The sequence below is a fragment of the Pseudophryne corroboree genome, chromosome 8 (assembly GCF_028390025.1).
Source record: "Pseudophryne corroboree isolate aPseCor3 chromosome 8, aPseCor3.hap2, whole genome shotgun sequence".
Taxonomy (NCBI): domain Eukaryota; kingdom Metazoa; phylum Chordata; class Amphibia; order Anura; family Myobatrachidae; genus Pseudophryne; species Pseudophryne corroboree.
Window position 1 is genome coordinate 49,156,175 of NC_086451.1, and position 56,718 is coordinate 49,212,892.

Here is a 56,718-nt window from a genome sequence, read left to right on the forward strand (position 1 = left end):
TTTTGGATGTCTTCTCGGAACAGGCGGCTGATAAATTACCTCCGCATAGGGCTTGGGACTGTCCCATTGAGCTCATTCCTGGGAAAATACCGCCTCGAGGTCGCACTTATCCTTTGTCGGTTCCAGAGACACAAGCTATGTCTGAGTACATTAAGTCGAATTTGCAGAAGGGCTTCATCCGTCCCTCCACTTCTCCAGCGGGAGCTGGCTTCTTCTTTGTAAAGAAAAAAGATGGAGGGCTGAGACCATGCATCGACTATCGTGGTTTAAATGAAGTCACCATTAAAAACAAGTATCCTCTGCCGCTCATCACAGAGCTTTTCGATAGAGTGCGTGGAGCTCGAGTATTTACTAAGCTTGACTTAAGAGGAGCATACAACTTGATACGTATTCGTCAAGGAGATGAGTGGAAGACGGCTTTCAATACGAGAGATGGGCATTATGAGTACCTGGTAATGCCATTTGGCCTCAGCAACGCCCCCGCTGTCTTTCAAGGATTCATTAATGAAGTCTTTCGGGATATGTTGTATCTGAATGTAGTAGTCTATTTGGATGACATTTTGATTTTTTCTAAGAATCTTTCTGAGCACCGACTACAAGTTAAGGAAGTACTCCTTCGGTTGCGCAAGAATCATCTTTATGGCAAGATCTCCAAGTGCACCTTTGAGGTTCCTTCTATTTCATTTTTGGGCTACATTATTTCTGGAACTGAATTGCGTATGGATCCGGAGAAACTTTCGGCCATCCGGGATTGGACTCAACCTCTTTCCTTAAAAGCAGTGCAACGATTTCTAGGATTCGCAAATTATTATCGGAAATTTATAAGAGGTTTCTCTACCATCGTGGCACCTATTACGGCTCTGACTAAAAAAGGGGCTGACCCAAGCAATTGGCCTTCTGAAGCAATAGCAGCGTTCAAACAGTTGAAGACCGCCTTTATATCTGCTCCCGTACTTCAGCAGCCAGATTTCCTAAAACCATTCTTTTTGGAGGTTGATGCTTCCACGGTAGGCATAGGTGCTGTACTCTCGCAATACGCCTCAGATGGGAAGTTGCATCCGTGTGGGTTTCATTCTCGCAAGTTCACCCCTGCTGAACTAAATTACACCATCGGAGACAAAGAGCTACTAGCAATTAAATCTGCGTTGGAAGAATGGAGGTATCTTCTGGAGGGTGCTAAACACTTAATTACAATTTTTACGGACCACAAGAATTTACTGTATCTAAAGACGGCCCAATGTTTGAACCCCCGTCAGGCGAGATGGGCGCTCTTCTTTACCAGATTTTCCTTTATCATCAAGTATCGGGCTGGAATTCTAAATACCAAGGCGGATGCCCTATCCCGTTCAGTGATGGCTTCCGATGAGGAGAATACTATGGGGAAGGCATTAATCCTCAGTCCCATCTCTATTTCTGCAGCTCCCACTAGGTTGGGCCCTCCTCCGGGAAGAATGTCGGTACCAGTTAAATTTCGACCGAGACTGTTGCAGTGGGCACACACTTCTAAGTTTTCTGGTCATCCGGGAATTCAGAAAATGTGGGAATTTCTGCGAAGATCATACTGGTGGGACACTATGAAAAAAGATGTTCAAGAGTATGTCAATTCGTGTCCTCAATGTGCTCAGCACAAAACTCCACGTCTGCCGCCTACGGGTTTGTTGCATCCTTTGTCCATTCCTAAAAGGCCTTGGACTCATATCTCGATGGACTTTGTTACTGAATTACCGCTCTCTAAGGGTCATAACACCATTTGGGTGATCATTGACCGATTCTCTAAGATGGCACATTTTATTCCGTTGACCGGATTACCCTCCGCTTCCAAGTTGGCCCTGTTATTTATCCAAGAGCATTTCCGCCTGCACGGGTTACCTCTGGAAATAGTCTCAGATCGGGGAGTACAGTTTACAGCGAGATTCTGGAGAGCCCTCTGTTCAACTCTACAAATTAAGCTCAAATTCTCTTCTGCTTACCATCCACAGACTAATGGGCAAACTGAACGCGTCAATCAGGATCTAGAGACTTTTCTCCGTATTTACCTTTCCCCTTCTCAAGATAACTGGGTGGAGTTGTTGCCGTGGGCTGAGTTTGCCCACAACCATTTTTATCATTCTTCCACTGGTGAGTCTCCATTCTTTATTAATTATGGATTTCATCCCCAAGTTCCGGAGTTGTCCTCCAGAAGAAGTTCCTGCTGCAGCCTCAACTCTTCGACATTTCACTCAAATTTGGAGCCGAGTTCATGCCAATCTTAAGAGGGTTTCCGGTCGCTATAAATTCTTTGCGGATAGGAAACGACGAGCAGCTCCTCAATATAAGGTTGGTGACAAGGTATGGCTCTCTACCCGCAATCTTCGTTTGAAAGTACCCACCATGAAATTTGCCCCAAGGTTCATTGGTCCTTTCTCAGTGCGGCAAGTCTTGAACCCGGTCGTTTGCAAATTGGAGTTGCCTTCCCACCTTCGAATTCCAAACTCCTTCCACGTCTCTCTCCTCCGCCCCCTCATTCTAAATCGGTTCCACTCAGCATCTCCTAGGCCAACTACTACTGTGTCTGAAGCTGGGACAGAATTTGAAATCAAAGCTATTCTTGACTCTCGTTATTTTCATAAGAAATTACAGTACTTGGTAGAATGGAAAGGTTATGGTCCTGAAGAGAGAAGTTGGATCAATGCTACTGAGGTAATGGCTCCCCGACTGGTTCGAATCTTCCATTCCAGACATCCAACTAAACCCGGAAAGTGTCCAGGGGCCACTCCTGGAGGAGGGGGTACTGTCACACCCCGCGGGCAGCGGCGGCCGCGCTTACCGCTGCGGGTGTCCTGGATGGCCTGGCGTCTCTCCCCTCCGGCGGCCTCGGGGGTCCGGCGTCGGGTCGGCGGGTCTCTCCGGCGGCTCCCGGAGCGAGGGCGCCGCCATGCTGCTTTAGATTAGGTAGGCGGAGCGGGGCTGACGTCATCTGCCCGCTCCGCCAATCAGACCAAGGCGGGAGGTTCAAAGCCAGACGCCGAGCAGGGAGCCGGCGCCTGTGTATCATCATTCTGCTTGTCAGAAGCAGTGATTTCCAGAGCTCCCTTGTTCCTATTTTCCGCTGTGTCTCCAGTGTCTCCAGTGTTTCCAGTGTCTCCAGTGTCCCAGTGTCTCCAGTGTCTCCAGTGTCCCAGTGTCTCCAGTGTCTCCAGTGTCCCAGTGTCTCCAGTGTCTCCAGTGTCTCCACGCACTTCCGTGCCTCCAAGCGCCCGAGCGCCATCATGCACCTCCGTGCCTCCAAGCGCCCGAGCGCCATCACGCACCTCCGTGCCTCCAAGCGCCCGAGCGCCATCACGCACCTCCGTGCCTCCAAGCGCCCGAGCGCCATCACGCACTTCCGTGCCTCCAAGCGCCCGAGCGCCATCACGCACCTCCGTGCCTCCAAGCGCCCGAGCTCCATCACGCACCTCCGTGCCTCCAAGCGCCCGAGCTCCATCACGCACCTCCGTGCCTCCAAGCGCCCGAGCGCCATCACGCACCTCCGTGCCTCCAAGCGCCCGAGCGCCATCACGCACCTCCGTGCCTCCAAGCGCCCGAGCGCCATCACGCACTTCCGTGCCTCCAAGCGCCCGAGCGTTATCACGCACCTCCGTGCCACCAAGGCGCCTGAGCGCCATCAGCACCTCATTACCTCGGCACCTTAGTGCCTCTGTTCCTCAGCACTCCGGTGCCTCAGCACCATAGAACCTCAGCACCTCGGAGCCTCTGCACCTTAGTATCACAGAACTCCAACACCTCAGTACCTCGGTGTCTCAACACCTCAGTGCCTTCAGCACCTCAATAATACCAGCATCTCTGTACCTCAGCACTCAGCACTTTCACTAGTCTTGTTTTTCAGGAGACCTTCATCATTCCTCCGTGCTTCCTGCTTACCGTCTTCATCCTGTATGAAGAAGACCTACATCCGGCCATCTCTATTGCGACCCAGTAGCGGTTCCTCTTCCCTGTCACCGGAAGAAGCCCCGAGTCCACAACACCCTTCGACCAGGTCAGTGATAATCTGTATCTGGCACTGTGGGGACATATCTGTATCTGGCACTGTGGGGACATATCTGTATCTGGCACTGTGGGGGCATATGTGTATCTGGCACTGTGGCGGCATATGTGTATCTGGCACTGTGGGGATATATCTGTATCTGGCACTGTGGGGACATATCTGTATCTGGCACTGTGGGGACATATCTGTATCTGGCATTGTGGGGGCATATGTGTATCTGGCACTGTGGCGGCATATGTGTATCTGGCGGTGCACTACTGGCGGCATATGTGTATCTGGCACTGTGGTGGCATATGTGTATCTGGCGGTGCACTACTGGCGGCATATGTGTATCTGGCACTGTGGCGGCATATGTGTATCTGGCAGTGTGGCGGCATATGTGTATCTGGCAGTGTGGCAGCATATGTGTATCTGGCAGTGTGGCGGCATATGTGTATCTGGCACTGTGGGGGCATATGTGTATCTGGCAATGTGGCGGCATATGTGTATCTGGCAGTGCACTACTGGGGGCATATGTGTATCTGGCACTGTGGCGGCATATGTGTATCTGGCAGTGTGGCAGCATATGTGTATCTGGCACTGTGGGGGCATATGTGTATCTGGCAGTGTGGCGGCATATGTGTATCTGGCAGTGCACTACTGGGGGCATATGTGTATCTGGCACTGTGGCGGCATATGTGTATCTGGCGGTGCACTACTGGCGGCATTTGTGTATCTGGCACTGTGGCGGCATATGTGTATCTGGCGGTGCACTACTGGCGGCATATGTGTATCTGGCACTGTGGCGGCATATGTGTATCTGGCACTGTGGCGGCATATGTGTATCTTGCAGTGTGGCGGCATATGTGTATCTGGCACTGTGGGGGCATATGTGTATCTGGCAGTGTGGTGGCATATGTGTATCTGGCAGTGCACTACTGGGGGCATATCTACTGGGGCATAAGTACTAGGGGCAGGCTAATTTTAAGTTGATAATTTTTGTATGGCCCCCGAAGGATTTTATAAATGTCTAAATGGCCCTTGGTAGAAAAAAAGTTCCCCACCCCTGGTCTAGAACAACATGAGCTTGCATTGTCCTAAGTATACCAGGAAAGTATGTCACATATCTGTTTGCAAGCTTAATAAATAACTTTCACATTGCAAAACCATTACAAGCAATCTGCAGTAAATGTATGTATCTATTTATTTATGTGTCCCTCCAATCACACAATCCCCAACCAAGCAGGAGGAAATTGGCCTCATTTGTCAAAGAAGGAAAGAGAGACTCTGTTGATATCTATTCATTATAGATATCAATTTTATATCTTTGTTTTAATATTTTCACCTTCGGTGCATGAAAATATATGTGACTTAACAAAGGACGATATTGGTGTTAAATATAAGGACATCTGAACCTAGATACTGACACCAGCAAACCTCAGATTCCTTCTTTGGTGAAATTTTATGATGTCATAATCTGTGCAAAATTTATTTTATATGAATCATTAATAAATGTTAAGTTTGAAATAATACTTCATGTGTACAAAGTGTGCCCCAACATAGAGTCTCTCTTCCCTTCTTCTTGGTCAAACATACCATTGACTCTGGAAGCACCACGAAAGATACTCCAGATACCCTATTTAGGGATCTTTTATGTACTCAAACACTGTTGGTTTTCTCAGAGCTACTGAAAAGTGTAACCTCTGAAGTCCTTAGGGGGACATTTACTAAGCAGTGATAAGAGCAAAGAAGTGAGCCAGTGGAGAAGTTGTCCCATCAACCAATCAGCTGTTCTGTATCATTTTATAGTTTGCAAATTATAGATGTTACTTCAGTGCTGATTGGTTGCCATGAGCACTTCTCCACCGGCTCACTTCTCCACTCTTATCACTGCTTAGTAAATGTCCCCCTTAGTCCAGTGCGAAACCAAACCCCGTTAAGCTCTTAATTGTCCTAAGTATACCAGGAAAGTATGTCACATATCTGTTTGCAAGCTGAGTAAATAATTTTCACATTGCAAAACCATTACAAGCAATCTAAGGGTGTGTACACACGGTGAGATATTTTCTATCGAGTTTGATTATATAGTCAAAATCGCAAGAAAAGTTAGTGCAGATCGCAAGGTGAAAGTCACCTTGCGATCCCGATTCGATCCCGATGCGTGGTCCCGCCAGGTCGGCATCGCAAGAAAAGATAGACTGTGCAGGCAAGTCAATCCTTGCTAGATCGGTATACTATCTACCGTATTTTTCGGACCATAAGACGCACCTGACCATAAGACGCACCTAGTTTTTAGAGTAGGAAAACTGGGAAAAAAATATTCTGACCTCTAAGAGATATTTCTGTGATTTCTCAGACTCAAGAATACAGTGCAGCCTTCTGTCAGAGCCAGCATACACAGACACACACACACATCAGAGCCAGCATACACACACACACACACACACTGACAGTACCAGTGGTTCCCTGCGTCTCCTGAGAAGGGAGGAGGTGGGGGGGAGCGGGGGAGTCACATGACGCCAGATCTGCTGCTGAGATGTGGCCGCTCTGCGCTCTGATGATGATGGCACAGCAGCAGCAGCAGCATCCAGGACCCGCCGCTACCCGACAGTACCAGTGGTTCCCTGCTCTCCTGAGGAGGGAGGAGGTATGGGGGAGCGGGGGAGTTACATGACGCCGGCTCTGCTGCTGAGTTGTGGCCGCTCTGCTGATGACGGCGCAGCAGTAGTATCCAGGACCCGCCGCTACCCGACAGCCTCCGCTACCCGCCGGCCGCCGCCACTACCCGCTACCCGCAAACGTCTTATTCGCTCCATAAGACGCACATACTTTCCCCCCCACATTTTTGGGGAGAAAAAGTGCGTCTTATGGTCCGAAAAATACGGTAGTTCATCTCACACGTCAATGACATCTCACATAAGCCAAAATCTCACATAAGCCAAAATCGTAAGCACACATAATCCGTATCTCAAGAAAAGTTAGTCAAAATCTGTGCTATCTGGGCTCCGGGGAGTTCAGGGGAAATCGTAAGTGAAAATCGGGCACAGCAAGGATCTCACCGTGTGTACCCCTAAATGTATTTATCTATTTATTTATGTGTCCCTCCCATCACACAATCCCCAACCAAGCAGGAGGAAATTGGCCTCATTTATTCCCTGAAATCATGGAGATATTTGTGTGGCAGGTTAAACCAGTTCAGTCTGTGTAATATAACACACCTCTCATTATTTCAGCATTCAATCCTTGTTCCACTGACTTTTCTTACTGCCTGCCTTCTTGTTTTATTGTTAGTAAATAGCTTGTCTGGTTGGATACAACTTTGCATTATACGGAGTAAGAAGATCTAATGTTGCATTTTATAGAGCAAGAATTAACATTGAAAATATGACAGCCACTGAGTCTAAAGAAATGTTACACATGGATTAAACTTTTCATTTTAAATTAGTTTCTTACATTAAAACGTATAATTTATCTGCCAGTATGTAGACACATTATGTGGGATTTATATAGGACATTTCTTCCATCCTTTGCACCTTTTTGGTGTGATATAATTTGCCAGATTCTGTTCCTGACTCTCAGCTCTCAAGTGCGTTAGAATACAAAGCATACACTAGTGTCCATGCTATCTACCTAGCTAGTGATTAAACAGTAGCAGCTGCAGTACAGCCCAGGTTTGAGCGCATTACGTCATTTGTATCATTCACATTGCAAGACCAGGAAAGTAGAATAAATTATTGCACTTTATTTAAAATCATACAAAATATGAGCAAAAAAATTAATTCTGAAAACATATTTTTTTCAACTTAAAATAGGTGTCAGAATTTATAGTTGTGTTTCATTTTATATTATATTTTAAAACAATCACATTAAGGTAAGTATAAACTGTGCGGAATATGTGTACGCCATATAAATAACTGGTAATAAATAATAATAAATAATATATCTTATGATGCTTGTTATTTAATAGTACAGTATGTAGCACTACAATGTAGAACAGTGTACCAGCATACACACTATATGATCCGCTGTACAGAGGTGCAATGTATGGCTAGATGCTGCATGTACCTACACTGTGACGGCCATGGAATCACATAATTGGGCGTGCAGCACATCCAATAGGAGGATTCAATGAACGACACCTGGGAACGATGGATTGGGGGTACACACTATCCATGGTGTACACTATATCGCTCTGATCCACGTCAGACAATATATTGGACGATAAAACATATATAGTGTGTAAACAGCTTTAGACTGCTGATGATACTGTGTCATATGCTACAGTAACTTAAATAGCTTAAATAGTAAAAACGCTTATAAAACAACAACTCTTCATTTTCCAATTTACAATGTAACAATATACACAGTGCGCACACAACGTTTTCACACATATATAAACATACAGTATTAACACACAGTAAAACATTTCTGAGTCCCGCCTGCGGGACTTGTAGTACAAGTTAATAGGTAGGTGACTAATGCAGCATTTATTTCCATGTTACTACAGCACATCTTCCTTCATGTTCTTAGCACGCTCAAACAGCTGCATAATCCTAGCAGCCGGCACACAGCCTTCCCGTAATATACTGATAGTCCCTGGAAAGGAATATATATGTTAGCAGATACCATAACGTAATTGAGTGATGATGTTCTAATCTAAGTTATTAGACAGTTAATTGAATGGCAAGCACTGTTAAGAATATGTGTTAGAAGACAAAAAATAATAAATGAACATGAGACATATAAACGCATAAAAACAATATGCTATGTTTGCAGCTCTTTTTTGGCTTATTTGTGGGGATGGATATGAATTTAGGCGATGTACAAGATACTTCTGGGGAGCGTTGGTGTCACAGCGTGAGCTGCGCTATCCGCTGACATTGACTAAATTCATATACATCCCTACAAATAAGCCAAAAAAGTGCTGCAAACATAGTATATTGGGGGTCATTGGGGGTCATTCCGAGTTGATCGCTAGCTGCTTTCGGTCGCAGCGCGGCGACCAGGCAAAATATCGGCAATTCTGCGCATGTGTATGGGCCACAGTGCGCACGTGCTAAGTACTTTCACACAAAACGATGCCGTTTTACACAAGGTCGAGCTGCGATTTTCAGTCGCACTGCTGATCGGTGAGTGATTGACAGGAAAGGGGAGTTTCTGGGTGTTAACTTGGCGTTTTCCGGGAGTGTGCCAAAAAACGCAGGCGTGTCAGGTGAAAATGCAGGCGTGCCTGGAGAAACGGGGGGAGTGGCTGGCTGAACGCAGGGCGTGTTTGTGACGTCAAAGCAGGAACCAAACTGTCTGCAGTGATCGCAAGGTAGGAGTAGGTTTGGAGCTACTCTGAAACCGCATGAAATTTTTTTTGAGCAGTTCTGCTAATCTTTCGTTCGCACTTCTGCTAAGCTAAGATACACTCCCAGAAGGCGGCGGCTTAGCGTTTGCACTGCTGCTAAAAGCAGCTAGCGAGCGATCAACTCGGAATGAGGGCCATTGTTTTTATGCTTTTATATGTCTCATTAATTTATTATTCTTTGTCTCCTAACACATATTGGGGCAGATGTATTAACCTGGAGAAGGCATAAGGAAGTGATAAACCAATGATATGTGCAAGGTGATAAAGGCACCAGCCAATCAGCTCCAAGATGTAAATTAACAGTTAGGATCTGATTGGCTGGTGCATTTATCACCTTGCACATATCACTGGTTTATCACTTCCTTATGCCTTCTCCAGGTTAATACATCTGCCCCATTATTCTTAACAGCGCTTGCCATTCGACTATCAAAATGTATTTTGCATACAAGCTGCTCACATTTATTAGCGCTAGATGTTACCCTGATTTCTAAGTTATTAGACAGACTGAGATTTGGAAGAGTATTTTGTTTCCATTTGGTAGATTTTATGCATTGAAATAATGAAAGTTGTTTGCCTGGTCTGTCTATTGTTATAATGCAGAAATATAACCTGTAACAGTGATAGATTTGCAGAGAGAGTTACAGATATTTGAAGTCTGTGTAAGATAAAAGTATTCACCTTCATCTATTTTGGTGCAGATTACTACAGTTGATCCCACAAGTTCATTGGAACATCCATCACACAGAATCGCATCCAGTTTGTGGCTCAGGCGTCTGTAAAAAATGACATTTATAGTGTAATCATTGCACTGTATTGAGCAATGACTGAAAGTGCATTAGACATGCTAGAATACAATGGCAGATTGTCTCTCTTATCTATACTTATAATAAAACTGTGAGGTTTGGTTCTGTGCATCGCAGACATATACTACTAGGTACTGTTTATGAACTATGGAGACAAAACAAAAATTCAGAATTTTTGTGTCTGTTCATGCCGGCATCACACAAAAACTACTGGAGGAATTTGGATCATGTTTTCACTATTGTATGGCTTAGTGACCTAGAAAGAAACTAATGTGACATCAGAGAGAGGAGCAATACAGGAAAAACCAGACACTTGGCGCTCGGTGCGTGCATTGTGAAGGCTCCTCAAGTTCAAAATGACTATATGTGTATACAGTAAGTACATATACATATATATATATATATATATATAATATATACATAAATTGCACACCCTGCAAAATCCTCAGGGCTGCAGGCGGAGATCTTGGGACCAGCTGCTTCTCCCATGGGCAGCTTTACGTGGCTTGCTCACAAGTTAGTAGCCCCAAGTATTTTTTTGTGTTAATCCCTAAAGGAAAACTGCAAATATTGTTTACAAAGAAATGTTGTGATCAGTGTATACAATACAAAACATAGATCATAATATTAGATGGCACTACTGTCACTGTAAACTTAGTTCCAATGAGTAATAACAGACATCCACATGAGCAACGTCACAGGCAAATGCTAGTCTCTAATGCAGGGATCCGGTCTCTAGGTCGACAATGTCTAGGTCGACCACTATTGGTTGACAGTAAGTAGGTCGACACGGTTTCTAGGTCAACAGGGACTCTAGGTTGACATGTACTAGGTCGACATGACAAAAGGTCGACATGGGTTTTTCACTCCCCCATCCCCCATTTTTTTTTACTTTTTCATACTTTACGATCCATGTGGACTACAATTGGAAACGGTAACCTGTGCCAAACGCAGCGGTAGTGGAGCGAGGCACCTTACCCAAAGCGAGGGGACACGGTGCATTAATTGGGGTTCCCAGTCACTGGGGGTCATTCCGAGTTGTTCGCTCGTTATTTTTTTCTCGCAACGGAGCGATTAGTCGCTAATGCGCATGCGCAATGTCCGCACTGCGACTGCGCCAAGTAAATTTGCTATGCAGTTAGGTATTTTACTCACGGCATTACGAGTTTTTTTCTTCGTTCTGGTGATCGTAATGTGATTGACAGGAAGTGGGTGTTTCTGGGCGGAAACTGGCCGTTTTATGGGTGTGTGTAAAAAAACGCTACCGTTTCTGGGAAAAACGCGGGAGTGGCTGGAGAAACGGAGGAGTGTCTGGGCGAACGCTGGGTGTGTTTGTGACGTCAAACCAGGAACGAAACTGACTGAACTGATCGCAGATGCCGAGTAAGTCTGGAGCTACTCAGAAACTGCTAAGAAGTGTCTATTCGCAATTCTGCTAATCTTTCGTTCGCAATTTTGATAAGCTAAGATTCACTCCCAGTAGGCGGCGGCTTAGCGTGTGCAAAGCTGCTAAAAGCAGCTTGCGAGCGAACAACTCGGAATGACCCCCACTCTACGAAGAAAACAACACCAATAAAAGTAAAGAACTCATGTTGATCTTTTTTCATGTCGACCTAGTACATGTCAACCTAGAGTCCCTGTCGACCTAGAAACCATGTCGACCTACTTACTGTTGACGAATAGTGGGCGACCTAGACACTGTCGACCAAAGTATAGTTTATCTAACGTACCACACCCCAGGTTCTACCAAAATGTATCATTTAAAGGGTTACTAAATATTCCTGTGTTTAATTGTGTTCAGGAGAGTTTCTCTCATCCATTAGCAGATTTCAATTCCAACCAGCCAGATCTGACAGGTAAATCTTTAGGTGTATGACCAGCTTAAGATGATGACAGGTAGTAAGTAAAAACTGTGTCATTAAAGGAAACTAAACATTACAATATGTGAGAAAATGTAACAGGAGGCTATTATTAGAAAGAGCTGGTCTGGAAAGTGCAGGTAGTTGCCAAGTTGAGTAATGAGTTTTTTCAATTATTATTATTATTACTAGGAAACATATGTGTCATTTTGCTATAAAAGGCTTGCTCAGTTGGAAACAATGTACATCACTTACGTTATCACATGGTCATGGTGAGTACTATCGCTTTCTCCACTTGGATTGGCTGAGGTGATTGCTAAAGGCCCTGTCATGTCAGTAAGATGGGCTGTGACAGAGTGATCAGGAACTCTGATCATTATGGAGTCTTGGGTTCCAACATAATCATAGGCAGGCCCCACACCTAGAACACACAGAAAATCTGGTAACGGCGCTGTTAAGGTTCTACCATTCACCTAGTATAAAGCACAGACGTCATGTGTAAGGATTGTTCCATTCCAGTTACTGGCTACATTAGCAAAACTTCTACCATCAACCCCATCTCAGTACTAATGTGAGATATCACTGTTCTATTACTGAGAATGTGTATTCTGTCTCTGCTCTCTCAGGATGGGACAACCAGCATTTTAATGATTTGTAACTAAATGCAAAACATCGGATTCATTTATTAATGTAAATAGGGAAAAATGAGGCTTAATAGGATAAATGCATAGGTAATGGGACGGAGGGAAGGACGGAGATACACAATGGACAATGGTCTTTTTTCAACCTTAACAACTATGTAACTATGTAACTATGTAACACAGACATATCTGGAAAAGAGATGGAACTATAATAAGAGAAGAGATGGGACTATAATAAGTGATGCAGAGTTTTGGTACTAGACTATGAGGTCACTGGTCCATACCCATGATCTTAATTCTTTCATCTGTAAATAAGAGGTCTATTTACTAAGCCTTGGAGAGAGGAAGTGGACGGAGATAAAGTACCAACCTACCAGTGTTTGAAAAAAATGGCAGTTAGGAGCTGGTTGGCTGCTACTTTATCTCTGTCGACTTTATTTCTGTCCAAAGCTTAGTAAATAGATAAATAAGTTTCTATGTGTGACTATACTGTCCTCAGGGGTGTCAGAACGTTTTTTTTGGTTTGGGGGGCCAAGATAAAATCTCAGTTTGGCGCCCCTAGCTCCTGGCCACCTTAGGCACCTTTTGTCTCTTGCTTCTGTATGGAACTCTATGGAGTAGCTGGGAGTTGCCCCTTGTACACATTACGCCTGGTAGAGCCCATTATACACATTACGCCTGGTAGAGACCATTATACAGATTACACCTGGTAGAGCCCATTACACATGTTACACATTACGCCTGGTAAAGCCCATTACACATGTTACACATTATGCTTGGTAGAGCCCATTACACATGTTACACAATACGTCTGGTAGAGCACATTACACGTTACACATTACGCCTAGTAGAGTCCACTATACACAATACGCCTGGTAGAGCCCACTATACACAATACGCCTGGTAGAGCCCATTACACGTTACACATTATGCCGGGTAGAGCCCATTATGCACATCTGCTAGGTAGAGCGCCTCCTCCTTAGTGCTACTCTCCCTATTCCTTCCCCACAGCCAGCAGCTATGCTGCTGTTACCTCTGCTGTTACGCGCAGCACGTCTCCGCAGAGCGCAGACACTGTAGGCTTACGAGGTGGGGGGTGGAGCACATGGGGAAGCAGTGTCAGATTAAGGCCATGGGGTCCCGGGGCACTTCAGACAGTAAGGCCCCTAACAAAGAGCAGGCAGATTATATATATATATATATATATATATATATATATATGTACATACACATACACACATACAGACAGTGGTGGTCATTCCGAGTTGATCGCTAGCTGCATTTGTTTGCAGCGCAGCGATCAGGCTTAAAAACGGTAGTTCTGTGCATGCGTATGTGCGTTCGTTGTGCCCATCGCGTATGGGCACAACGTACAATGCAGTTTTGCACAGGGTCTAGCGATGCATTTCAGTCGCACTGGTTGCCGCAGAGTGATTGACATGAATTGGGTGTTTCTGGGTGGCAACTGACCGTTTTCAGGGAGTGTGCAGAAAAGGCGTGCCAGGAAAATCCCAGGCGTGGCTGGGCGAACGCTGGGCGGGTTTGTGACGTCAAATCCGGAACTGAATAGTCTGAAGTGATCGCAAGCGCTAAGTAGGTTTTGAGCTACTCTGAAACGACACAAAAATATTTTGTAGCCGCCATGCGATACAACCGTTCGCACTTCTACTAAGCTAAAATACACTCCCAGTGGGAGGCGGCATAGCGTTTACACGGTTGCTAAAAACTGCTAGCGAGCGATCAACTCAGAATGACCCCCAGTATGCCTTCAGGATCCCGGCAGCTGTAATATCGACACCGGAGTCCCGCCATCCGCAAGAATACAGACACTGGATTCCCAAAGAGATCAGGATCCAGACGACGATACAGTATCCCGACAGCCAGGATCCGGAAGGTAAATATGAACTTCTGGGTTAGGTTTAGCGTGCGGGAGCGGGTATTAAGTTCAGGCACACGCCAGAGGGGTTAGGGTTAGGCTGCAGGGTAGGGAAGGTTAGGGCTAGCCTGTAGAGAAGGGGGTTTAGGGTTAGGCACTATGGGGGGAGGTTTGGGTTTAGGCTGCGGGAAGGGGGGGTTAGGTTTAGGCACCATCGGGGAGAGGTTAGGGTTAGCCACCAATAGGGGAGGTTAGGGTTAGGCTGCGGACAGCAAGGGTTAGGGGGTATGGGAGGGTGGTTAGGGTGCCCTGTGCAACCGTCTGCATTGCCGCGATCGGGATGCCGGCATCGGTATACTGATCATCGTCATCCCGACAGCTGGCTTTTCATACTGAACCCATATTATATGTATTTATCTCTCTCTCTCTCTCTCTATATATATATATATATATATATATATATACACACACACACACACATATATATGTAAATAATACTGTCAGCCTTACTTTTACTTTTTATTGTTCTTTTTATGGCTCTCCAAGCAGCACACGCACCCAAACACCGCTGTATCCTGGCTCCAGAATCCACACGCTGCCTTCCCTGCAGCCTGCCCGCTCAGCCAATAACTGAGCGGCAGGCTGCTTCATTCATACATTATTGGACAGCTGAGCCGTCGCTCAGCTGTCCCGTCTGTGGCTGTGCTCTCTGCTGCCTGCGGCTAGCCGGCCACTGCTGCAGTGGGGACGGGAGCGCAAACCACCCGCCCGCCCGCTCCTTAATCTGGCAGTGTGGGGAAGGCAGCTTCAGCGCTGCCTGCCGTGTAAAGTTATAGTACAGCAGCGCTGAAGCTGGCCACTGTGTTGGCACCTCTCTCGTGTTTTGGGGGGAGCGAGCTGCCCCCTCCCCCCCCCCCATTCCGACGCCCCTGATTGTTTTGTATGTGGGGCAATTGATAATTTTTCTGCGTGTATTACAAGAATCTGGGAAATTCTGCAAGTTAAAATAAATGATTTGCCAATCCCTATAATTTTTTGGTCAGGATTGGCAAATCGGTTAAACCAACATGTTGGAATTCACCATTTACCTAACCCAATGATTGGGGGATTAGGGAATTGTGTCAATCTGTTGCTAATGAATAGGCCCCTAACCCCAGGCATGATTTCATTCCTGTTCTAGACGGGTGTGGTATGGAATGCCGGTGGCCGGGCTCCCGGCGACCAGCATACCGGCGCCGGAAGCCCGACCACCAGCATACCGACAGCATGGTGAGCGCAAATGAGCCCCTTGCGGGCTCACTGCGCTCGCCACGCTGCGGGCACGGTGGCGCATGCTATTTATTCTCCCTCCATGGGGGTCGTGGACCCCCAAGAGGGAGATAAAGTGTCGGTATGCCGGCTGTCGGGATTCCGGCGCCGGTATACTGTGCGCCGGGATCCCGACAGTCGGCAACCTGAAGACCACCCGTACTTAAAATTACCACCTGTTTTGGGAAGCTATTAGACCTCTCTCTACTACTTTAAAGTACTCTGAACCCTACTACCCTCCAGATTTAGTGTATGATAATTGTTCTAATACTTTCCTCCATCTGTAGAAAACATCCTTATGTAGCTTCTCAAATTCTTGATACATCTTTACACTTCAAATATGTGTAAATACAAATGCGATTATTTCAGATTGGATGTAATTCTTACCATCTCATCTTATTCTTGAAATGTAAGATAATCAGGGGTCCCGATGTGGGGGCACAGAAAGATCCCTGGCACTGCCAAGAGGCATTCACCATGCCACTTTCAGTGTAAGCAGAGGGAGCCTTATGTTCCCAATTGGGCATTATCATGACCCTGAATGCTTGGTCTCACTCATATAGTACAGGATTCTGACTTTTCTCATGACAGACCTGAAAATAATACTCGTTGCAATATACTAACGAAAGTACATTAGAAACATGATCAGTGATGATATAATGCTGAAATCCCAGGGTCATGATGCCCTCCTGTTGTGTACCATGTGGTTATTAGAGGCACCTACCTGCAGCAATGTGTCCCACTCCCTGGACATTATATTGGATTATACTAGTATGCTTTCTATGCATATGTAGCAGTATAGCAGTGTACTACATACATGACTTACCTAATCTTTTTAGCCATTCCCCCTTCTTCACAATGCAGCTTATCCCTCCGGGATAGACGGAGTCCATGAACCGCCACAAGAGAGGACTGAATGGAGGATTTAACACCCGCAGCTGCTCCAAGTTAGAAATACAGATACAGATGGGTTTCTCTGAAGGACGTTCCTGCAGCACAAGGGTAGACATAATAACATTTCTACTAACTTCTAGTACAAATCAATACAGATTAACGGGATGCAGTCAATTTACCTACAATCAAAATCTCAACAGTCAAAATACTGACAACCATTGACCGATGGTCAAAATCCCGACAAGGTCAAAATACCGACATTCAAAATGTCAACATGTCAAAAATAAATATTTTTTTTGATTGAAACTGACTTGTTCATACTTTACCATCCCAGTGGACCTGGAGGGGCAATATATTAGTGTGCAGAGTGCAGTGAGGCACCGTGCTCGAAGCACACTTATATGGTGTCGATGCCGACATACACACAAAAATAATGACCCGCTTGTGCCGATGACCCGTCGACATTTTAAATGTCAGTATTTGACCTTGTCTGTATTTTAAACGTTGGTATTTTGACACTGTCGGGATTTTGACCGTCGGGAATTTTGATTGTAGGTATTTCATACTAAACCCCAGATTAACAACTGTAACATAATGGCATTTCATCTAATTTTCCTTAATACAGTATGTTCCATTTATTTTCTACAATAAAAAAGCTGACCTAAATCTTAGCGTTTATCTGTTATATTCCTTGCTGTCCCATGCTGACAGTGTGTAGGTAATCTCTCTGCCTACAGAACTGTACACTGGCAGGTAAAATGTACTTTACAGTTATTACACATATTATGGGAATTACTGTAAAATTGCAAAGTGTAGGAAGAATGCTTTGTATCAGAGGTATAGCCTGAATATACTGGGTCATGTGGAACATGGACACCTGTCACAGCTCTGATTACCATGGGGACATTTTCCAATTCCTGGGTGACCCACATATATATAGCATAGTCTCACCTTTATAGTATAAATCCTACTGATGGCTTCGGGGTGTTTGCAGGAAGCAGCCAGCGCATAGACTGTGTCTGTGGGAATTCCACACACACCTCCACTCTCCAGTATTGTTGCTATCGTTCTCAATCCGCTTGTACGACGAGACTCAGGAAGGAGACATGAGCTGGGTACTTCTTCCTCCTCTAGCTCCACTTTCTGTGGTTAAAGTGATCACAAATTACACTTATGATGATAATGTCTGATCAGATAAAAGTGAGCAGTCTGTATATGTGTACTGTTTCTTATATACACTCAGGGTCGGACGGGCCCACAGGGGTATGGGTAAACCACCGTTGGGCCCCACTGCCTGGGGCCCCACTCAGAGGTGGATTATCCATAGGTTCTACAGGAAAGATTCCAGTTGGGCCGGCGCACCCGTGGGGCCTGTTTTGTTTGAGGACACGTGGTCCTATTTATAGACATAATGAATAAGATGCCAAACAATTTGCATATATGAAAATGACTTTGCCACTTAGCCTGTGATTGCAGATGATCTAGTGTATGCTCTGTCTGCCTGCTTGGCTGACATATAAGATTGAGTGAATAGTGATTGGGATACGGTTGGTGTAATAAGCAAGAAAATATATCTTTCTAAAGAATTATATAGTTTCCTAAATTCTAAAGGTGTGTCATATAATGTGCTTATAACATTTAATTTTATTTCTTTTTAACTTCCCCCTTGATGCTGGACATGCCCACTATCTGGAAAGTCTTGGGGGGAGGGTGCTGCTGCCATGGCCCATGGCTAGACCTTACACCTCTGGTGCTGCCCATGTGGGGCCACTAGTACAAATTTTTCCAGGGCCGCTTTTTGTTCCCAATCCGCCCCTGGCCCCACTCAATCCTCTAGGGATCAGGTTCCAGACTGTGCACTTGTATTATACATGGTAGATATGTTGCATTACACTGCACAAGTCTATTGTGTATTTCAAGCCTCTGTGGAGGCTGGCCACACCCCCTCTGTAGGCTGGCCACACCCCTAAGTATGGGCCCCAATCACTGCATCCCCCCGGTGGGCCCTTCATGCCCCAGTCTGACACGGTATACACTGCATGTGACAAGTTAATTGACCGTGTTGTGACAACTGCACATTGAAAATATCTGTGGTGTAAGCCTAATTTACTGTACAGCACCAGCAGCTAATATGTGGCTCCTCCAGCTACTGTACGCTGACAAGGGTTGCTGGTACTTGTAGCTCCACAAAGCTGTAAAGTCATTATTATATAAGCATGGTTTGCCATATACAGTTGAAGATTTCGATCATTTATTTTAGATTTTAGACCATTTTTAGCTGTAAATAGCTGTATTAGTAATGGTATATATTTATTACTTTACCTTGAACACTGAAGGTCCCAGTGGGATTAGCTCTTTGTTGAACAAACAGTTTGTCAGCGATGCCAGTAACCCGTACAGACAAATAATGCTAAAGATGGACAGCACCGTTACTACAGGAGGGGAAATGAAGAGGTAAGGTCATTCATTTTGTATATTAACATCAAAGCATTTAAGGCTCCGTTATGAGTTTCACACACAGATAAATACCAGGGACAAGTCACATGGCAATGGAACCCTGATACCATGGAAACTAAACAAGTGCATCATACAGATGGGGTGGTTTTCAGTATGCCGGCTGTCGGGATCCCGCAAGGGGCTCATTTGCGCTCGCCACACTATCGGTATGCCGGCGGTCGGGCTCCCGGCGCCGGTATGATGGTCGCCGGGAGCCCGACCGCCGGCATACCATACTACACCCATACAGATGTGTCCTCATACATCTGGTCTCAATACAGCATGCAGCGCAACTGTCCCTAAATTCCAAATTATAAAGAGTTGTTTTTTTCTGGTCCCTGGAATTGTCCTTCTTTTTACAAAACTGACTGCCCAATACAATGTATCATATTCTGCATTCCAATGCGCTTTTCATTGTCTGCTGTTATTCTGTTGGTTTTGTAAATTAATGGCAACATACTGTATGAGATTATAACTGCAATCAATAAACATTTAATGATGGATATTGTAGTGTACTGCCCCCCCCCCCCTCCCCTTATAAACATTGTTCTGTTACAATACTTCAAATTGTCTCCCCAGGTCATGTTCCCCATATAGATATTTTCCCAAAGCATATCCCGCTATTTTGTTTTTTTCTAATGACGCCTCATGTTCCCAGAGACAGTTTCTGCTGCTTGACTGAGGCTGCAGAAGAGGCATCGGAAGATCTCATTCTTGTGAATATGCCTCCATAGGCTTGAAGCAGTTTACACCATCTGAAGAAATCTTGAAACAGTTCTGCTGAATCTTGTATGGTTGGGAGCTACCTGATTGCACCACACTCTGCATAATGTACTTACCTGCAACACCTGGAATTTATTTTCAAATGTTAACAATTATATTAGTACAAGGAAACACTCAACACTTACTTTCAAGCTGAAGAGGAAGTCTTTCCAATGTGAAGAGAAGGAAACTGACAACCACGGCCTCCATCATAAGGGTTAGAAGAATCAGGACTGTATTAGCATAAGAAGCTGGATAAAGGGGAAAATAAAACCTTCAGATTTGGCTATTATAGAGGCAGGCTCATATGATGGCCATTAGCATTGAAACACAAGTTGCTTGTCACAGAGAAGCTATTCATTTAATTCATATCATATTTGCCTTCTCTACTCGACTCTTGGGAGAGCAGGAAACAGTCTTGGAACCCACCTCCATCGCCTCCCTAATGTAGTAGTTGGGATATGGGTTTCATGACATGATATGCTGCAAAGACCCTTCCCCGACATCATGATCACAAGACAAACAGTATTATGACTGGAATCACAGAAATCATATTGCCAGCCCCCTTGCAGCCACTTGAACTCCCCTTCTGAGACATTTTTATTACCATTTGCTGTTCTTTCCAGTGCAAATGATTGTTTTACATTACAAGGTATTTTATACTAGGAAAACAGTGGCTGCAATGAGCTCCCATGGACTGGAAGTCTGCTATGTGAAAAAAATAATAATAAATCACCTCAATAATCCCAGCCTCACCTATATACAGTATATCATCCTGCTTACTCCTAAACATAGCCCCAATTTACTATTTCCTGCAGCTGCAAATTATTTTTAAATTGCACTTACCAATGGCAACTAAAAATATGTTGACTATTAAAAAAGCAATTGCACCGACTGTGAATCCTCCATCATTATTTGTAGCGATTCCTAGCAAAGAACCTAGGAAAAATAATATATATTAGGCTTTAGAAATCACAGAGAAAGATCATTGGAATTAGTCCTTGCAGTGTTCTCCATATTACACTAATAATAAATACTATATAGATTCCAGGAGACTTCTCTTTTAAATTTCTCCACAAAGTTACAATGAAATGTGAAAACTACGATGGTATTTAGATATTATTTGATATTACTGATTAATCCTTCACAGAAAGTTGATAAACTGGCTGGCAATTAGGGATGAGGAAAACTTTATAGATGATACTTAAAGGAATTGATTTAGTGTATAGAATTGAAGTATATAAATCTTATAGCATGTATTCATTATGCCATGGGCTGTTTATATGTAGAAGAGTTGATTACATTGCGTTTACTTATAGATTTCTTACCTGCAAAACGCAGCCATACCCATGTCGCCCAGATAGCAGCATAACAAAATGGCAGAACTGATCCAAATCTTCGACCTCCTTGGACATCAATTCTACAGACATACAGCTGCATAATAGCACCAGGTATAAGTACCCAAGGAATAGACAAATGTGCTTGGATTGTATGGTCCAATGAACTCTGGATGGCCGCCAGTGCTGCTAATCCATTGCAGATGTAGAACAGGGGATCTGAGGAGCGGGAGCGGAGATTTTCCTTCATGTCCAATTCCTGCTCAGACTTTTGCAGGTTTCGTCTGCACCAAAACAAGGCATCCTGAAACTTGGCACTTGATATCACTATGTTCCCAATGGGTATTAGTACTTTCTCTGCAATTGAATTAACAAGACTGGCAAATGATGTGTAAAGGGAAACTACAGTAAATATGCTGCAAGTCACTCCAAAGAATATGTAAGCAGCTGCACTTGGTATCTGCTGGATTGTGGATATAGTCATGAGGGCAAATGCAGTATTGTGAGTCACTTCTAGAATGTCTTTATTTAATGATAAAAAGCAGAACACACATGCCGCAGCCAGAAAGAACCAGTCACCAACCATCAACTGTCTGCTATTGGAGACATTTCCAGGTGTGAGAACAACTGTAACGGTAAACTCTTCCCATGACTTCACCAGCCAGAAGGTACCATGGAAAGCAAATTTAGTAGCATGGTAAACATCATCCCGTAGATAACTGTAGTAGCTAGAACACAACTGAGAGATGACAATGATGCTGATCCATATGGAACCTACATAGAATGTCTTCATGTATCCAAAGCAGTAGAATGCCATAATGAAAGGAGAAATGGAGTCACACAGGTAACCTAGTGCCATTGGTTCAGCATACTTTGTATTTTTTTTCTTTTCTTCTCCGGTATTTTTTGAAGAGTTGCGATTGGCAGAACCCAGCAGCAGGACATTGAAAAGAGAATTACCAAAGCCTGGAAGAACATATTTCTGAGTGATGCCTTTCAGTAGAAGAGCTCCTGCACCATAAAGTCCACATAGCACTATTATTAACTCCAGTACACCAGAGACTACCAGGGCCCAGCGACCAAACAGCCCTATCGCCTCAAAGATCAGTGTTAGTGTAAGGGCCCCAAATACAAAAGGCATAATATAGTTGACCGTCGCTGAGCAGAAAGCCAGGATGAACGCAATGAAAATATAAGCTACCAACCCAGCCACTGCACCCTCATTAACTGGAATCTGAGGAAGGGTTGGCACAGCTGAGCTATTGTGAGAAACTGATTCTGAGCCCACAATGATACGAGTAGCCCCATAGCTGCTCCACAAGGCAGAGAAGGCCAGGAATGAGGTGCCACTTAAATGGTCATACTTTCGAAAGGACAGGAATCCCGCAATGAGCTGAGTTACACCTCCAATTAGGATCAAGTGAACACCTGCAAGGTTTAAATGAGAAAGGAAATGACATTTTAGATTATATATGAAATGCTTTCTGCTGTCTGAAGCCTTTCAGAGACTCCATAATCTAGAACGTGTTAGTCTCACAGAAATATTTCATGAATATTATTATTTAAAAACACGGATTTTACCTGTCTTTTTCAGTGCTGGTTTTAGAGGCAGAGAATCACTTAGAATATGATTATAGTGATAGTGTTAATCTGATAGTGATCTATATAGACAATGCCTGAAAAGTCTCTAAACGTGGATACTGAGTAGACAGGATCAGACTTTTCATGCCAATTTGAAATTTGATTGAAAATCCAGGACCTGGAGCTTCAAGATTGGGTGTTTGGCACGACTGAAGCCACAGTGAGGGAGATTTATCAAAGCTTGGAGACAGATACAGTGGAGAGAGATAAAGTATCAACCAGACAGCTCCTGTTATTTTTCAAACACAGCCTGTAAAAAAACATGTGCTAATTGGTTAGGACTTTATTTCTCTCCACTTTATCTCTTACCATGTTCTGATCATTCTCCTCCTGTGCATGAAAACACACCAGTATAGGGTGGGCTGTAGATTCAGGGGGCATAGTTTACTGGTCCCTCCATGTACAATAATACACAGTACTTAGAATAAATATGGTAATCATTCTTTTACAAAATGATATAGTAGCCTAGAAGAACTAAATCACTAAAGAAACAGACATATACGAGAGACAAGAAAATCTATATTAGGAGGATTCAGAAACAAAAAAGAATACACAAACACCTAGATTACATTTTAGTATTTCCATTTCATGTAAATCATCCAGCTGGAACCTTACCTGCGAGAATGTTTTCCACTCCTCCAGCAGTAATAGAGGTGTTAAACAGAGAGAAGTTTTGCATACAAACGAGGAAAGCACTAACGGCATTTGCAAGGAGCCCCAACGCAGCAGGTTCACTGTAAAATACTGCAGGAAATCCCTCCATGATAATATGCTCTATTGAAATGACTTGCTGAAAACTGATCTTCACCAATATATGTATTCATCCAAATATGTATTCCATTAAATGTCCTGGGAAAAAAGGTTTGATCCATCATTATTACCATAAGCCAGCATTATATATTAGCTGTTCTGTAGAAATGTGTTTATATGCATACAGTCAGGAAAAAATACTGTATCAGCAAATATGTTGTATTTTACAAATTCTTAGAAATTATTTCATAAGCATGGCCCTTTACATTCCTATTGCTGCTATCATTCAAGGGGCAAACATGTAGGAACTGAAGGTGATGCCTCCATCATTATGGGATCTCTGTACCAGTGAGCAGCAGCACATTTCTGTTATATCAGGGGTGCCAATAGGGGAGGGTACCAATTACCTGGGCCCAGGTCTGATGGGGGGACCCTGAGGGCCCCCCGCCCCCACCCCTTACCTGGCAGGAGCAGCTGCAGCTTTTCTCCTCAGCCCAGCACATGCTGCTGTCTGCTAGGCTGCAATGTGGCCAAGAATGCGCTTCAATATATATATATTTTTTTATGTATTTTTCGCTCCTCCTGTGAGTAGATCACACACCCTGAAAAGTACCTGGGCCCGGCCAGGCTCTCTACTGCCCTGGATATCACATGGCAATAGTTGTCAAAAAAGTTTGGAAACCACTGCCTTATGGTATTTTGAATCCTGGCGCCCTAGAGTATCATAAGTTTTTTCACGGCATCCGTATGCCAAAAGTTTGTTACGGAAAAATTAAGAAAAAAAATAAAATGAAATAGGTTGTGTTTATATGACATCCTTAGCTACAGTTATATGGTAAGGAACAGGATTGTTCACGTATTTATGATTGGAAGTCACAAGCACTTCATTTTCCTGTTACATTGACCATAAATGATTTGAATTCGTTCTGGACCACCAGCCCAGTGCGCCCCTGCAACTGCCCCGAGGCACCCCAGGGTACTATGGCACCCAGTTTGGAAGCCACTGTCATACGGATACAAGACAGGAGTAAATGATTGTTCTGTGTACAGTTATGATATACTGGCTACTACAGATGGAACCCTGCTCATCTATCCCTTTACTAGGAGTAACTGAGACAGGGCAGTCAGACTTAATCCCCTGCTGTAATGACCTAGTCCCCTGATGTATTGTTCTCTCTGTATTGTATTGCAGTTGAGAACAATAGATATGCTAATAATCCTTGGTGTACCTAGGTTCAGCAGAGGCTAGATGAGCGAGGCTCCATCTGTAGATATATCATCGCATATTTGGAAACTCATTATCAGCAGATCCTTTGTGTAACTTGTTCACAAGACAGGTGTCCCTGCAATCACTTAGACTGTCAGCAGACAGACTATTCTATGTGACATGTAATAAGTAAAACGTTCTTATATCTAGTATGAGTTTGCTGGTCACCTCCCTGTAGTAGCACGTTGTACATGGTTATTTTTACTGACCAATGTTTTCATTTTTAATTTTTTAACTATTTTATCAAACACAACCTCCAGGCATACACTTTAGCATCCTTCATTTATATTTACATTCTTCTAAGAGTATTAATATGTGAAACTGAACATGGAAGGAGAAATATAACCAGTGAGAAAATCTAGCATGAGGAATTATGTGTGATATTCCAGAGATTTGTTTTACTTTGGATTTCAGGTATATGATTTTGGGAGCTATTTATCAAAGCTCGAAGAGAGATAAAATTGTGAGAGATAAAGTACCAACCAATCAGCTTCTGCATTACACTTTACAGACAATGGGGTAAATTTACTAAGATGGGAGTTCTATTTAAGATGGGATGTTGCCTTTAGCAATCAATCAGATTCTACTTCTCATTTATCTAGCACCTTTTAGAAGATAATACCTGGAATCTGATTGGTTGCTATGGGCAACATCCCATCTTAAATAGAACTCCCATCTTAGTAAATTTACCCCAATGGGTCTATTTTACTAAGTGATTGGTTGCTATGGACAACATTTCCACTTCTGAAAACTCTCATCTCAGTATATATACCCATTAATGTTCTCTGATCTCTCACTACAGAATAATCTGTAGCAGTGGAAACAATATTGCTCTCAATATAACTCAGAACTTCTTACTTTTGGGAAACCATTGCAGCAGGTGTATGTGTTCTTGCCTCAGAATTGTGGAGAAACTAATGTCACATTTGTCTTGACCAATGAAAGTCTTAAAGGGGCCTTGACCACAAGTGCACCACTGTCCTGTCACACTGCCTGAGAATGGGGCACACTATGCTGTTTCTGCCACACCATGCAAGCTTTTTCTCATTACTGGTCTCTATATTTTAATATATATAGTAATCCCCAAATACTTTCATAAAAACAGTAACTGAATCAAAACTAAAGGCAGACACACCAGGTCATACAAACAATTTGTCAGGAAACATTGCAGTTATGTAATTTGAACATTGCACATATATACATAGCAATACACCAATAGCAAAGTCCTACCTTAAAATGCAAGGTGCAGAAATGTATTTGGGACCTGTTTTCCAGGGAGCAGCTGCTCTATTCTCTTGTACAGCAGCCACTGCTTGCTGAGTGACTGTGCTGGAGAGACAGGTTTTATAGTCTCTACTACAGTATCTCTGAGGGTGGAGACTTTCTTACCTCTTTAGAATTTCCAAAGTGTTATTGTTTCCTGCTGCAGATAACCTTACTCAGTAATATATCTCTATAGACTTCCTCATACTGTGTGACTATGCTAATCTATGATATCACAGGTATCAGGAGTTATTTATAGTATACTAGTTCTATTCTGGGAGAGTCAGCAATTAAATGAGGCAATGATGGGTTTATTTTTAATATGATTTTTTTTTTCCATTTCCTTACCTATTTCATAACCTAACATGTTTATCATTACATAAATAAACCTTGTTGGTAATCACAACTACCATATAACATAGAAACAAAGATTAGAACAGTAAATGGATGTGTGCAAAATTAGGTCAAAATGTTGTTCCGTATTCCCTGTACGTTATACCCAATACTATTTGTCGGGATCCAAATTAAATTCTCTGATATAATTTCAGAAATGAATAACAAATGTATATGTATATCTAGCCAGGGTGTGGATTCTACTATGGATCTTGGATCAAATTGTATCTGTAGGTACTGTAAGTAGTGGCACCTTTTCCTCATAGAAAAAAACACTGCTTATACTATATAATTATGTATTAATATTCACTGAACAACAATAATAATAATAATAATAATAATAATAATTATTATTATTATTATTATTTTCTTCATAAAGCTCAATGTAGTTCTCAGTGCTGTACATTGTGATACAAACACAGTAAACTTGCAATGACATGAAAAAAAAGATAAAGATGACCTTGCACAAGTGACCTTACAATCTACAGTAAGTATCAGTTGAAGCTTTGGTATGTACAGTAGTGGACTATCCAGTCATTGTTTTGGTATGTACAGTAGTGGACTATCCAGTCATTGTTTTGGTATGTACAGTAGTGGACTATCCAGTCATTGTTCTTGGATACAACCACTGTACTATTTCTTGCCTCCAGGCAGTTGTCACATACAAGTACAGTAGGTATCGGTTGAAGCTTTGGTATGTACAGTAGTGGACTTTCCAGTCATTGTTCTTGGATACAACCACTGTGCTATTCTTGCCTCCAGGCAGTTGTCACATACAAGTACAGTACTAGTCCTGGCTTTGGGAAATTGAGAACCACAGACAGCACAGCAGTTCCTGGCAGTAATTACAGGTGTAATGCTAGTTTCTGGTTGGTGGGAGTTAATTATTACAGGCATTGTGCCAGGTTCTGGTAAATTGGTCATTCAGGTATAGTACCAGTTTCTGGCTCTGGGAATTTGGGAATTGCAGGCATTGTGCAAGGTTCTAGCTGAGGGGAGTTGGTAATTACACACTTTGTGCTAGGTTGTGGGAAGTATAGGCATTGTGCAAGGTTCAAGCTGAGGGGAGTTGGTAATTACACACTTTGTGCTAGGTTGTGGGAAGTAAAGGCATTGTGCTAGGTTCTGGCTTTGGGAAACTGGCACTGTATAGCCATCTATAGTACTAGTTGGTAAATATAGACATTGCTGGTTCTGAGAAGTTGATAACTCCAGTTACTAGTACAATCTGTCGAAGTCGGAAAATATTACAGTACACACATTACGTACAAACTCCACACAGATGGCCTCTGTGTGCATACTTGTTCTGCCGTGCGTGTGCATATTCGCAAGTTGCGTATGACCGCTCACACGGTCCTGCATATTAGCGCGTGGTATGAGTAATTACGGTAGCATTTGTATTCGCATGGAAAAGCCATAAAGACATATCTCATTTTCTTTTCTTTTTTTAATATAACAATTTTTATCGAAGAAAAGGCACAGTGGGTCATACAAGCATTATTTGATTGAATACAGATCACATGAAAAGACATGATGTGAAGTTGTTTCGAACAGGATCGTCATGAAAAGGAAATGGTACAAAGTGCGGTATATAAGTGGGCACATAGGGGAGAAAACGATATATGTCAATCATAAAGAACATGTGGCTCCATTACCCATTGAGTGCATCTTGCATAATAAATCACGACAGTTACATCAATTACATCATATGGGCCTGAGGGAAACGAATGAAAAAAGAGTCAGACATGCCCCCTTATGTCGAGAGTTATAGGCGCAACAGAACAATAAATCAATCAACACTTGAAAATTTTCCACTAGTAACCCATCCCCCAATATTAATTTTCTATTTTTATAGAAGAAAAACATTAAACAAAATGTACAGCAATGAAATTGCAAAATAGAGAAAAGTAAGGGGGGGGGGGGGGAATGAAAAGGAGACTAAGAAGTGAGAGATGGGGAGAGGAAGGGATGGGGGAATAAACACAACCAAGACAAAGAGACATTATGTATCATAAGTCCCGAGAGGCACAGTAATCCTGCAGAGTGGTGAGAATATTCAATAAATAATAATAATAATTTTATTTATATAGCGCTCTTTCTCCAACAGGACTCAAGGCGCTTGGAGTTATACAGTTTAAAAATATAAGGTCACATTGTACATACATCATTGGGAGTACAGTATTCAGGTAATCTGTCTAAGCAGGAACCAGGTAGTGGACTCAAAGATCTTTTAGATCCTGAGTTGAGTGGACTCATTATAACTCTGTAAAACAGCATCCCATTTCCCATAAAATCTAGAAGCTCCTGATTCTATGTCAGGCACTATAGCTTGTCTTTCGTAGAAAATATTATTCAGTAAAGATGCCTTCAATTCAGCAATAGATGGAGAGTGTCTATGCAACCAGTGAGTAAGAATTCATTTCTTAGCTATGGTAAGTATAACAGTTAGAGCAGGGACAATCGTAGTTTTCTTAGGGCCCAAATCCCAGTCTGAGAAGCAATAGAATAGGCAGGCGGCTGGGAGTTTGCAGAGGTGGAGTGAGAAAACAACATTAATATAGTACATTAACCTGTTCCAAAAAGTTCTAATTTTTCTACAACTCCAAAAATTATGAAAATATGTGGCGTCAGCCATCCCGCATTTAAAACATCGACCAGAAGAGGCTAAGGTAAAATAGGAGTGTTGCTTCGGGGAGATGTAAGCTCTATTCAAAAACTTAAGGTGTGTTTCCTGTAAGGCTGCTGACTTTAAATATTTAAGTGTTGAAGGTAGCGTGGATAGAATAGTCGACATAGGCGGGAGATCAGGAATATCCTGTAACCAGCGATAATGGAGCTTAGATTATAAAGGTCGCCTTCCAGAGTCTATAAGAATGGAATACAAGTTACGTATCCTATAGCCTAGGGCAGGGGTGGCCAACCCGCGGCTCTTTCATCCGCTGCATGCGGCTCAGCCGGCTCCTGGCCACCGCTGCCCTGGCTTCCCCTACTCCCGTGCTGCTGCTGTCTGTGAAGGGAGGAGAGCGCAGCGTGCGCCTCTCCTGCCCCTCACTCTCCGGCGCCGGTCCGTGAGGCAAACCGGCAGCTACCCCTCACTCTCCGGCACCTAGAAGAGAGACACAGCCGCCGGAGAGTGAGGGGTAGGAGAGGCGCACGCTGCGGTCTCCTCCCCTCACAGACAGCAGCCACACGGTGAGCAGCACGGGGGAAGGGAAGGGGTCGTCGTAATGTATAGCTGGCACTGGGGGCATTGCTGGCACTAGGGAGACATGTATATCTGGCACTGTGGGGCATATCTGGCACTGTGGGGACTCTAGGCATTGGGGGCATTGCTGGCACAGTGGGGACATATATCTGGCACTAGGGGCATATCTGGCACTGTGGGGACACTGCATTGGGGGCATAGCTGGCACTTTGGGGACATATATATCTGGCACTAGGGGCATAGCTGGCACTGTGGGGACATATATATCTGCCACTGGGGGCATATCTGGCACTGGGGAAAAATGTGTATCTGGCACTGTGAGGCATATATGTATCTGGCACTGTGGGGCATATATGTATCTGGCACTGTGGGGGCATACATGTATCTGGCAGTGTGGAGGCACCCATTTTTTGAAATTTTTATATGTATGTGGCACTGTACTGGGGCATTATATGTATGTGGCACTGTACAACATGACTAAAAACAGAGTTATGACACAAGGTCATACTCCTACAAACGTCATAACGAAAGGTGTGCGCACAAAATGGGGTGTGGCTTTGTGAAAACTAGGTCACGCCCCCATTTTTGAGCACGCGGCTTCGGCGCGCGCATGACACTGGCTCTTGCCCTTGACTACAGATCTTTTCTGGCTCTTTGCCTCTGACTGATTGGCCACCCCTGGCCTAGGGCTAAATTTGAGTGCAAGAGAGGAGTAAGGGGGTCAATATCAGAATCAAGAGACATTGCAGTTGGTAATGAATATGCAAAATGGCGAGATTGTAGATACATAAAGAAATTACAATTTGGTAAATTATATTTATTAATCAGGGTAGAGAAGGGGTATATTACACCGCCTGGGTCAAAGATATTACGTATAGATGAAATGCCCTTTTCCTTCCATGTAAGGTAAGTACGGTTATCAAGGCCAGGAGTTAATTGGGGATTACCCCAACAGGTAGTGTGGGTGGAGTTAGCAAAATTCCTATGTAGACGCTTATTAATAGATTTCCATGCTTTATACTGTAAGCGTCGCAGAAGAGTACATTAGACTTTAAATGTGGGGAGATCAATGAGGCGGGTGCATGAAGTAAGGCAGCTGGAGAAAAGGGGTAAAAAAGGTGTTCCTCTACATCAGGGAGATGGTATACCGAGCCGCCAGAAAACCAGTCTACAATGTCGCGAAATATAGCAGCATTCGAAAAAGCAGAGATGTCTGGCATCCCAAAGCCTCCCTCCACCCTTGGCAATCGTAACGTGTGGCGAGATACTCTAGATTTCTTCCCTGCCCAAATAAATTTTGTAAAAAGAGAGTCGAATCGTTGGGTATCAGGCTTAGATAACTGCAGTGGGAGCATTTGGAGAACGTAAAACATTTTGGGAAAACAAAATTTTTGACAACCACCACTCTACCGGATAATGACAAGGGTAAATCCATCCGCCCCTTCAATATCTTTTCGGAAGAGGAATAGATATGATGAAAATTTGCAGAATAAAGGGCGTTTAGGGTAGGGGGAATCATAATGCCTAGATATTTAAGTGAAGAATGACAAATTGTAAATTGTGTCATGGAAGAGGATAGGGGGGTCGAGGAATTGTTAGAGCCCAAGGGGAGGAGCCGGGATTTATCATAGTTTACTCTAAAGCCTGAGAAGGAGCCAAAGTGTTCTATAATATGTTTTATAGCAGGGATAGAAGATTGGGGCTGTGAGATAAATAGTAGCATGTCATCAGCAAACAAACTGAGATTTATCTACGTTGCTCCAACAGTAATACCAGAATATAAGGGAGTTGTACGCAAGGCAATGGCCAGCGGCTCTATGGCTATAGCAAATAAAAGAGGCGAAAGAGGACATCCTTACCTGGTTCCCCTGTAAAGAGGAATCTGGGAAGAAAGATACCTATTAGAAAGAATTTGGGATGAGGAATTAGTATACAGAAGCTGGACCGCACGGATGAAGGCATCCGGGAATCCAAACCTGTGCATGGAATTAAACAGGTGGTCCCAGGTGACTAAGTCAAAAGCTTTTACGGCGTCTAAAGATAAAAGGGCATAAGACTCTCGACTCTCCGAATCCTCCAGCCACTGCATGACAGCCAGTACCTTGCGCACATTTATCGTAGAATGATGGCCCCATATAAATCCTGTCTGGTCTTCCTGGATAAGGGAAGGCAAAAAGGGCTTTACCCGATCCGCCATAATTTTTGTGTAAAGTTCGTAATCCGTATTTAATAGGGAAATTGTTCTACAGTATATGAGGTGGGAAGTAGGGGATCTCTGCCTGGTTTATGGAGAATTTTCAAAATTGCGGAATTGAAATATAGAGGGGGAGGGGACCCTGTTAAGAGTAGGTTGAAAAAGGCGCAGAGGGGTTTGACTAAGTGGGGAGCTAAAAATAAGATTTTAAACCTACCGGTAAATCTTTTCCTCCTAGTCCGTAGAGGATGCTGGGGACTCCGTAACGACCATGGGGTATAGACGGGCTCTGCAGGAGACATGGGCACTCTAAAGAGCTTTTAGTATGGGTGTGCACTGGCTCCTCCCTCTATGCCCCTCCTCCAGACCTCAGTTAGAGAACTGTGCCCAGAGGAGATGGACAATATGAGGAAAGGATTTTGTAAATCCAAGGGCAAGATTCATACCAGCCCACACCAAACACACCGTATAACCAGGAATATACACAACCAGGTAACAGTATGAACAAAAAACAGTATCAGTCAACGACCGATCTTAACTGTAACATAACCCTTATGTAAGCAACAACTAAATAAAAGTCTTGCAGATTTAGTCCGCACTGGGACGGGCGCCCAGCATCCTCAACGGACTAGGAGAAAAAGATTTACCGGTAGGTTTAAAATCTTATTTTCTCTTACATCCTAGAGGATGCTGGGGACTCCGTAAGGACCATGGGGTTTATACCAAAGCTCCAGACCGGGCAGGAGAGTGCAGATGACTCTGCAGCACCGATTGAGCAAACGCGAGATCTTCCTAAGCCAGGGTATCAAACTTGTAGAATTTTGCAAAAGTGTTTGAACCCGACCAAGTAGCTGCTCGGCACAACTGTAATGCCGAGACGCCTCGGGCAGCCGCCCAAGAAGAGCCCACTTTCCTAGTGGAATGGGCCTTTACTGAATTTGGTACCGGCAATCCAGCCGTAGAATGAGCATGCTGAATCGTGTTACAGATCCAGCGAGCAATAGTCTGCTTAGAAGCAGGCGCGTCAACCTTGTTGGCTGCATACAGGACAAGTACACAGTTAATCGACGTGTGTGGTAGAACCCACAGCTCACCGATAAAAGAAAATTCCTTTGTTTGGAGCACTCTTTTTAGATAATATGTATGTGATGATGAAATATTTATTCAAGATTAAAACGTAACCTTTATTTTTCAAATTTAGACTATAAAATACATGGGGTAATACAATTCAAATAGTATTTAAAGAATTCCCCTAGAAATATAATGTTGGACATAGAATTTGTCCTTGTGGAAAAAATTAATCAAAAATCATATGTAATCATAAAACTTGAGCCTATAATTCATACACAGCTCAAAAGACAGTCATCAGGCGGCATCAGGGTTCGCCTAACACCACAAACGGGACCACGAGCCGCCGCCTGTCTTCTCTCTTTGTTTTCAACGGCACAGCCCGCAGTCTCACTCTCATCCGTCTTCCGCTCTCTGATGAGGTCAGATAGCAGAAGGGACTTTCGGACTAGAGTGCCTACTGTTTTCTTTTCTCACTGCTCACAATACAGTTACCCACACCCCATTGTCTATATACTAATGGGATTTGTTCCCTCTGATATGTTAACAATTAGTGGTTTACTCAATGTGTAAACATCAGTATTTATTTGGCATCATATATTCAGTTGACATTGCCATGTAAGAGAAACTGTGCTGTGGGAACGTAATTTAATTATCTCTAATATATTTTCTATGCAATTACACCTCATTGTTTCAATAAGCGAATTGTGTGCACTTAATTGGTATCCCATTCAGCCAAAAATAACGAGGCTGATTTGGGTTTTTCTCTATATCATTCTTTTCCCTTCTCTTTCTCTTCTACACTCCATATGTACATATATCCCTTTTCCAGTGGCGCATTTGGACCCTGCAATGCCGTTTTGGCATCAAGGTTCACCTAACACCACGTGAGGAATTTAGGGTTTTGTCCATCTCTAATTTTTCTGGACACAGCTCACCTTCCCACTCTCATCTCTCCTCCGCTCTCAGATGAGGTCAGACAGCAGATGGGATTAGTGAATAGAGTGCCCACTTATTCTATTCTTCTGCACAATCTGTGTTTTTTTTTTAAACAAATTTTGTTAATGGTTACAACCCTGTGTGATACCTTGTGACACCAACATTTAGATACATACTTTGAGGTTGTTACAATGTTATCCTTATATTGCTTTGCCCAAGGAATACTCTGCTATGTGTATTATGAATTACATTGTTTATGATATACTTAGCCACATGGCTGGGTAGCCACTCATTATTTGAACTTTATACAGTGTATTACTAATACTATTCTTACTGGAGATATAACAGAGGAGTCATGCCGATGTAATTATCATATTTTTGTTATTTAAGCTGGGATTTAGGAGGATATGTTAGTTTCATGTGCAGACTTTCTTCAGCCACAGGATCTGATGACTTACAATGTATTATGTATGCTGCCTGCTGGAAGTTAGACAGATGACTGTCTTTTGAGCTGTGTATGAATTATAGGCTCAAGTTTTATGATTACTTATGATTTTTGATTAATTTTTGCCACAAGGACAAATTCTATGTCCAACATTATATTTCTAGGGGAATTCTTTAAATACTATTTGAATTGTATTACCCCATGTATTTTATAGTCTAAATTTGAAAAATAAAGGTTACGTTTTAATCTTGAATAAATATTTCATCATCACATACATATTATCTAAAAAGAGTGCTCCAAACAAAGGAATTTTCTTTTATCGGTGAGCTGTGGGTTCTACCACACACGTCGATTAACTGTGTACTTGTTACATTATTCCTGGAGCACCTCCAACATAACGGATAGCTATCCATTGGGGTCTATTTTGTATTACAGGTTGAGTATCCCATATCCAAATATTCCGAAATACGGACATTTTTGAGTGAGAGTGAGATAGTGAAACCTTTGTTTTTTGATGGCTCAATGTATATAAACTTTGTTTAATACACAAAGCTATTAAAAATATTGTATTAAATGACCTGCAGGCTGTGTGTATAAGGTGTATGTGAAACATAAATGAATTGTGTAAATGTAGACACACTTTGTTCAATGCACAAAGTTACAAAAAATATTGGCTAAAATGACCTTCAGGCTGTGTGTATAAGGTGTATATGTAACATAAATGCATTCTGTGCTTAGATTTAGGTCCCATCATCATGATATCTCATTATGGTATGCAATTATTCCAACATACGGAAAAATCCCATATCCAAAATACCTCTGGTCCCAAGCGTTTTGGATAAGGGATACTCAACATGTAGTTGGTTTTTTCTGAGTAATTTCTATATTTTAGTCTGGTGCGGGATAATCTCTAGTTTATTTGCATACAGGACAAACAGAGCCTCTGTTTTCCTAACCCTAGCCGTCCTGGCTACGTAGATTTTTAAGGCCCTGACTACATCCAGGGACTGGGATATTTGTGTGGCAGGTTAAACCAGTTCAGTTTGTGTAATATAACACACCTCTCATTATTTCAGCATTCAATCCTTGTTCCACTGACTTTTCTTACTGCCTGCCTTCTTGTTTTATTGTTAGTAAATAGCTTGTCTGGTTGGATACAACTTTGTATTATACGGCGCAAGAAGATCTAATGTTGCATTTTATAGAGCAAGAATTAACATTGAAAATATGACAGCCACTGAGTCTAAAGAAATGTTACACATGGATTAAACTTTTAATTTTAAATTAGTTTCTTACATTAAAACGTATAATTTATCTGCCAGTATGTGGACACATTATGTGGGATTTATATAGGACATTTCTTCCATCCTTTGCACCTTTTTGGTGTGATATCATTTGCCAGATTCTGTTCCTGACTCTCAGCTCTCAAGTGCGTTAGAATACAAAGCATACACTCGTGTCCATGCTACCTACCTAGCTAGTGATTAAACAGTAGCAGCTGCAGTACAGCCCAGGTTTGAGCGCATTACGTCATTTGTATCATTCACATTGCAAGACCAGGAAAGTAGAATAAATTATTGCACTTTATTTAAAATCATACAAAATATGAGCAAAAAAATTAATTCTGAAAACATATTTTTTTCAACTTAAAATAGGTGTCAGAATTTATAGTTGTGTTTCATTTTATATTATATTTTAAAACAATCACATTAAGGTAAGTATAAACTGTGCGGAATATGTGTGTGCCATATAAATAACTGGTAATAAATAATAATAAATAATATATCTTATGATGCTTGTTATTTAATAGTACAGTATGTAGCACTACAATGTAGAACAGTGTACCAGCGTACACACTATATGATCCGCTGTACAGAGGTGCAATGTATGGCTAGATGCTGCATGTAACGACACTGTGACGGCCATGGAATCACATAATTGGGCGTGCAGCACATCCGATAGGATGATTCAATGAACGACACCTGGGAACGATGGATTGGGGGTACACACTATCCATGGTGTACACTATATCGCTCTGATCCACGTCAGACAATATATTGGACGATAAAACATATATAGTGTGTAAACAGCTTTAGACTGCTGATAATACTGTCTCATATGCTACAGTAACTTAAATAGCTTAAATAGTAAAAATGCTTAAAAAACAACAACTCTTCATTTTCCAATTTACAATGTAACAATATACACAGTGCGCACACAACGTTTTCACACATATATAAACATACAGTATTAACACATGGTAAAACATTTTTGAGTCCCGCCTGCGGGACTTGTAGTTCAAGTTAATAGGTAGGTGACTAATGCAGCATTTATTTCCATGTTACTACAGCACATCTTCCTTCATGTTCTTAGCACGCTCAAACAGCTGCATAATCCTAGCAGCCGGCACACAGCCTTCCCGTAATATACTGACAGTCCCTGGAAAGGAATATATATGTTAGCAGATACCATAACGTAATTGAGTGATGATGTTCTAATCTAAGTTATTAGACAGTTAATTGAATGGCAAGCACTGTTAACAATATGTGTTAGAAGACAAAAAAATAAGATTTTACTTACCGATAAATCTATTTCTCGTAGTCCGTAGTGGATGCTGGGGACTCCGTAAGGACCATGGGGATATAGCGGCTCCGCAGGAGACAGGGCACAATAATAAAAGCTTTAGGATCAGGTGGTGTGCACTGGCTCCTCCCCCTATGACCCTCCTCCAAGCCTCAGTTAGGATACTGTGCCCGGACGAGCGTGCATAATAAGGAAGGATATTGAATCCCGGGTAAGACTCATACCAGCCACACCAATTACACCGTACAACCTGTGATCTGAACCCAGTTAACAGTATGATAACAACGAAGGAGCCTCTGACAAGATGGCTCACAACAAGAATAACCCGATTTTTGTAACAATAACTATGTACAAGTATTGCAGACAATCCGCACTTGGGATGGGCGCCCAGCATCCACTACGGACTACGAGAAATAGATTTATCGGTAAGTAAAATCTTATTTTCTCTGACGTCCTAGTGGATGCTGGGGACTCCGTAAGGACCATGGGGATTATACCAAAGCTCCCAAACGGGCGGGAGAGTGCGGATGACCCTGCAGCACCGAATGAGAGACTCCATGTCCTCCTCAGCCAGGGTATCAAATTTGTAGAATTTAGCAAACGTGTTTGCCCCTGACCAAGTAACTGCTCGGCAAAGTTGTAAAGCCGAGACCCCTCGGGCAGTCGCCCAAGATGAGCCCCCTTCCTTTTGGAATGGGCTTTTACAGATTTTGGCTGTGGCAGGCCTGCCACAGAATGTGTAAACTGAATTGTATTACAAATCCAGCGAGCAATCGTCTGCTTAGAAGCAGGAGCACCCATCTTGTTGGGTGCATACAGGCTAAACAGCGAGTCAGATTTTCTGACTCCAGCCGTCCTGGAAACATATTTTTCAGGGCCCTGACAACGTCAAGTAACTTGGAGTCCTCCAAGTCCCTAGTACCCGCAGGTACCACAATAGGTTGGTTCATGTGAAAAACAGAAAACACTTTAAGGAGAAATTGAGGACGAGTCCTCAATTCTGCCCTGTCAGAATGAAAAATTAAGTAAGGGCTTTATATATGATAAAGCCGCCAATTCTGACACACGCCTGGCTGAAGCCAGGGCTAATAGCATCGTCACCTTCCATGTGAGATATTTTAAGTCCACAGTGGTGAGTGGTTCAAACCAATGTGACTTTAGGAAACTCAAAACAACATTGAGATCCCAAGGTGCCACTGGGGCACAAAATGAGGCTGTATATGCAGTACCCCTTTTACAAACATCTGAACGTCAGGCACTAAAGCCAGTTCTTTCTGGAAGAAATTCGACAGGGCCGAAATTTGAACCTTAATGGACCCTAATTTTAGGCCCATAGACAGTCCTGTTTTCAGGAAATGTAGGAAACGACCCAGTTGGAATTCCTCTGTAGGGGCCTTCTTGGCCTCACACCACGCAACATATCTTCACCAAATGCGGTGAAAATGTTTTGCGGTTACATCCTTCCTGTCTTCGACCAGGGTAGGGATGACTTCATCTGGAATGCCCTTTCAGGATCCGGCGTTCAACCGCCATGCCGTCAAACGCGGCCGCGGTAAGTCTTGGAACAGACAAGGCCCCTGCTGGAGCAGGTCCTTTCTTAAAGGTAGAGGCCACGGGTCTTCCGTGAACATCTCTTGAAGTTTCGGGTACCAAGTCCTTCTTGGCCAATCCGGAACCACGAGTATCGTTCTTACTCATCTCCCTCTTATGATTCTCAGTACTTTTGGTATGAGAGGCATAGGAGGGAACACATACTCTGACTGGTACACCCACAGTGTTACCAGAGCGTCCACCGCTATTGCCTGAGGGTCCCTTGACCTGGCGCAATATCTGTCTAGTTTTTTGTTCAGGCGGGACGCCATCATGTCCACCTTTGGTTTTTCCCAACGGTTTACAATCATGTGGAAGACTTCCCGATGAAGTCCCCACTCTCCCGGGTAGAGGTCATGCCTGCTGAGGAAGTCTGCTTCCCAGTTTTCCACTCCCGGAATGAACACTGCTGAGAGTGTTATCACATGATTTTTCGCCCAGCGAAGAATCCTTGTAGTTTCTGCCATTTCCCTCCTGCTTCTTGTGCCGCCGTTTACGTGGGCGACTGCCGTGATGTTGTCCCACTGGATCAATACCGGCTGACCTTGAAGCAGAGGTCTTGCTAAGCTTAGAGCATTGTAAATTGCCCTTAGCTCCAGTATATTTATGTGGAGAGAAGTCTCCAGACTTGATCACACTCTCTGGAAATTTTTTTCCTTGTGTGACTGCTCCCCAGCCACTCAGGCTGGCATCCGTGGTCACCAGGACCCAGTCCTGAATGCCGAATCTGCGGCCCTTTCATAGATGAGCACTCTGCAGCCACCGCAGAAGAAACACCCTTGTCCTTGGAGACAGGGTTATCCGCTGATGCATCTGAAGATGCGATCCGGACCATTTTTCCAGCATATCCCACGGAAAGGTTCTTGCGTGAAATCTACCGAATGGGATCGCTTTGTAAGAAAACGCCATTTTTCACAGGATCCTTGTGCAATGATGCACTGATACTTTTCCTGGTTTTAGGAGGTTCCTGACTAGCTCGGATAACTCCCTGGCTTTCTTCTCCGGGAGAAAACATCCTTTTCTGGACTGTGTCCAGAATCATCCCTAGGAACAGTAGACGTGTCGTCGGAAAAAACTGCGATTTTGGAATATTTAGAATCCACTCGTGCTGTCGTAGAACTACTTAAGATAGTGCTACTCCGACCTCCAACTGTTCTCTGGACCTTGCCTTTATCAGGAAAGCGTCCATATTTCTTTTAAGAAGAATCATCATTTCGGCCATTACCTTGGTAAAGACCCGGGGTGCCGTGGACAATCCAAACGGCAGCGTCTGAACTGATAGTGACAGTTCTGTACCACGAACCTGAGGTACCCTTGTTGAGAAGGCAAATTTTGACATGTAGGTAAGCGTCCCTGATATCCAGTGACACCATATCGTCCCCTTCTTCCTGGTTCGCTATCACTACTCTGAGTGACTCCATCTTGATTTGAACGCTTGTATGTAAGTGTTCAAATATTTCAGATCTCACCGAGCCGTCTGGCTTCAGTACCACAATATAGTGTGGAATAATACCCCTTCCCTTGTTGTAGAAGGGGTACTTTGATTATCACCTGCTGGGAATACAGCCTGTGAATTGTTCCCAATACTGCCTCCCTGTCGGAGGGAGACGTTGGTAAAGCAGACTTCAGGAACTTGTGAGGGGGAGACGTCTCGAATTTCCAATGTACACCTGGGATACTACGTGTAGGATCCAGGAGTCCACTTGTGAGTGAGCCCCCTGCGTGCTGAAACTCTTGAGATGACCCCCTACCGCACCTGAGTCCGCTTGTACTGCCCCAGCGTCATGCTGCGGACTTGGCAGAAGCTGTGGAGGGCTTCTGTTCCTGGGAATGGGCTGCCTGCTGCAGTCTTCTTCCCTTTCCTCTACCCCTGGGCAGATATGACTGGCCCTTTTGCCCGCCTGCCCTTATGGGGACGAAAGGACTGAGACTGAAAAGACTGTGTCCTTTTCTGCTGAGATGTGACTTGGGGTAACAAAAGGTGGATTTTTCAGCTGTTGCCATGGCCACCAGGTCCGATGGACCGCCCCTTTATACGGCAATACTTCCATGTGCCGTCTGGAATCTGCATCACCTGACCACTGTCGTGTCTTCGTCTGGCAGATATGGACATCACATTTACTCTTGATGCCAGAATGCAAATATCCCTCTGCGCATCTCGCATATATAGAAATGCATCTATAGTCAATAAAATCTTATCCCTGTCAAGGGTATCAATATTTTCAGTCAGGAAATCCGACCAAGCCCCCTCAGCGCTGCACATCCAGGCTGAGGCGATTGCTGGTCGTAGTATAACACCAGTATGTGTGTATATACTTTTAGGATATTTTTCAGCTTCCTATCAGCTGGCTCCTTGAGGGCTACCGTATCTGGAGACGGTAACGCCCCTTGTTTTTATAAGCGTGTGAGCGCCTTATCCACCCTAAGGTGTGTTTCCCAACTCGCCCTAACTTCTGGCGGGAAAGGGTATACCGCCAATAATTTTCTATCGGAGGAAACCCACGTATCATCACACACTTCATTTAATTTATCTGATTCAGGAAAAACTACAAGTAGTTTATTCACACCCTAATACCCTTATTTGTGGTACTTGTAGTATCAGAAATATGTAACACCTCCTTCATTGCCCTTAACATGAAACGTGTGGCCCTAAAGGAAAATACGTTTGTTTATTCACCGTCGACACTGGAGTCAGTGTCCGTGTCTGTGTCAACTGACTGAGGTAAATGGGCGTTTTTACAAGCCCCTGACGGTGTCTGAGACGCCTGGACAGGTACTAATTTGTTTGCCGGCCGTCTCATGTCGTCAACCGACCTTGCAGCGTGTTGACTCACGTAATTCCTAAATAAGCCATCCATTCCAGTGTCGACTCCCTAGAGAGTGACATCACCAATACAGGCAATTTGCTCCGCCTCCTCACCAACATCGTCCTCCTACATGTCGACACACACGTACCGACACACAGCACACACACAGGGAATGCTCTGATAGAGGACAGGACCCCACTAGCCCTTTGGGGAGACAGAGGGAGAGTTTGCCAGCACACACCAAAAACGCTATAATTATACAGGGACAACCCCTTATACAAGTGTTTTCCCTTATAGCATTTTTATATATGTAATCATATCGCCAAATAAGTGCCCCCCCTCTCTGTTTTAACCCTGTTTCTGTAGTGCAGTGCAGGGGAGAGCCTGGGAGCCTTCCTCACAGCAGAGCTGAGCAGGAAAATGGCTCCGTGTGCTGAGGAGAATAGGCCCAGCCCCCTTTTCGGCGGGCTCTTCTCCCGGAGTTTGTGAGATCTGGCAGGGGTTAAATACATCCATATAGCCTCAAGGGCTATATGTGATGTATTTTAGCCATAAAAAGGTATTATACATTGCTGCCCAGGGCGCCCCCCCCAGCGCCCTGCACCCTCAGTGACAGTTGGTGACTGTTGGTGAAGTGTGCTGACAACAATGGCGCACAGCTGCAGTGCTGTGCGCTACCTTATGAAGACTGAAAGTCTTCTGCCGCCTGTTTCTGGACCTCTGGACGTCTTCAAATTCGGCATCTGCAAGGGGGGTCGGCGGCACGGCTCCGGGACGAACCCCAGGGTGAGACCTGTGTTCCGACTCCCTCTGGAGCTAATGGTGTCCAGTAGCCTAAGAAGCAAATCCATCCTGCACGCAGGTGAGTTTACTTCTCTCCCCTAAGTCCCTCGTAGCAGTGAGCCTGTTGCCAGCAGGTCTCACTGAAAGAAAAAAACCTAACTTAAACTTTTATTCTAAGCAGCTCAGGAGAGCCACCTAGATTGCACCCTTCTCGGCCGGGCACAAAAATCTAACTGAGGCTTGGAGGAGGGTCATAGGGGGAGGAGCCAGTGCACACCACCTGATCCTAAAGCTTTTATTATTGTGCCCTGTCTCCTGCGGAGCCGCTATATCCCCATGGTCCTTACGGAGTCCCCAGCATCCACTAGGACGTCAGAGAAATAATAAATGAACATGAGACATATAAACGCATAAAAACAATATGCTGTGTTTGCAGCTCTTTTTTGGCTTATTTGTGGGGATGGATATGAATTTAGGCGATGTACAAGATACTTCTAGGGAGCGTTGGTGTCACAGCGTGAGCTGCACTATCCGCTGACATTGACTAAATTCATATACATCCCTACAAATAAGCCAAAAAAGAGCTGCAAACATAGCATATTGGGTATCATTGGGGGTCATTCCGAGTTGATCGCTAGCTGCTTTCGCTCGCAGCGCGGCGATCAGGCAAAAAATTGGCAATTCTGCGCATGCATATGGGCCGCAGTGCGCACGTGCTAAGTACTTTCACACAAAACTATGCCGTTTTACACAAGGTCGAGCTGCGATTTTCAGTCGCACTGCTGATCGGTGAGTGATTGTCAGGAAAGGGGAGTTTCTGGGTGTTAACTTGGCGTTTTCCGGGAGTGTGCTAAAAAACGCAGGCGTGTCAGGTGAAAATGCAGGCGTGCCTGGAGAAACGGGGGGAGTGGCTGGCTGAACGCAGGGCGTGTTTGTGACGTCAAAGCAGGAACCAAACTGTCTGCAGTGATCGCAAGGTAGGAGTAGGTTTGGAGCTACTCTGAAACCGCATTACATTTTTTTTGAGCAGTTCTGCTAATCTTTCGTTCGCACTTCTGCTAAGCTAAGATACACTCCCAGAAGGCGGTGGCTTAGCGTTTGCACTGCTGCTAAAAGCAGCTAGCGAGCGATCAACTCGGAATGAGGGCCATTGGTTTTATGCTTTTATATGTCTCATGTTCATTTATTATTCTTTGTCTCCTAACACATATTATTCTTAACAGCGCTTGCCATTCGACTATCAAAATGTATTTTGCATACAAGCTGCTCACATTTATTAGCGCTAGATGTTACCCTGATTTCTAAGTTATTAGACAGACTGAGATTTGGAAGAGTATTTTGTTTCCATTTGGTAGATTTTATGCATTGAAATAATGAAAGTTGTTTGCCTGGTCTGTCTATTGTTATAATGCAGAAATATAACCTGTAATAGTGATAGATTTGCAGAGAGAGTTACAGATATTTGAAGTCTGTGTAAGATAAAAGTATTCACCTTCATCTATTCTGGTGCAGATTACTACAGTTGATCCCACAAGTTCATTGGAACATCCATCACACAGAATCGCATCCAGTTTGTGGCTCAGGCGTCTGTAAAAAATGACATTTATAGTGTAATCATTGCACTGTATTGAGCAATGACTGAAAGTGCATTAGACATGCTAGAATACAATGGCAGATTGTCTCTCTTATCTATACTTGTAATAAAACGGTGAGGGTTGTATCTGTGCATCGCAGACATATACTACTAGGTACTGTTTATGAACTATGGAGACAAAACAAAAATTCAGATTTTTTGTGTCTGTTCATGCCGGCATCACACAAAAACTACTGGAGGAATTTGGATCATGCTTTCACTATTGTATGGCTTAGTGACCTAGAAAGAAACTAATGTGACATCAGAGAGAGGAGCAATACAGGAAAAACCAGACACTTGGCGCTCAGTGCGTGCATTGTGAAGGCTCCTCAAGTTCAAAATGACTATATGTACATACAGTAAGTACATATATATATATATAATATATATACATAAATTGCACACCCTGCAAAATCCTCAGGGCTGCAGGCGGAGATCTTGGGACCAGCTGCTTCTCCCATGGGCAGCCTTACGTGGCTTGCTCACAAGTTAGTAGCCCCAAGTATCTTTTTGTGTTAATCCCTAAAGGAAAACTGCAAATATTGTTTACAAAGAAATGTTGTGATCAATGTATACAATAAAAAACATAGATCATAATATTAGATGGCACTACTGTCACTGTAAACTTAGTTCCAATGAGTAATAACAGACATCCACATGAGCAACGTCACAGGCAAATGATAGTCTCTAATGCAGGGATCCGGTCTCTAGGTCGACAATGTCTAGGTCAACCACTATTGGTTGACAGTAAGTAGGTCGACATGGTTTCTAGGTCAACAGGGACTCTAGGTTGACATGTACTAGGTCGACATGACAAAAGGTCGACATGGGTTTTTCACTCCCCCCACCCCATTTTGTAAAACTTTTTCATACTTTACGATCCACGTGGACTACAATTGGGAACGGTAACCTGTGCCAAACGCAGTGGTAGAGGAGCGAGGCACCTTACCCAAAGCGAGGGGACACGGTGCATTAATTGGGGTTCCCAGTCACTGGGGGTCATTCCGAGTTGTTCGCTCGTTATTTTTTTCTCGCAACGGAGCGATTAGTCGCTAATGCGCATGCGCAATGTCCACACTGCGACTGCGCCAAGTAAATTTGCTATGCAGTTAGGTATTTTACTCACGGCATTACGAGGTTTTTTCTTCGTTCTGGTGATCGTAATGTGATTGACAGGAAGTGGGTGTTTCTGGGCGGAAACTGGCCGTTTTATGGGTGTGTGTGAAAAAACGCTACCGTTTCTGGGAAAAACGCGGGAGTGGCTGGAGAAACGGAGGAGTGGGCGAACGCTGGGTGTGTTTGTGACGTCAAACCAGGAACGAAACTGACTGAACTGATCGCAGATGCCGAGTAAGTCTGGAGCTACTCAGAAACTGCTAAGAAGTGTCTATTCGCAATTCTGCTAATCTTTCGTTCGCAATTTTGATAAGCTAAGATTCACTCCCAGTAGGCGGCGGCTTAGCGTGTGCAAAGCTGCTAAAAGCAGCTTGCGAGCGAACAACTCAGAATGACCCCCACTCTACGAAGAAAACAACACCAATAAAAGTAAAAAACTCATGTTGATCTTTTTTCATGTCGACCTAGTACATGTCAACCTAGAGTCCCTGTCGACCTAGAAACCATGTCGACCTACTTACTGTTGACGAATAGTGGGCGACCTAGACACTGTCGACCAAAGTATAGTTTATCTAACGTACCACACCCCAGGTTCTACCAAAATGTATCATTTAAAGGGTTACTAAATATTCCTGTGTTTAATTGTGTTCAGGAGAGTTTCTCTCATCCATTAGCAGATTTCAATTCCAACCAGCCAGATCTGACAGATAAATCTTTAGGTGTATGACCAGCTTAAGATGATGACAGGTAGTAAGTAAAAACTGTGTCATTAAAGGAAACTAAACATTACAATATCTGAGAAAATGTAACAGGAGGCTATTATTAGAAAGAGCTGGTCTGAAAAGTGCAGGTAGTTGCCAAGTTGAGTAATGAGTTTTTTCAATTATTATTATTATTATTATTATTATTTTTATTGTTGTTATTATTATTATTGTTATTATTATTATCATTATTATTACTAGGAAACATATGTGTCATTTTGCTATAAAAGGCTTGCTCAGTTGGAAACAATGTACATCACTTACGTTATCACATGGTCATGGTGAGTACTATCGCTTTCTCCACTTGGATTGGCTGAGGTGATTGCTAAAGGTCCTGTCATGTCAGTAAGATGGGCTGTGACAGAGTGATCAGGAACTCTGATCATTATGGAGTCTTGGGTTCCAACATAATCATAGGCAGGCCCCACACCTAGAACACACAGAAAATCTGGTAACGGCGCTGTTAAGGTTCTACCATTCACCTAGTATAAAGCACAGACGTCATGTGTAAGGATTGTTCCATTCCAGTTACTGGCTACATTAGCAAAACTTCTACCATCAACCCCATCTCAGTACTAATGTGAGATATCACTGTTCTATTACTGAGAATGTGTATTCTGTCTCTGCTCTCTCAGGATGGGACAACCAGCATTTTAATGATTTGTAACTAAATGCAAAACATCGGATTCATTTATTACTGTAAATAGGGAAAAATGAGGCTTAATAGGATAAATGCATAGGTAATGGGACGGAGGGAAGGACGGAGATACACAATGGACAATGGTCTTTTTTCAACCTTAACAACTATGTAACTATGTAACACAGACATATCTGGAAAAGAGATGGGACTATAATAAGTGATGCAGAGTTTTGGTACCAGACTATGAGGTCACTGGTCCATACCCATGATCTTAATTCTTTCATCTGTAAATAAGAGGTCTATTTACTAAGCCTTGGAGAGAGGAAGTGGACGGGGATAAAGTACCAACCTACCAGTGTTTGAAAAAAAATGGCAGTTAGGAGCTGGTTGGCTGCTACTTTATCTCTGTCGACTTTATTTCTGTCCAAAGCTTAGTAAATAGATAAATAAGTTTCTATGTGTGACTATACTGTCCTCAGGGGTGTCAGAACATTTTTTGGTTTGGGGGGCCAAGATAAAATCTCAGTTTGGCGCCCCTAGCTCCTGGCCACCTTAGGCACCTTATGTCTCTTGCTTCTGTATGGAACTCTATGGAGCAGCTGGGAGTTGCCCCTTGTACACATTACACCTGGTAGAGCCCCTTATACACATTATGCCAGGTAGAACCTACTACACACATTACGCCTGGTAGAGCCCATTATACACATTACGCCTGGTAGAGACCATTATATAGATTACACCTGGTAGAGCCCATTACACATGTTACACATTACGCCTGGTAGAGACCATTATACAGATTACACCTGGTAGAGCCCATTGCACATGTTACACATTACGCCTGGTAAAGCCCATTACACATGTTACACATTATGCTTGGTAGAGCCTATTACACATGTTACACAATACGTCTGGTAGAGCCCATTACACGTTACACAATACGCCTGGTAGAGTCCACTATAGACAATACGCCTGGTAGAGCCCACTATACACATTACGCCTGGTAGAGCCCACTATACACAATATGCCTGGTAGAGCCCACTATACACAATACGCCTGGTAGAGCCCATTATACATGTTACACATTACGCCTGGTAAAGCCCATTACACATGTTACACATTACGCCTGATAGAGCCCATTACACATGTTACACATTATGCCGGGTAGAGCCCATTATGCACATCTGCTAGGTAGAGTGCCTCCTCCTTAGTGCTACTCTCCCTATTCCTTCCCCACAGCCAGCAGCTATGCTGCTGTTACCTCTGCTGTTACGCGCAGCACGTCTCCGCAGAGCGCAGACACTGTACGCTTACGAGGTTGGGGGTGGAGCACACGGGGAAGCAGTGTCAGATTAAGGCCATGGGGTCCCGGGGCACTTCAGACAGTAAGGCCCCTAACAAAGAGCAGGCAGATTAAATATATATATATATATATATATGTACATACACATACACACATACAGACAGTGGTGGTCATTACGAGTTGATCGCTAGCTGCATTTGTTTGCAGCACAGCGATCAGGCTAAAAAAACGGCAGTTCTGTGCATGCGTATGTGCGTTCGTTGTGCCCATCGCGTATGGGCACAACGAACGATGCAGTTTTGCACAGGGTCTAGCGATGCATTTCAGTCGCACAGGTTACCGCAGAGTGATTGACATGAATTGAGCGTTTCTGGGTGGCAACTGACCGTTTTCAGGGAGTGTGCAGAAAAACGCTGACGTGCCAGGAAAAACCCAGGTGTGGCTGGGCGAACGTCAAATCCGCAAGAATACCGACACTGGATTCCCAAAGAGATCAGGATCCAGACGACAATACAGTATCCCGACAGCCAGGATCCCGAAGGTAAATATGAACTTCTGGGTTAGGTTTAGCGTGCGGGAGCGGGTATTAAGTTCAGGCACACTCCGGGGGAGGGTTAGGGTTATGCTGCAGGGTAGGGAAGGTTAGGGCTAGCCTGCAGATAAGGGGGTTTAGGGTTATGCACTATGGGGGGAGGTTTGGGTATAGGCTGCGGGAAGGGGGGGTTAGGTTTAGGCACCATCGGGGAGAGGTTAGGGTTAGCCACCAATAGGGGAGGTTAGGGTTAGGCTGCGGACAGCAAGGGTTAGGGGGTATGGGAGGGTGGTTAGGGTGTCCTGTGCAACCGTCTGCATTGCCGCGATCGGGATGCCGGCATTGGTATACTGATCGCCGGCATCCCGACCGCTGGCTTTTCATACTGAATCCATATTATATGTATTCATCTCTCTCTCTCTCTCTCTCTCTCTCTCTCTCTCTCTCTCTATATATATATATATAAATATATATATATACACACACAATGTACATATATATATATATATATATATATATATATATACTGTATATACTCTCACACATTTATATATATATATATATATATTTACACATATATATCTTCATATATACATATAATTATATATATATATATATATATATATATATATATACACACATTTATATGTAAATAATACTGTCAGCCTCACTTTTACTTTTTATTGTTCTTTTTATGGCTCTCCAAGCAGCACACGCACCCAAACACCGCTGTATCCTGGCTCCAGAATCCACACGCTGCCTTCCCTGCAGCCTGCCCGCTCAGCCAATAACTGAGCGGCAGGCTGCTTCATTCATACATTATTGGACAGATGAGCCATCGCTCAGCTGTCCCGTCTGTGGCTGTGCTCTCTGCTACCTGCGGCTAGCCGGCCGCTGCTGCAGTGGGGACGGAAGCGCAAACCACCCGCCCGCCCGCTCCTTAATCTGGCTGTGTGGGGTAGGCAGCTTCAGCGCTGCCTGCCGTGTAAAGTTATAGTACAGCAGCGCGGGTGTTTTGGGGGGAGCGAGCTGCCCCCTTACCCCCCCCCCATTCCGACGCCCCTGATTGTCCTGTATGTGGGGCAATTGATAATTTTTCTGCGTGTATTACAAGAATCTGGGAAATTCTGCAAGTTAAAATAAATGATTTGCCAATCCCTATAATTTGTTTGTCAGGATTGGCAAATCGGTTAAACCAACATGTTGGAATTCACCATTTACCTAACCCAATGATTGGGGGATTACGGAATTGTGTCAATCTGTTGCTAATGAATAGGCCCCTAACCCAGGCATGATTTCATTCCTCTACTGTACTAGACATTACCACCTGTTTTGGGAAGCTATTAGACCTCTCTCTACTACTTTAAAGTACTCGGAACCCTACTACCCTCCAGATTGAGTGTATGATCACTGTTCTAATACTTTCCTCCATCTGTAGAAAACATCCTTATGTAGCTTCTCAAATTCTTGATACATCTTTACACTTCAAATATGTGTAAATACAAATGCGATTATTTCAGATTGGATGTAATTCTTACCATCTCATCTTATTCTTGAAATGTAAGATAATCAGGGGTCCCGATGTGGGGGCACAGAAAGAGACCTGGCACTGCCAAGAGGCATTCACCATGCCACTTTCAGTGTAAGCAGAGGGAGCCTTATGTTCCCAATTGGGCATTATCATGACCCTGAATGCTTGGTCTCACTCATATAGTACAGGATTCTGACTTTTCTCATGACAGACCTGAAAATAATACTTGTTGCAATATACTAACGAAAGTACATTAGAAACATGATCAGTGATGATATAATGCTGAAATCCCAGGGTCATGATGCCCTCCTGTTGTGTACCATGTGGTTATTAGAGGCACCTACCTGCAGCAATGTGTCCCACTCCCTGGACATTATATTGGATTATACTAGTATGCTTTCTATGCATATGTAGCAGTATAGCAGTGTACTACATACATGACTTACCTAATCTTTTTAGCCATTCCCCCTTCTTCACAATGCAGCTTATCCCTCCGGGATAGACGGAGTCCATGAACCGCCACAAGAGAGGACTGAATGGAGGATTTAACACGCGCAGCTGCTCCAAGTTAGAAATACAGATACAGATGGGTTTCTCTGAAGGACGTTCCTGCAGCACAAGGGTAGACATAATAACATTTCTACTAACTTCTTGTACAAATCAATACAGATTAACGGGATGCAGTCAATTTACCTACAATCAAAATCTCGACGGTCAATATACTGACAACCATTGACCGATGGTCAAAATCCCAACATGGTCAAAATCCCGACATGGCCAAAATACCGACTTTTAAAATACAGACAAGGTCAAAATACCGACATTCAAAATGTCAACATGTCTTTTTGATTGAAACTGACTTGTTCATACTTTACCATCCCAGTGGACCTGGAGGGGCAATATATTAGTGTGCAGAGTGCAGTGAGGCACCGTGCTCGAAGCACACTTATATGGTGTCGATGCCGACATATGTCGACATACACACAAAAATAATGACCCGCTTGTGCCGATTTTTTTGACCCGTCGACATTTTAAATGGCAGTATTTTGACCGTGTCTGTATTTTAAATGTTGGTATTTTGACATTGTCGGGATTTTGACCGTCGGGAATTTTGATTGTAGGTATTTCATACTAAACCCCAGATTAACAACTGTAACATAATGGCATTTCATCTCATTTTCCTTAATACAGTATGTTCCATTTATTTTCTACAATAAAAGAGCTGACCATAATCTTAGCGTTTATCTGTTATATTCCTTGCTGTCCCATGCTGACAGTGTGTAGGTAATCTCTCTGCCTACAGAACTGTACACTGGCAGGTAAAATGTACTTTACAGTTATTACACATATTATGGGAATTACTGTAAAATCGCAACAAGTAGGAAGAATGCTTTGTATCAGAGGTATAGCCTGAATATACTGGGTCATGTGGAATATGGGCACCTGTCACAGCTCTGATTACCATGGGGACATTTTCCAATTCCTGGGTGCAGAGCCGGCCCTAACCAATATGATGCCCTAGGCAAGATTTTGGCTGGTGCCCCCTTGCACCACCGCTGGTTCCGCCTCTGACCTTGCACCTCTTTCCCAGCACCATCACCCCTCACCCATAGCAGCCCTTATTTTGGTGTTTGTACACCCTACATTTTAAATAGGAACAGTTCGCACATTTGGCGCACAGCCCAAAAAGGGGTGTGTTTTTGGTGGCAAGGGGCATGGCCACACAATAACCCCAATTCCAATTACGCCACACAGTACTGCAACTTTATTCACATTTGATCATGCAATAATGTCCATAATTCATATTAGATCCCACAGTAGTATCACTTTACCTTATAAATGTTACTCCTCACAGTAGAGCCTCTTATTCACATTACATCACACTGAATTGCTCCTTATTCACATTACACCACACCCTATTGCTCTTTATTCACATTAGACGACACAGTAGTGCCCTTTCTATACGCAACGCCACATAGTAGAGCACCTTATACACATAATGCCACACATTAGTAATGCATTTATACACATTCCACACAGTAATGCCCCTTACACATATGAGACACCTTATTAATGTCCTTATAAACATAATGCGCCTTACACATTATGACAACCTTTATTAATGCCCTTTTACACATAATGTCCCTTACACATATGCCACACATTATTAATGCCCTTGTACACATAATGACACACATAGTGCCCCCTACACATTTGCTGCACATTATTAGTGCCCCTATACACATAATGACACACATAGTGCCCCTTACACATATGTTGCACATTATTAATGCATTTTTACATGACACACATAATGCTTCTTACACATATTCCAAACACTACTACACGACCAACCCACTCACATGCACACAGCACTCACACTGCCACCTTCACTGTGACCTCTGCCTCTGCTTGGATACAGATGTGTCCTCATAAATCTTGCCTCAATGCTAATGTTGGGCACACCTTTTTTTAATGAAAATTATTTGCATTGCTATGTGGCTAGGATGCACAAGCAGCTTCTGCTGATTAAAATGATATGTGGCATGCCTATATACTGTGTGAGACTGTGGCTGTATCTGCATATGAAATGCTACACACAGAATATAGGCATGCTGCATATCATTTTAATCAGCAGAAGCTGCTGATGCCCCTAGGCATATCAAATGCCCTAGGCAATTGCCTAGTTTGCCTATGCCTATGGCCGGCTCTGCCTGGGTGACCCATATAAATATAGCATAGTCTCACCTTTATAGTATAAATCCTACTGATGGCTTCGGGGTGTTTGCAGGAAGCAGCCAGCGCATAGACTGTGTCTGTGGGAATTCCACACACACCTCCACTCTCCAGTATTGTCGCTATCGTTCTCAATCCGCTTGTACGACGAGACTCAGGAAGGAGACATGAGCTGGGTACTTCTTCCTTCTCTAGCTCCACTTTCTGTGGTTAAAGTGATCACAAATTACACTTATGATGATAATGTCTGATCAGATAAAAGTGAGCAGTCTGTATATGTGTACTGTTTCTTATATACACTCAGGGTCGGACTGTCCCACAGGGGTATGGGTAAACCACCGTTGGGCCCCACTGCCTGGGGCCCCACTCAGAGGTGGATTGTCCATAGGTTGTACAGGGAAGATTCCCGGTGGGCCGGCGCACCCGTGGGGCCTGTTTTGTTTGAGGACATGTGGTCCTATTTATAGACATAATGAATAAGATGCCAAACAATTTGCATATATGAAAATGACTTTGCCACTTAGCCTGTGATTGCAGATGATCTAGTGTATGCTCTGACTGCCTGCTTGGCTGACATATAAGATTGAGTGAATAGTGATTGGGATACGGTTGGTGTAATAAGCAAGAAAATATATCTTTCTAAAAAATTATATAGTTTCCTAAATTCTAAAGGTGTATCATATAATGTGCCTTAATATTTAATTTTATTTCTTTTAAACTTCCCCCTTGATGCTGGACATGCCCACTATCTGGAAAGTCTTGGGGGGAGGGTGCTGCTGCCATGGCCCATGGCTAGACCTTACACCTCTGGTGCTGCCCATGTGGGGCCACTAGTACAAATTTTTCCAGGGCCGCTTTTTGTTCCCAATCCGCCCCTGGCCCCACTCAATCCTCTAGGGATCAGGTTCCAGACTGTGCACTTGTATTATACATGGTAGATATGTTGCATTACACTGCACAAGTCTATTGTGTATTTCAAGCCTCTGTGGAGGCTGGCCACACCCCCTCTGTAGGCTGGCCACACCCCTAAGTATGGGCCCCAATCATTGCATCCCCCCGGTGGGCCCTTCATGCCCCAGTCTGACACGGTATACACTGCATGTGACAAGTTAATTGACCGTGTTGTGACAACTGCACATTGAAAATATCTGTGGTGTAAGCCTAATTTACTGTACAGCACCAGCAGCTAATATGTGGCTCCTCCAGCTACTGTATGCTGACAAGGGTTGCTGGTACTTGTAGCTCCACAAAGCTGTAAAGTCATTATTATATAAGCATGGTTTGCCATATACAGTTGAAGATTTCGATCATTTATTTTAGATTTTAGACCATTTTTAGCTGTAAATAGCTGTATTAGTAATGGTATATATTTATTACTTTACCTTGAACACTGAAGGTCCCAGTGGGATTAGCTCTTTGTTGAACAAACAGTTTGTCAGCGATGCCAGTAACCCGTAGAGACAAATAATGCTAAAGATGGACAGCACCGTTACTACAGGAGGGGAAATGAAGAGGTAAGGTCATTCATTTGGTATATTAACATCAAAGCATTTAAGGCTCCGTTATGAGTTTCACACACAGACAAATACCAGAGACAAGTCACATGGCAATGGAACCCTGATACCATGGAAACTAAACAAGTGCATCATACAGATGGGGTGGTTTTCAGTATGCCGGCTGTCGGGATCCCGCAAGGGGCTCATTTGCGCTCGCCACACTATCGGTATGCCGGCGGTCGGGCTCCCGGCGCCGGTATGATGGTCGCCGGGAGCCCGACCGCCGGCATACCATACTACACCCATACAGTTGTGTCCTCATACATCTGGTCTCAATACAGCATGCAGCACAACTGTCCCTAAATTCCAAATTATAAAGAGTTGTTTTTTTCTGGTCCCTGGAATTGTCCTTCTTTTTACAAAACTGACTGCCCAATACAATGTATCATATTCTGCATTCCAATGCGCTTTTCATTGTCTGCTGTTATTCTGTTGGTTTTGTAAATTAATGCCAACATACTGTATGAGATTATAACTGCAATCAATAAACATTTAATGATGGAGATTGTAGTCAGGGTCGGACTGGCCCACAGGGGTACCAGGGAAACCACCGGTAGGCCCCACTGCCTGAGTGCCTACTCCTTCCTCTAGGGATCAGGTTCCAGACTGTGCACTTGTATTATACATTGTAGATATGGTGCATTACACTGCACTGAACTATTGTGTATTTCAAGCCTCTGTAGAGGCTGGCCACACCCTTAAGTATGGGCCCCTATTACTGCATTTCCCCGGTGGGCCCTTCATGCCCCAGTCCGACACTGATTGTAGTGTACTGCCCCCCAACCCCCCCCCTTCCCCCTTATAAACATTGTTCTGTTAAAATACTTCAAATTGTCTCCCCAGGTCATGTTCCCCATATAGATATTTTCCCAAAGCATATCCCGCTATTTTGTTTTTTTCTAATGACACCTCATGTTCCCAGAGACAGTTTCTGCTGTTTAACTGAGGCTGCAGAAGAGGCATCGGAAGATCTCATTCTTGTGAATATGCCTCCATAGGCTTGAAGCAGTTTACACCATCTGAAGAAATCTTGAAACAGTTCTGCTGAATCTTGTATGGTTGGGAGCTACCTGATTGCACCACACTCTGCATAATGTACTTACCTGCAACACCTGGAATTTATTTTCAAATATTAACAATTATATTAGTACAAGGAAACACTCAACACTTACTTTCAAGCTGAAGAGGAAGTCTTTCCAATGTGAAGAGAAGGAAACTGACAACCACGGCCTCCATCATAAGGGTTAGAAGAATCAGGACTGTATTAGCATAAGAAGCTGGATAAAGGGAAAAATAAAACCTTCAGATTTGGCTATTATAGAGGCAGGCTCATATGATGGCCATTAGCATTGAAACACAAGTTGCTTGTCACAGAGAAGCTATTCATTTAATTCATATCATATTTGCCTTCTCTACTCGACTCTTGGGAGAGCAGGAAACAGTCTTGGAACCCACATGCATCTCCTCCCTAATGTAGTAGTTGGGATATGGGTTTCATGACATGATATGCTGCAAAGACCCTTCCCCGACATCATGATCACAAGACAAACAGTATTATGACTGGAATCACAGAAATCATATTGCCAGCCCAGACATATATATATATATATATATATATATATACACACACATACATACATACATACATACATACATACATACACACACACACACACATACATATACACATATACATAGCATATACACATATACATAGCATATTAAACATGCATACATATATATATATATATATATATATATATATATATGAATATATATACAAACAAATAGAAAACCACAGCACTCTCCCACTCTCCACCCCAGAAGTGGGGTGCAGTGTCCACACTCGCCACTAGTGGGGTGGGGTGCATGTAGCCCATGGCCACCTACTCAAAAATATAGAAACAGCAAGTTCAGCACTCACCAAAATAAACTCACTTATCTTCACAACATCTAGGAATAAATGAATAAATGATGGGGGTTTAGTTAGTGAATTGGCCAATGCACGGATCCCTGCACACCGCTCGCCAAGGTACCCCCCACCTTCATGCAGGTCCTACACTATCCTGGCAACTGTAACACACACATAATATAACTGCAAATATGCCTACTTGGTTTAAGGTGTATCTGCCATGAACTCCATGGCTTTTAAAGATACACTAGTCACCTGACACTGGCTGATAAATTACTGAAAGGCGGCTGACACAGGTTTAAGATAATAGGGGTGCATGCACAGAGCTTGTGGCCACAGTTAATGAGTTAACCAAGGATTAACCCTAAAATATACAAACAAATAGAAAACCACAGCACTCGCCACCCCAGAAGTGGGGTGCAGTGTCCGCACTCGCCACTAGTGGGGTGGGGTGCATGTAGCCCATGGCCACCTACTCAAAAATATAGAACCAGAAAGTTCAGCACTCACCAAAATAAACATATATATATATCTACACATATATATATATATATATATATATATATACACACACATACATATACACATATATATAGCATATTAAACATGCATACATATATATATATATATGTACACACACATACAGTACACATGTGTATATATATATATCATATGTGTGTGTGTGCGTGTTTATATGTATGTATGTATATACATGTGTAAATATGTATGCACATGGATATA

General features: G+C 43.4%; 2 protein-coding genes across 2 annotated transcripts; both read right to left on the reverse strand.

Moving 5' to 3' along the window:
- Window positions 1–7,886: 7,886 nt before the first annotated feature.
- On the reverse strand, window positions 7,887–23,810 carry LOC134949744 (uncharacterized). The gene is made up of 10 exons (XM_063938491.1): window positions 23,589–23,810; window positions 21,324–22,760; window positions 20,842–20,934; window positions 20,142–20,246; window positions 19,060–19,169; window positions 17,689–17,880; window positions 16,670–16,832; window positions 12,274–12,439; window positions 10,035–10,129; window positions 7,887–8,599 (listed from the first exon to the last, which is right to left on the reverse strand). Exons 1-10 carry the CDS (start codon window positions 23,734–23,736, stop codon window positions 8,505–8,507), a joined length of 2,604 nt encoding a protein of 867 aa, XP_063794561.1. The 5' UTR covers window positions 23,737–23,810; the 3' UTR covers window positions 7,887–8,504.
- Window positions 23,811–35,802: 11,992 nt separating this feature from the next.
- On the reverse strand, window positions 35,803–52,895 carry LOC134949746 (threonylcarbamoyl-AMP synthase-like). The gene is made up of 6 exons (XM_063938492.1): window positions 52,830–52,895; window positions 52,522–52,713; window positions 50,220–50,382; window positions 46,035–46,200; window positions 43,753–43,847; window positions 35,803–36,936 (listed from the first exon to the last, which is right to left on the reverse strand). The coding sequence occupies exons 1-6, from the start codon at window positions 52,893–52,895 to the stop codon at window positions 36,842–36,844; spliced, it is 777 nt and encodes a 258-aa protein (XP_063794562.1). The 3' UTR covers window positions 35,803–36,841.
- Window positions 52,896–56,718: the final 3,823 nt, after the last annotated feature.

What these genes read in the sequence shown, in the direction of transcription:
- LOC134949744 (XM_063938491.1), bottom strand. Translation starts at nt 23,736, where the DNA reads ATGGAGGGATTTCCTGCAGTATTTTACAGTGAACCTGCTGCGTTGGGG. An exon ending in AGTGGAAAACATTCTCGCAG is followed by an intron (nt 22,761 to 23,588) that starts GTAAGGTTCCAG and finishes TAAACCTTGCAG; the next exon opens with GTGTTCACTTGATCCTAATT. An exon ending in GGAATGGCTAAAAAGATTAG is followed by an intron (nt 12,440 to 16,669) that starts GTAAGTCATGTA and finishes TGTGTGTTCTAG; the next exon opens with GTGTGGGGCCTGCCTATGAT.
- LOC134949746 (XM_063938492.1), bottom strand. Translation starts at nt 52,895, where the DNA reads ATGGACAATCCACCTCTGAGTGGGGCCCCAGGCAGTGGGGCCCAACGG. An exon ending in CACCATGACCATGTGATAAC is followed by an intron (nt 43,848 to 46,034) that starts GTAAGTGATGTA and finishes CATTTTTTACAG; the next exon opens with ACGCCTGAGCCACAAACTGG. An exon ending in CTGCACCAGAATAGATGAAG is followed by an intron (nt 36,937 to 43,752) that starts GTGAATACTTTT and finishes ATTCCTTTCCAG; the next exon opens with GGACTGTCAGTATATTACGG.